The sequence below is a fragment of the Scyliorhinus canicula genome, chromosome 13 (genome assembly GCF_902713615.1).
Source record: "Scyliorhinus canicula chromosome 13, sScyCan1.1, whole genome shotgun sequence".
NCBI lineage: Eukaryota > Metazoa > Chordata > Chondrichthyes > Carcharhiniformes > Scyliorhinidae > Scyliorhinus > Scyliorhinus canicula.
In genome coordinates, this window is record NC_052158.1 from 47,675,540 (window position 1) to 47,747,071 (window position 71,532).

The following is a 71,532-nucleotide window of genomic DNA, read 5'->3' on the forward strand; positions in this document are numbered from 1 at the left end:
TTCAGAAATATGAGATGGTCAATAATAAATCCAATGAGGAATTAGGGAAATGTCTTTTCCAAGAGAATGAATAGAATGTGGAACTTTCTCTATAGTGAATGGTTGAGGCAAGTAGTTTCCTTGTATTTGATGGGAAGCCAGGTAAGTAGGTAATAAAGACATCGGGAGTAGGCCATCTGGCCCTTCGAGCCTTCTCCGCCATTCAATGAGGTCATGGCTGAGATTTTGTGGACTCAGCTCAACTTTCCCTTCCGAACACCATAACCCTGTATTCCTTTATTTAAAAAAAACCTATCTATCTTTATCTTGAAAACATTCAATGAATGGGGCCTCAACTGCTTCACTGGGCAGGGAATTCCATAGATTCACAACGCTTTGGGTGAAGAAGTTCCTCCTGAGCTCAGTCCTAAATGTACTTCCCTGTATTTTCAGGCTATGCTCCCTTGTTCTGCTTTCACCCACCAGTGGAAACAACCTCTCCGCGTCCTTCTAAATTCCAATGAGTATAGTCCATTGAGTACAGATGAATACAGATTTATTTATTGTCACGTGTACCAAGGTCTGGTGAAAAGTACTGTTCAGAGAGATCATTCCATACTTGAAAAGAAAATGCGGCAAACATAAAATACACAATGTATACACAGAGACACAGGTATCGGGTGAAACATGCAGGAGTGTAGTACTACTCAGTAGAGAAGATGTGTGAAGAGATCAGATCAGTCGATAAGGGGGTGATTGACAGGGCAGGCCCAGACATGTTCTAGCAGCTTGCTGGTTGGTTGTGCATTTGACTTTGGTCAAATCTGAATTCCAACAGCCTGCCTGAAATTTAGAACATAGAACTGTACAGCACAGAACAGGCCCTTCGGCCCTCAATGTTGTGCCGAGCCATGATCACCTTACTCAAACCCACGTATCCACCCTATTTGACTGCAGTATAATTTAAAAATGCCCAATTCTTTAATTTAGGATAGCCAATTTAAAGCGAGGCCCTCATCTTGATCCAGTGAGTGTCAGCGAACCAGATCAACAATCATAACCAAACCATCTGAACAAGCAAGTATCCGGATCTTGGGTTCACAAATGTATCCCAAACCCATAATAGGGCAACAAATTTAATAAAGATACAGTACTACATTCAACTGGTTACATGAGGTAATAATAATAAGGTAAGATTTTTGTAAAACAAAATAGTAATATAAAAGAAAAATAATGAATCAATAAATACATTACACCAATAAATTAAATTCAAACAACACAAACAAATTCAAATCAACCCAAACGAGAGGGTTATATGGTTCTTTGCTGTCCATCCTTTCCTGATGTTAGATGGTCCCGTCCGAATCCACATGGATGACTTCCTTCTTCCACTGGGCGAATTTTAGGTCATAGAACAGAACAGTATAGCACAGAACAGGCCCTTCGGCCCTTGATGTTGTGCCGAGCATTGTCCGAAACCAAGATCAAGCTATCCCACTCCCTGTCATTCTGGTGTGCTCCATGTGCCTATCCAATAACCGCTTGAAAATTCCTAAAGTGTCCGACTCCACTATCACAGCAGGCAGTCCATTCCGCACCCTAACCATTCTCTGAGTAAAGAACCTACCTCGGACATCCCTCCTATATCTCCCACCCTGAACCTTATAGTTATGCCCCCTTGGTGTTTGTTAGGTGAACACCGTTGTAAGTAGGATGCCTATTACGGTGAGGTGAGACAGGAGGCGGGCCCATGAGTGAATTTGAATGTTTGAACAGCAATCCCAGAGGCCCTCCCACCATGTAGTGACTTTAATCTCACTAATGTTGTTTTTATTTCCCCTGTTTGTTGCACTACTTTGGCAAAGGTCTTGTGTGATGTGGTCAAAGAACAACACAGCACAGGAACAGGCCCTTTGGCCCTCTCGGTCTGTATCAGTTATGTTACCAGCTTTTGCAAAAACCCTCAGCACTTCCTTGTGCCGCATCCCTCTATACCCATCCTATCCATGTGTTTGTCAAGATGCCTTTTGAACGCCGTTAATGTATCTGCTTCACAACCTCCCCTGGCAACACGTTCCAGGCACTCGCCACCCTCTGCGTAAAAACCCTGCCTCGCCCATCTCCTCTAAACTTTGCCCCACAGACCTTACACCTGTGTCCCCTGGTGACTGACCCTGCACTCTGGGAGAGAGTGCCTGCCCATCCACTCTATCCATGCCCCTCATAATCTTGTCACCCCTCAACCTCCATCTTTCTGATGAAACCAATCTGTGACTCTTCAGCCTCTCCACATAGCAAACACCCTCCAGACCAGTCAACATCCTGGACATCCTCCTCTGCACCCTCTCCAAAGCCTCCACATCCTTCTGGTAGTATGGCGGTGACCAGAACTGTGCGCAATATTCTAAGTACGGTCTTACCAAGGTTCTGTATAACGGCAGCATGACTTGCCAATTTTTATACTCGCTGCCCCGTCCAATGAAGGCAAGCTTTCCGTATGGTTTCTTGACTACCTTGTCCACTTGTGTTGCCACCTTGAAAGACCTCGCCCAGATCTCTATGACTTTCTTTATTCCTAAGAGTTTTGCCACTTATGGTACATTTACCCTCTATGTTAGACCAACCAAAATGCGTTACCTCACATTTGTTCGAATTAAACTCCATTTGCCATTTCTCTGCCCAAGTCCCCAACCTATCTATGCCCTGCAGTATCTTCTGACAATCCTCAACACTGCCACTTCTGCCACTCCACCAACCTTGGTGTCATCCGTGAACTTAAAATCAGACCGGCTACATTTTCCTCCAAATCGTTTAAGTGCACAACAGAGACCCCAGCACAGATCCCTGTGGAACACCAATAGTCATGACCTTCCATTCAGAAAAACACCCTTCTACTGCTACCCTCTGCCTTCTGTGAGTGAGCCAGTTCTGTATCCATCTTACCACCTCCTTCTGATCCCGTGTGACTTCACCTTTTGTGCCAGTCTACCATGAGGCACCTCAGAGGCTTGACTGAAGTCCATGTAAACAATATCATCAGCCCTCCCCTCATCAATCATCTTTGTCACTTCCTCAAACTCAATCAAGTTAGTGAGGCACGACCTCCTCTTCATAAAACCATGTTGTCTATTGCGTGTGAGTCCACTTGTTTCAAAATGGATATAAATGCTGTCCCTGAGAATTCTCTCCAATAATTTACTTGCTACCGACGTGAGGCTTACGGCCTATAATTTCCAGGATTATCCCTGCTACCTTTTTTGAACAGCGGCACCACATTAGCTATTCTCCAGTCCTCTGGGATCTCATCTGTAGCCAATGAGGATACAAAGATGTCAGTCAAGGCCCCAACAATTTTCTCCCTTGCTTCCCTCAGTATTCTGTGGTAAATCCCATCCGGCCCAGGAGACTTACTTACTTTAATGTCTTTTAAAAGACCCAATAACTCCTCCTTTTTGATGTTAACATGATCCAGACTGTCCACACACCCTACCCAAGAATCATCTTCCACAAAGTACTTTTCTCTGGTGAACACTGATGCAAAGTACTCATGTAGTGCCTCGCCTATTTCCTCTGGCTCAACACATAGATTCCCCCCACTGTCCTGAAGTGGTCCAATCCTTTCCCTGGCCACTCTCTTGCTTTTTACATATGAATGAAAAGCTTTGGGATTCACCTTAATCCTACTTGCCAAGAACATTTCATGACCTCTCCTAGCCCACCTAATTTACTGCTTCAGTACCTTCTTACTTTCTTTATACTCGTCAAGGGTTTAGACTGTCCCCACCCTTCTAGACCGGACAAAAGTCTCTGTTTTCTTTTTGACGAGGTTCACAATATCCCTTGTTAGCCAAGGCTCCTTAAACCTCCCATACTTATCCTTCATTCTCTTAGGAACATGACTTTCCTGAATCTTAATCAACTGTTGCTTAAAAGACTCCCACATGTCCGATGTTGATTTACTATCCAATAGTCGCACCCAATCCAAATTGTTCAATTCCTGTCTAATGTTATTGTAATTTGCCTTTCCCCAGTTTAGCACCTTAACACGAGGGTTACCTTCATCCCTGTCCGAAGGTACCTAAAATTTACGGAATTATGGTCACTACTCCCAAAACGTTCCCCTATTGAAATCTCAACCACCAGTCCAGGCTCATTCCCCAATACCAGATCCAGTAGTGCAACTTCCCTCATTGGACTATCTACATATTGCATCAAGGAGGCTTCCTGGATACACCTTACAAACTCTGCCCAATCCAACCCCTAACACCAATCGCAGTCAATATAGAAGAAATTAAAATCCCTTACTACCACAACCCTGATACTTTCGCACCTATCCAAAATCTCTCTACCTATTTGCTCCTCTATCTCTCGCTAGCAGTTGGGGGGAGGGGGGGCTATAATAAACGCCTTACATTGTGATTGCCCCCTTCCTGTTCTTGAGCTTTACTCAGATTGCCTCATTGCATGAGCCCTCCGTATCTCACACGCTTCCGGGCCCACGCCAAGATGTCCACCACCATCCCTCCCTAATTAACTTTGGAATGCCCTGCCTGCACAGTAGTGGACTTGCCAACATTAAGGGCATTTAAATGGTCATTGGATAAACATATGGATGATAGGGGAATAGTGTAGATGGGCTTTAGATTGGTTTCACAGGTCGGCGCAACATCGAGGGCCGAAGGGCTGGACTGCGCTGTAATGTTCTAAAAAGAGCGTCAAAGCGCACTCACATTGAGCTTTGTGCGCGCGCAGTTGTAGAGAGGCCTCATCTGTAATGAGGCCACAGGCAGAGTGAGTTTAAGCTTTAAACTTTTGAATTTTATTTTTATTTTTTATAAATTTAGTGTGCCCAATTCATTTTTTCCAATTAAGGGGCAATTTAGCATGGCCAATCCACCTACTCTGCACATCTATGGGTTGTGGGGGCGAAACCCATGCAAACACGGGGAGAATGTACAAACTCCACACAGACAGTGACCCAGAGCCGGGATCGAACCTGGGACCTCGGCGCCACGAGGCAGCAATGCTGACCACTGCGCCTTCGTGCTGCCCTAAACTTGGGAATTTGAAGCCGAGCGGGGATTCACTGCAAAGTGGGAAGTGGAGCTCTTTGCCTTTTCTCCTGGTTTTGTAACTTTCAAATCTTCAGAGAGGGGTCTTGCCCTGCTGCAGCGGAGGCGACAAGGGAGAGAGCTAATTGGTAAGTAGTGGCAAGGTCGGTAAGTCTTTCCAACTTTCATCAATTATAGTTTGAAAAGAAGTTTTGTGGTTCACAATCTGCAAGTGCTCTAACTGGTAGTAACAAGAACAAGCAAAGAATGGCCATAGAAAATTGGAATTAATCCAACTAGTCGGCAGGGAGCGTGATTGGCGCGAACTCGGGGAGGAGGAGTTTCGGAACAGTAAGTATCAATAACTCACCTGTTGGGTATTGGGGACTGTGGAAAAAAACCGGCAAAGTGACATCATTGTAAACTTCTGACCTGCGGGAATCTGTTCTAATTTTAAAATTTAGAGTAATTAACTAAGTAGAGGAGTAACTTGGAGATTAGTGCATTTAGCATTTAATATTTTTTGGAGAAATCTAGCGCAATGGATCATAAAGTTAATTTTTAACTTAAATTTAATAACTATTTATTTTGACTTAATTAATCAGTGCTAGAAATGTCAGTCAGCGCGGTGCAATGCTCTAACTGTGGGAAGTGGGAGGTCCGTGATGCTTCCAGCGTTCCGGATGATGACATCTGCAAAAAGTGTACCCAAAGGCAGCTCCTCACAGACCGCGCGGTTCAATTGGAGCAGCAGTTGGATGCACTTAAGAGCATGCAGATGGCAGAAAGCATCAAAGACAGAACTTTTAGAGATGTGGTCACACAAGGTGCAGGCAGACAGATGGGTGACCGCTAGAAAGGGCAGGCAGTCAGTACAGGAATCCCCCATGGCTGTCCCCCTCCCTAGCAAGTATACCATTTGAATACTGTTGGAGAGGATGGTCGATCAGGGGGAAACAACAGCAGCAGCCAGAGCAGTGGCACCAAGGCTGGCTCTATTGTTCAGCAGGGAGGATCAAAGCGTAGAAGAGCAATAGTCATAGAGGACTCCATCGTCAGGGGCACAGATAGGTGCTTCTGAGGTCGTGAAAAAGACTCCAGGGTGCATGTGTTGCCTCTCTGGTGTCACAGTCCAGGGTGTGACTGAACGGATAAAGGTCATCCTGAAGGGGGAAGGTGATAAGGCAGAGGTTATGGTACATGTTGGCACCAATGACATGGGTACAAAGAGGGAGGAGGTCTTGCATCAAGAATTTAGGGGGTTCGGCATTAGACTAAAGAGCAGGACCTCTATGGTTGTAATCTCAGGATTACTCCCAGTAGGAGTTACTTCCATAGGAGAATAGCACAGATGAATGCGTTGCTTAAGAGTTGGTGTAGGAGGGAGGATTTTAGATTCCTGGACCATTGGTACTGTTTTGGGGGAAAGTGGGACCTGTCTAAGTGGGACGCCCACACATAAACCAGAGCAGGACTAACATCCTTGCTGGCGGGTTTGCTAGTGCTGTTAGGGGAGAGTTTAAACTAGTTTGGCAGGGAGAGGGGACACAGACTTACAGCAGAATAGGGACGCAGTATAACATAGAAAAGCAGGGGCAGCACGGTGGTGCTGTGGATAGCACAGCTGCCTCACGGCGCCGAGGTCCCAGGTTCTGGATCACTGTCCGTGTGGAGATTGCACATTCTCCCCGTGTTTGCGTGGTTTCGCCCCCACAACCCAAAGATGTGCAGGGTAGGTGGATTGGCCACACTAAATTGCCCCTTAATTGGAAAAAATGAATTGGGTACTCTAAATTTTAAAATTTACAGAAAAGCAATCAGGCCAGACGTTGCTAGGTATTTATTATTGACCCCCAGATCGTCAGTGGGAAACTGAGGAGCAAAGTGTGTGTGCAATTTGCAGAAGGGTGTAAAAATAATAAGAGAGTAATTATATTAGGTGATTTCAATTTTCCCAAAATTCATTTGGATAGCCTTCATGTTAAGGGCTTAGATAGAGTAGAGTTCTTAAAATGCATACAGGAGAAACTTTTAGCTCAATAGTTAGAGAATCCAACAAGGGATGGTGCAGTGCTGGATCCAATTCTGGGAATGAAGCGGGACAGGTGGTTAATGTGATGGTGGGAGAGCATTTTAGTGATAGCAACCAAAACATGGTTCAATTTAAATGTGTTTAAAAAAGGTTTTGGATTGGTGGGGGGGGGGGGGGGGGGGGGGAGTGGATTTTAACAAATCCTTAAACAGGATCTGGCCAAGGTAGAATGGAAAGAGTTACTTGTGGTGAAACCTCCAGAAGAGCAGGGGGGTTGGGGGGGGGGGGGGGGGGGGAGAGAGAGGGGGGAAGGGGGGAAATTCAAAGATGAAATGATTTCAGGCCTAATATGGTCCCTCTGTGGTAATAGGAAGCTGTAACAAACCTAGAGAACCATGGGTGACCAAAGACATTCAGGATACAATGAGAAGGAAAAGAGAGGCTATTAACAAGTATAGTGGGAGGGAGCAAGTCTGCAGAGACATTAGTGGAGTATAGAAAGTGTAGGATGTAGCTTAAGAATTCAATTAGGAGAGTAAATAGGGGATATGAGAAAGCCTTGGCTGGTAAAAGTAGGGAAAATCCCAAGATATTCCATGAGTACATCAATGGGAAGAGGATAACCCAGGAAAGCCCATTAAGGATCAAGGGGGAAATCTGTGGGTGGAGCCAGAGGATATTGGTATGGTGTTGAACTAATATTTCACATCTATCTTCACCTAAGAGAATGAGGAGGTAGTTATGGAACTCGGGGAGAGAGATTGTGAGGTTCTTGAGCAAATTGTCATTGAGAATTACAAGGTATTGGAGGTGTCGGCAGGCTTAAAGGTGAAAAAATCTCCAGGTCCGGATGAATTGTGTCCCAGGCTACTTTGGGAGGCAAGGGAGGAGATTGACGGGGTTCTGACCCAAATTTTTAATTCCTCTCTCACCACGGGGCAGGTGCCAGAGGACTGGAGATCGGCTAATATGGTCCCACTATTTAAGAAAGGTTGTAGAGACAATCCAGGGAACTGCAGACCGGTGAGTCTCATGTCAGTGGTGGGGAAACTGATGGAGAAAATTCTGAAGGCGATCATAGATTTTGTTCAAGGAGGCCAATCAGCCCATCGAGTCTGCACTGGCCCTTGGAAAGAGCACCCACCTCCATGCTATCCTAGTAGCCCCATCCAACCTTTTTTGGACACTAAAGGCAATTTAGCATGACCAATCCACCTAACTTGCACATCTGTGGACTGTGGGAGGAAACCGGAGCACCCAGAGGAAACCCACGCAGACACAGGGTGAAAGTGCAGACTCCCCAAAGTCAGTGACCCAAGCCGGGAATCGAACCTGGGACCCTGGAGCTGCAAAGCAACTGTGATAACCACTGTACTGCCGTGCTGCTACACTTGGAGAGGCCACGTTTGATCAGAAATAGCATGGCTTTGTCAAAGGGAAGTCACACCAAACAAATGTGGTTGAATTTTTTGAGCATGTAACCAAGTATAGAGATGAGGATAGCGTAGTTGATGTAGTTTACATGGATTTCACAACACATTTGAAAAGGTCCTACATGGGAGACATATGAAGAGGACAAATGCACATGGGATACAGGGTGTTTTGATAAGATGGATTCATAAAAGGCTCAGCGGTAGGAGACAGAGGGTGATGATAAACGGCTGCTTTAGTGTCTGGAAGCCAGTGACCAGTGGCATACCACAGGAATTAGTGATGGACCCCCTAATGTTTGCCATTTATATAAATGACATAGATGTCTATGCGGGGGTTGGAACAGTAAGGTTGCGGATGTCGCAAAGATTGGTCGGGTGGTTAAAGTGAGGATGAGCAAGATGGGTTACAGGAAGATAGAGACGGGATGGTCAAATGGCCGGATAAGTGGCGGATGGAATTTAACCTTGAAAGGTTTGAGGTGATACACTTTGGAAGTAAACTATGAAAGATCTGTTACTGAGAAGTTACGAAGAACAAAGGGACCTGGCGTGTTTGTCTTAGATCTCCGAATTTAGAAGGGCAGGTTAATAGGGTGGTGAAAAAGGCATATAGGACACTCGCTTTTATCAGTCGAGGCACAGATACAAATGCGGGGAGGTTATGATGGAACTTTGGTGAGGCCACAGCCGAAGTGTGTGCAGTTCTGGTCGCCACATTATAGGAAGAATGTAACGGCAATGGAGGGGGTGCAGAGAAGATACACCAGAATGTTGCCTGGGATCGAACATTTAAGTAATAAAGAGAGGTTGGATAGGCTTGGGTTGTTATCTCTGGAGCAGAAAAGACTGAGGGGTAACCCGACTGAGGTGTACAAGATTGTGAGGGGTATGTATAGGGTGGATAGGGAGCAGCTGTTCCCTTAGTTGAAGGGTTAGTTATGAGGGGACACAAGTTCAAAGTGAGGGTTGGAAATTGGGGGGAGGTTGTGGGAAAACATTTTTACCCAGAGAGTGGTGACGGTCTGGAATGCACTGGTGGGTGGAGGGTGGTAGAGACGGGATGCCTCAGATCCTTTAAAAAGTACCTGGATTAATACTTATCATGCCATAATGTTCAAGGCTATGGGCCAAGTGCTGGCAAGTGGGATTAGGTGGGCAGGTCAGGGTCTTTCATGCGTCGGTGCAGACTCGATTGGCCGAACGGCTTCTTCTGCACTGTTGTATTCTTTGATTCTCTGTGATTCTGTGAATCACAACCACCTCAGCATCCCTTCCCCCAAAGCCCCTCCCCACAACCAAACCAAGAACCTACTCATTCCCCCCTCTTGAAAACCCACCACTTCACTCCCAACCAGCTAGCATCGTGGCTGGCCCGGACCCTCTGGCTACCCCATATCTCCCGAGTCTGCCCTTCAACCCCATCCCCCAAACATATGAGGAAACATAAAAGCTACTCCCCTATTTAGGCACTCTTCACTCCCCTCGTAATCTTCACCAATCCACCCACCCGATGTGCAACACTATGTAAAACCCCACTCGAAAGTTTAATGTCCTCACACTCCTCCCAGTCCATCATCTCTCAAAGTCCTTTGTCTCCTCTGGTGAGTCAAAATAAAACTCGATTCTGGTGCGTAATCCACATTCTTTTTTGAACAATATTTTATTAGGAGGTATTGTCAAATATATACAGAACAGAAACAACCAACAGCAACAGTTAACCATGCACAATTACCGCTATTCCCCCATATCATCCCCTTTTTTCACCCAAACCCCCAAAACCCAGACAGGACAAAAACCCATCCCCCCAACTGACGTGTTACTGTCCCCTATAGAAATCAAAACCTTGCGAAGAAACCCTTCTCCGCCCCTCTAATGACAAACTTGCTTTTTTTCTAGGTATTGAAACCCTGGAAAGTTGCTCACCCATGACCCTGCTTTCAGCTGCTCAGAGTCCTGCCAGCTCAACAAGATCTGCGTCCGGGCTTTCGGGTTGCAAAGACTACCGTGTTAGCCTCTCTCCCCACCTGTACTCCGGATCCTCCGACACCCCAAATATCGCCACCCACAGCCTCGGGGCCACCTCCACTTCCAAGATCATTGGCATTACATTTACAAACTTTTTCCAAAACCCCTCCAACTTTAGACATGTCCAAAACATAGGGACATGGTTCTGCCTCCTCGACCAATTCTCCAAACAGTCCACTTGCTCCCTCAGTTTCCATTGGCCCCTCCCACCACCACCTCCACTGAGGCGTAACCACTGCCTCCAGCGAGACCAACCCGTCCTCATGGTCCACAGCCGACTCTTCCACTTTTTGGAGCAACGCACTATATACCTCCAACCTCCACTCCATTCTCTCAATGGCTGTCCGATTTGGATCAGTTACCTTAGCCAGGTCTTCTGAGATCTCCTGCCTTTGCTGCCGGAACTTGACCGTCAAAAAACTGCACTTGCTCTTTTATAGTTACACTCCTTGTTTGATAGGGCTGACACATGCCCACCTGAAGGAGAATCCTTGGCTCTAACTGTTCCTGAAGTTTGAGCCAGCAAACACACCAGTGAGCAGGTAACAAGGACCAAACAATTCTGCCTCCAGCAGGAGCCACCAAATGTGCAACAACACACTAAATGGCCGCCACCGGATGTCACACTTAAATTCCTTCCAAGATGGGCAGCATGGTGGCACAGTGGTAGCATTGCTGCCTACGGCGCTGAGGACCTGGGTTCGAATCCCGGCCCTGGGTCACATTATCCTGCACATTCTCCCCGTGTCTGCGTGGGTTTCACCCCCACAACCCAAAGATGTGCAGGATAGGTAGAGTGGCCACGCTAAATTGCCCCTTAATTGGAAAAAATAATTGGGTACTCTAAATTTATAAAAATGAAAAAAAAATTCCTTCCAAGACGTTTCCTTCAATTGCATCATCCAGTCTTAAAAAAAGCACTGTAATTCATAGTCCCGGTTCAAAGTGCCCATCACCACTTGGAACGGTGAATCAAAATGATATGGGAGAACGGATGGTTGTAAAATGTGACATGCAACATTAATGCAATCTATGAAGCTTAATTCAAGAAAGTGGGTGAAAGGCAATCATTTTTAACACTCCAGTAATTTTGAGATAAAGACAGGAGGTTTTTGGAGCACGGTGGTGAAGCGGTTAGCACTGCTGCCTCAGAGGTTCCTGGGTTCAATCCCGGCCCAGGATCACTGTCCATGTGGAGTTTGCACATTCTCCCCATTTCTGCGTGAGTCTCACCCCCACAACCCAGAAAGATGTGCAGGACAGGTGAATTGGCCATGCTAAATTGCCCCTTAATTTGAAAAAAGGAACTGGTTACTCTAACTTTATTTTTTAAAAGGCAGGTTTAAATGTCTGGAAAGCTTTACAGCTCCTTTTGACAGTTCATCTTGAAACTTCTGACAATTGCTTTTGACAGATTTTTGAGTTCTCAGTTCCAATGAGTTAATACACTTTTCATGCACGTTCATTTCTGCTTTCAGTAATGTCAAAAAGAAGCTAATTCCCACAAAGATGTCTGGGACCATACTCTCTACAAAAGGATCCAAACAAACCCATGGATTTCAGACCTGCTCCTACTGGGTCTAATCTGCACAAGTTGGTTTTCAGACATCTCTCACTCAAAACCACATGAGTGGAGAAAGCTGCTTATTTCTATGGACAGTTGCCATTGCAAATCCCAACCAGCCCATTTCTGATACCACGAAAATGGGCAGTTCTGTGATCAGGGGGATTCTCACAGATTCGGGCATCTTCCACCATTGTTCTCACGATGGAGAGGCTCTCTGTAATGGAAAAAATCCAGACAGAAAAATATTCCTCAGAAGGGAAACATAATGGGGTCGAGAAGGTAGTGTTGGAGGGATAGACTCTAATGCCCTGACTCCCTCGTCCCCGTGACGTGACTTCTCTTGGACCAGAGACATGTCCAGCAGTAGATGGTCTCTGCACTGGGCTGCTGCTGGCCAGAAGGTGCAGGCGGTACAATCCGAGGCAGAATCTGCCTCATGTCATTCAAAGTTTCATTGCCGAAGTTGACACTGACTCTCATTCTGCTGCTGAAGAATCTCATTGTTTCTTTGTAGATGATGCTGAAGAATCTCATTGTCTCTTTGTAAATGATGCTGAAGAATCTCATTGTCTCTTTGTAGATGCTGCTGAAGAATTTCATTGTTTCTTTGTAGATGCTGCTGAAGAATCTCATTGTTTCTCTGAAGATTCTGGCGAACATCTGTTTTAAACTCAGTCAAAATTTGCTGGGGCAAGTTACAAGTGGCTTGATAACTCTCTGCACTTTCAACATGTTCCTGAAACAAGTTTTCAAGAGGTTTCAGATCAATTTCATTTTCTTCAACAGCAGAATAGGCCTGATGTTGTCCATGTACTTGTGGAGACGGTGGAGCTTCAGCTTTCAAAGCTGCAGGTTCCTCACCTCTGGAAGGTTCTGAGAGCCCTGCCTCTACCTCAGCAGCCTGATCATCACAGGCCTCCTCTTTCACACAAACATTAATATTTAACTTGAACTCACCAACACTACCATCCATATCAGACATCTTAGCCCCCTGACACTCCTCTCCCTCCTCCGCTGGAACTGCCATGCCACATTGCTGTGAGGTATTCACCTCCATCCTTTCCTCATCAGCCCTTTCAGGAATCTCGGACGCTGCTGTCAACTCTCCTCCATCACCATCAGACGTGCCCATGAACGCCTGTGTATCTTCAGAGGAAGAAAATCACAATTAATATCTTTCGTCATATAAATTAACTCTCCTCTTGATGGTTTAAACACTCAGCTGCTGACATCACCTTCGTTCATCCCCATTTCTGATCCACCATTGGTTATCGTGGGGTTGGAGAGGCCAAACAGCTTCCTCGTGAACTCCTCCTGTTCCGTCAGCTCCTTGATGTCCGGCACATGTTCTCCAGTCAACAAGTGCTCCTGGGCGTTTTTGGCCAGCTTTATCAGAAATGAAAATAAAAAATGAATCATGGTCCCGACTTTACTGTGCTGTCTTGTGACACATTTTCCGAGGCAGATTTCAGCCTGCACCCAGGGAACTTCTGATTAGAGTTCAATCTTACTCCAAAGTCAGAGCCATCTCCAAGGCAACTGCATCTTAAAACACCTCATAAAATCAGTAAAGAAACATAATGTGATCTTTCTGTATTTTCAACTCAAAATCTACGATTTAAAGTTTCAAAATTTAACATATGTATTTAATATTCAGATATAGACCTCTTGTCCATCACAGGGAAACATAGAACATGGCACAAAATTCCTACAGTGCAGAAGGTGGTTCTTTAGCCCATTAAGTCTGCACCGATCCTCTGAGACTTGTGCATTTATCCCAAGTGAAGTGTATTCAAGTGAGGAAGAAAGATTGTAAGTTGGGGGGGGGGGGGGGGGGGGGGGGGGGATTCATGGCTGAGCAAGGAAGTTAGAGATAACATAAAGACAAAAAGGCAGCCAAACTATATAGCAAAGGCCAGTGGAAAGCTTTTAAAGATCAACAAAGGGTTATTGAAAAAGTAATAAAAAGAGCAAAGGTAAATTATGAAATAAAACTAGCATGAAATATAAAAAAGGAAGACAAAAGCACCTATAAATGTTCAAAAGGGACGAGAAGTAGCTAAAGTGAATGTTGGTCCCTTGGCGCATGTGACTGGGCTGCTAATAGTGGGGAACAAAAGAAATGGCGGAGACACAAAATCAATATTCATGGTGGAGGACACTAGTACCATCTCAATAGTAACAGGTAATGCAAAGGTAATAGAAAAGGAGGCACATATAAAAAAATCATCATCGATAGGGAAAAAGAACTATTGGGATTGAAGGTGTTCAAGTCCTCAGGGCCTTATGGCCCATATCCTAGTCATAAAGGAAGTGGCAGCAGAGATAGTGGATCCATTGGTTATAGTAGCATTGTGGATAGCACAATTGCTTCACAGCTCCAGGGTCCCAGGTTCGATTCCGGCTTGGGTCACTGTCTGTGCGGAGTCTGCACATCCTCCCCATGTGTGTGTGGGTTTCCTCCGGGTGCTCCGGTTTCCTCCCACAGTCCAAAGATGTGCAGGTTAGGTGGATTGGCCATGATAAATTGCCTCTAATCTCCAAAATTGCCCTTAAGTGTTGGGTGGGGTTACTGGGTTATGGGGATAGGGTGGAGGTGTTGACCTTGGGTAGGGTGCTCTTTCCAAGAGCCGGTGCAGACTCGAATGGCCTCCTTCTGCACTGTAAATTCTATGATGAAAAAGTTACTTGGATGTGGAATAGGTTCCAGTGGATTGGAAAAATGCTAATCATGGAATCCCTACAGTGCAGGAGGCCATTCGGCCCATCCAGTCTGCACCGACCCTCTGAAAGTGTACTTCACCCAAGGTGACTCTCCCGCTCTACCCATTAACCCCTTAATCTAACTACATATCCTTTTGGACACTAAGGGGCAATTTAGCATCGCCAATCCACTTACCTGCACATCTTTGGATGTAACGCCCATATTCAAAAAGGGAGGGAGGCAGAGAGTAGGAAACTCTGGACCAGTTAGTTTCACATCTGTTGTTGGGAAGTGATTAGAATCTATTATTAAGCAATAACGTGGCATTTACAAAGTCAAAACGCAATTCATCAGTCAGCATGTTTTCATTCACCCGAGGATGGAGCAGTGCTCCGAAAGCTAGTGTTTGAAACAAACATGTTGGACTTTAACCTGGTGTTGTAAGACTTCTTACTGTTTTTATGAAAGGTAAATCATATTTGACTAATTTGCTAGAGTTCTTAGATGATGTAACAAGCCAAGTAGATAATGGACTATCTGTAGATGTAGTATATGTGAACTTCCAGAAGGCATTTGATAAGGTGTTGTACCAATGATTAATATACAAGGTTAAGATCACATGGGATTAGGGGTAATTTATGAGCTTGGATAGAAGACTGATACCCAATCTATGATACAATCTATATTAATGACTTGGATGTAGGAATCGACGGTACGAAAGCCAACTTTGCAGATGACACTAAAATAGTTGGGACAGTAAGTTGCAATGAGGAAATAAGAAATTTACAAATGGGGACAGATAGAATAGATGAATGGGCCAAATTTGGCAGGTGGAGTTTAATATGGATAAGAGTGAGGTTATCTATTTTGGTCAGGAAAATGGAAAGGTGAGGACTTCAGTTGGCGGCCATGGAGTGGGTGGTCACACATTTGGTGGCTCCTGCTCAAGGTGGATTTTTTTCGGTCCTTCCGCACCCAAATGTTGTGGTGTTTGAGGGCAAGGTGGAAGAATGCCTCGGAAGATAATACTCCTCTGGTGAGGTTGGTCTATTGATCGGCAGACGAGAAGTGCCACGTGAGAGAGCAGTTAAAGCCACAGAGGTTTACAGCTTGGAACAGGCCCTTTGATCCAACTTGTCCATGCCACCCAGTTTTTAACCACTAAGCTAGTCCAAATTGCCCACATTTGGCCCATGTCCCTCTATCTTACCATATAACTAAATGCTTTTAAAAGACAAAATACTACTGCCTCTACTACTGCTTCTGGCAGCTTGTTCCAGACACTCACCACCGTCTGTGTGAAAAGATTGCCCCTCTGGATCCTTTGGTATCTCTCCCCTCCCACCTTAAATCTATGCCCTCCAGGTTTTGATTCCCCTACCTTTGGGAAAAGATGTTGACTATCTACTTTATCTATGCCCCTCATTATTTTATAGACTGCTATAAGATCACCCCCAAGCCTCCTACGCTCCAGCAAAAAAAATCCAAGTCTATCTAGCCTCTGCTTATAACTCAAACCATCAAGCCCCGGTAGCATCCTAGTAAATCTTTTCTGCACTCTTTCTGTTTAATAATATCCTTTCTATAATAGGGTGACCAGAACAGTACACAGTATTCCAAGTGTGGCCTTACTAATGTCTTGTACAACAAAAGGTCCCAACTCCTGTATTCAATATTCAGACCTAGCATGCTGAATGCCTTCTTCACCACCCTGTCCACCTGTGACCCCACCTTAAAGGAGCTCTGAGCTTGTAGTCCTATATATCTTTGTTCTTAAAGTCTCCCGAACATCCTACCATTAACTGATTAGTTGGAGGTGGCGGAGGGTAAGGGGCTAGTGCTGCCCTTCCAGTGGTTGACGGAGCCGCAGCTGGTGGAGTTGCTGAATGGCAAATTTCAGCAGTAGAGGAAAGAGGCCTTAGAGGATTTGGCCAAGGTGGTGGAACCGCTTATGGTGCCATTGAATGGGTGGAGTAGAGGCAGGAGGCTCAGGGCCTGGTGATCCAGAAGGTGGAAGAGTCGGTGGTGGAGCTTGAGAATCGGCTGATGGTGAGGAGCAGTGAGAAAAGTCTGAGAGAGAGATTGGAGGACCTTGAGAACCGCTCCAGGAGGCAGAATCTGAGTATCGTTGGGATGCCTGAAGGCATTGAAGATGCGGCGGCTGCTAAGTTTGTGGCAAGCATGTTGGATAAGCTGATGGGGAGGGGGCCTTTGACCGGCTCCTCGAGGTGGATTGGGGCACAGGGCACTGAGGAGAAGGCTGCAGGTGAGGGAGCCGCCGAGGGCGATGGTGGTGAGGCTCCATCGGTTCTTGGATAAAGAGAAGATTCTAAGGTGGACAAGGCAGACCAAGAAATGCACCTGGGAGGGGCTTGAGCTGCAGGTTTACCAGGAACTTGGCCAGAGCTGGCCAAGCAGAGGGACGGGTATAATCGGATTAAGACTGCCCACTACAAGAATGGGGTGACATTCTGGGTTTTGTACCCTGTCCGCTTGTGGGTGACTCACCAAAAGGAATTTTATTGACTCGCCAGAGGAGGCAATGGACTTTATGAGGGACCATGGACTGGGAGGAGTGTGAGGACATTGAACTTTGGGGAGGAGTTCTGTGTAAATTATGGGGCATATTGGGTGGGTGGATTGGGGCAGATTACGACAGGGGAGTGTTGATAGTGAGTGTGCCCCTTGTTTCTCTTTGTTTGTTGGTTGTTGGGAGGCTTGGACTGGGAGGGTGAGGGGAAGTCAGAGGTCTTGGGCGGCGGTCACCATATTAGTTGGGTTGGCTAGTTAACGTGAGTGAAGTGGGGGATTGTCAGGAGGAAGATGTGGGGTGGGGGAATTGGCTGTGGGGGGTGTGTAGCTGACATGGGTATGGTTGGCGTGGCGCAGTTGGAAAGGGAGAAATGGCGACGGACATCTTGGGGCTGGTCAGGAGGGGCACATGACCTGGGCTTGGGAATGGTGTAAAAAGGCTGATTGACAGGGTGTGATGAAAGGTTACTGTACCGTTAACACCATGTAGGTGATGCCCCTTTAAGACCGGGTTTGGAACCCTGGGGAACTCCGCCTCCGCCCACCAGGGAGCCATATATAAGATGAAGCCCTGTAGGTGGCACTCAGTAAGCACAAGTCTCTGTAGCTGGCTAGTTCTCTGCTTATTAAAGCCTTCATTTACCATTTCACACTCTCGTGTCGTTATTGAGGGAACTACAATTTAATAAGCAGAAGAACATTAGGTTGGATGCCGCTCTCAAGCCAGAAAGGCTCAGCCTGGAAGCATGGACACCGTAGGCCAAATACATTTTTAAGTACTGGCTCCGCTGCTTCGAGGCCTACCTGGAATCCTCGGCAGCTCCCGTCGAAGGGGCTTGCAATCTGCGCCTACTCCACGCCCGGGTGAGCCATAAAATCTCCACCATGATCGACAAGGCAGCCACTTACGACGAGGGGATCGAGATCATGCGAAAGCTTTTCGTCAAACCCATAAATGAGGTACGTGCACGGCACCTGCTCTCTACCTGCCGGCAGCGCTCAGGGGAAACGCTGGACGAGTACGTGGAAAAGCTCACTGCACACGTCAGGCACTGCAACCATCAGGATGCGACGGGGGAAGTCCACATGAACCTGCACATCCGAGACACCTTCGTATCCGACATCTGTTCGACTTATATCAGACAGCGCATCCTCGAAAAAGGAGCTAAAGATCTTCAGGACACGGTAACGCTCGACACCTCACTGGAAGTGGTCCGCCACAACCTAGACACGTATCCCGCGGGCCCTGCGAGCCCCCCCTCGGACTTCCCCAGACTTGGCCACGCTACGGGCCTGCGCCGCGCAGCGACCCGCCCAGACCGGGGGCACACATGCTATTTCTGTGGGCAGGGCCAGCATCCACGCCAACTCTGCCCAGCCCGCTCCGCCATCTGCAGCGACTGCGGAAAGAAGGGGTATTTCGCGGGGGTCTGCCTGGCCAGGCCCAAGACCCAGAAACAAAAAGATCACCAGGCCCGAAAATCGAGCTCACAGGTCCGCTGGCCCCGCAATGCAGCTGCGCACCGGCCGGACAAGCCCCTTTCTGATGCGTCATCGGCCTCGTGCGAGTCATGGGGGAGGCCATCTTGGTGGTGCCCATCATCTAAACCCGACACGTGCGACCGACGGCGGTGGCCATTTTGTGAATCTGACTCGGCTGAAGACTCAGACTACCCGCAACTGGGAGCGTTCACCCTCGACCAATAGCGGCCAAAGCACTTGCGGAACTCCATGATGCAGGTCCAGATCAATGGGCGCGACACTCCCTGCCTCTTTGACTCCGGGAGCACGGAGAGCTTTGAAACGGTAAGGCGCTGCTCCTTGCACACCTATCCTGCTTCCCAAACCATAGCCCTCGCCTCCGGGTCCCACTCGGTCCAAATCGAAGGGTATTGCATTGCGAATCTCGCAATCCAGGGCGCCGAATACGCTTGTTTCAAGCTCTATATCCTCCCTCACCTCTGCGCCCCCCTGCTGCTCGGTCTGGATTTCCAATGCAGCCACCGAAGCCTGACCCTGACGTTCGGCGGACCCTTGCCCCTCCCTCACGGTATGCTGCCTTGCAACACTCAAAATTGCACCCCCCTCACTATTCGTGAACCTCCCCCCCACTGTAAGCCATTGCCACCAGGAGCCGGCGGTACAATGTCCAAGATATGACTTTTATCAAGTCAGAGGTCCAGCGTTTACAGAAGGAGGAGGTCATCGAGACTAGGAACAGCCCCTGGAGAGCACAAGTGGTGGTAGTACGGTCCGGGGAAAAGAAACAGATGGTCGTGGACTACAGCCAGACCATTAACCACCACGCAGCTCGATGCATAACCTCTTTCCCGCAGAGCAGAGATGGTCAATCGGATCGCTCAATACCGCGTATTCTCCACTGTTGACCTAAAATCCGCCTACCACCAGCTCCCGATCTGACCGGAAGACCGCCTCTATATTGCTTTTGAAGCAGCCGGCCAGCTTTTTAGCTCACTGGGCTAAATCACTGGCTTTTAAAGCAGAGCAAGCAGGGCAGCAGCACGGTTCGATTCCCGTACCAGCCTCCCCGGACAGGCGCTGGAATGTGGTGACTAGGGGCTTTTCATAGTAACTTCATTGAAGCCTACTCGTGACAATAAGCAATTTTCATTTCATTTTTCATTTTCATTTCATTCCTCAGGGTCCCCTTCGGCGTCACAAATGGGATTTCCATCTTCCAGAGGGTGATAGACCAAATGATGGACCAGTATGGCCTGCGGGCTACTTACCCGTACATTTCCCCTGACGGCTGAGGCCTGGTCGGCCTTCAGTCGCATCAAGGTCAACATCATCAAGGCCGCTATGCACGCGGTGGACGAAACCATCCCTTTCCAGGTAGAGAGCGATGTGTCAGACATCGCCCTGGCTGCTACCCTCAACCAGGCAGGCATGCCAGTAGTATTCTTCTCCCAGACCCTCACCGCCTCCGAGATTCGGCGCTGCAGTCGAAAAGGAGGCACAAGCCATTGTGGTGGCTGTGCGGCACTGGAGGCACTACCGAGCTGGCAGGAGGTTCACCCTCGTTACCGAGCAACGGTCATGTTTGATAACGCACAACAGGGCAAAATAAAAAATGATATAATCTTGAGGTGGAGAATCGAACTCTCCACCTACGCGTACGATGTTAAGTATCCAGGGGAGCTCAACGAGCCCCCAGATGCCCTGTCCCGCAGCACATGCAGCAACGCGCAGGAGGATCGCCTGCCGGCTATCCATGATGACCTCTGTCACCCGGGGGTTACCCGGCTCGTCCACTTTATCAAGTCCCGCAACCTACCTTACTCCACCAAGGAGGTCAAGGCCATGACCAGGGCTTGCCAGATCTGCGCGGAGTGCAAACCGTACTTCTACCGGCCAGACAAGGCTCACCTTGTACAGGCCTTGGGGCCCTTTGAGCGACTAACCGTGGACTTCAAAGGCCCCCTCCCATCCACCAACCGCAATACCTACTTCCTAACCGTCATCGACGAGTTCTCGCGCTTCCCATTCGCCGTTCCCTGTCCCGCCATGACCTCGGCCACCGCAATAAAGGTACTGGATAACATCTTCACCCTGTTTGGTTTCCCCGCTTATATCCACAGCGACCGGGGTCAGGAGCGATGAGCTGCGTCAGTATCTGCTCAGCAAGGGCATCGCCTCGAGCAGAACGACCAGTTATAACCCGCGGGGAAGCGGGCAGGTGGAGAGGGGGAATGCGACAATTTGGAAGGCTGTCCTTCTGGCCCTATGGTCGAGAAATCTCCTACCCGCTGGCAGGAGGTCCTTGCCGATGCCCTCCCCTCCATTAGGTCGCTCCTCTGCACGGCCACGAATGAGACCCCTCACAATTGCTTGTTTGTCTTCCCTAGCAAGTCCACCTCTGGGGTCTCGCTTCCACCTTGGTTGACGACTCCGGGACCTGTTCTTCTCCAGAGGCACGCGAGGATTGCCGCTCAGGGCATTGAGGGGCTGGAAAGGGATTGAGTGCGGGGGGAGGGGGTGAAGGTCCAGAGGGTCCAACCACTACATGCGAACCCTCGATACGCCTATGTCGTGCACCTCGACGGAAGGCAAGTCACGGTTTCCCTCCGGGATCTGGCAGCCGCCCCCCCCCCCCCCCCTCACGGTTCCCCTAACGGATCTGGCACCCGCTGGTTTCCCCACTGATGCCCCCCCACTTGGCCCCACACCGCCGGTAGACATCGACCGCACCTCCCCTTCCCCCCCAGCGCCTCCCCCTCCACACTCCCCGCTGGCGCCAGCACTGCTAACCCCAGTCCCAGCTATTCCCCCTGCCGCCCAACCCTGACCCGGACGAAAGCTCCGTCCACCGTGCTCCCGGATGTACCCTCACCAAAGACGTCCGTATGCACCCCACCACCGCCCGAGCTGAGAAGGTCGATGAGGACGATCAGGCCGTCGTAAAGAACAGACATGTAATTCCACTTCACTCCCGACGGACTTTGTGTTTTTTTTTAATAACAGGAGGTGAATGTGATGAATGGTTACTGTACCCTTAACACCATGTAGGTGATGCCCCTTTAAGAACGGGTTTGGAACCCAGGGGGACTCCGCCTCCGGCCACCAGGGAGCCGTATACAGTATAAGGTGACGCCCTGTAAGCAGCACTAAGTCAGCACATATCTCTGTAGCTGGCTAGTTCTCTGCTTATTAAAGCCTTCATTTACCATTCCGCACTCTTGTGTTGTTATTGAGGGTACTACACGAGGGAGGGGACCGTGACGGAGCACCTTGACCAGGTTGGTCACGTGGAACGTGCAAGGGTTGAATGGCCAGTTAAATGGTCTCATATTTTCGCGCACTTCAGCAGCTTGAAGGCGGACATTATATTCCTGTTCGGGGACGGGGAAAATGCGAGTAGTATGCCCTACTTCGGCCCAATCCCTCGCCCTGTTGCCATAATCCCACCTAACCTTTTATATTCTTTAAATTTAGTACCCAATTATTTTTGTCCAATTAAGGAACAATTCAGCATTGTTCAACTAACCTGCACATCTTTAGGTTGTGGGGGTGAATTCCATGCAGACACGGGGACAATGTGCAAACTCCATACAGCCAGTTGAGGAAATGAACAGAAAGGCATAATGGGTAGTTAGGCCAAGTTAGGAGTAAAATTTTACTGTAGTAGATTAAGGAGTTAGGTTAGTGGACTTTTAAACATCAACTGGGATTCAAGGCAGGAAGAGGGGGATGGGCAATCACTAGGACCATTTCTTTGTTGCCAGGGATACTGGGAAAAGGGGCCTCAGGCCAGGTTAAGGAATGTGAGGAAAGCCTATGGGAGCTTTGCATTTGCACTGTTGCCTTATTTGGTCGTATGTATGTGAAACTTGATGCAACTTGAATGTATATGAAATGAGATGTTTTTTCCCTTTGTCTGCACTCTGGCTGTTGAAGATTCAGGACTCTGGGATTGTGTCCTGCTCTCCCAATAGAGTGAGTCACCCCAGCTAGCTGGTTAAAATAAACAATAATTGATACTTGCAAATCCGTCTCAAAAGAATCAGGATTGACACAGTTATGATCGAACCCAGGTCCTCAGCGCCATAGGCTGCAGTGCTAACCACTGTGCCACCCAAACCCCACCTCACCTAGGGATACTAAGGGACAATTTAGCATGGCCAATCCACCTAACTTGCAATTCTTTAGACTGCGGGAGGAAACCGGAGCACTGAGAGGAAACCCACAGAGGGAGAACGTGCAAACTCCTCACAGTCACCAACGGCTAAAATCGAGCCCGGGTCCCTGGTGCTGCAAGGAAGCAGCACTAACCACTGTGCCACCCACGAGATTGATTCCAAAGATGATGGGTTTGTCTTATGAAGAGAGATTGAGCATATGAGGCCTATGCTCTTCCGGATTTAGAGATCTAATTGAGTTGAGTTATGCATGATAATAAAAGATATTGTAGGTGAAGAGCAGATGCTTCCTCTTGTGGGGCAGTCTGGAACGAGAGGTCATAGTTTTAGGACAGCTGATTTAAAACAGAGATTAGGATCAAAGTGTCGTGAATCTGTGGAACTCACTACCCCCAGAATGGTAGCACAGTGGTTAGCACTGTTGCCTCACAGCGCCTGGGTCCCAGGTTTGATTCCCGGCTTGGGTCACTGTCTGTGTGGAGTCTGCATTCTCCCTGTTTGGGTTTCCTCCTGTTGCTCCGTTTCCTACTACAAGTTCCGGAAGACGAGCTGTCAGGTAATTTGGACATTCTGAATTCTCCCTCTGTGTATCCAAACAGGCGACGAAATGTGGCAACTCGGGGATTTTCACAGTAACGTCATTGCAGTGTTAATGTAAGTCTACTCGTGACAATAATAAAGATGATTATTATTATTACATGGTGGATGCCAGGCATTGAGTAAATATCAGGAGATAGACACAGATTTTTAATTCGGAATGGGTTGAATGGTCACGGAGAATGAGCAGGTAAGTGGAGTCAAGGCTGAGAGGAGATCGGCCATGATCGTATTGAATGGCAGACTGGGCTCCAGGGGCTGAATTCCGTACTCCTGCGCCTAGGTCTTATGTTATATCAAACTAAGCTAGAGTCACAGACACTCGGTGGTTGTGGCAAGGACTAAACAACATAATGGGCTACAAAGCGAAGCCGAGCAGTATCTCTGGCAGCAGCGCACCCCTCCCCGATGAACTTAATGCATTCTATGCTCAGTTTGAGCAGGGAACCAACAATCCGCTGTTCCGAGTGCCCCAGCCGCCCATAATTCACCCACACCCACCATCACAGTTTCCGAAGTCAGATCAGCCTTCCTGAAAGTGAACCCACGGAAGGCGATGGGCCCGGACGGGATCCCTGGTCGTGCAGTCAGAGCGTGCGCCTACCAGCTGGCAGAGGTATTCACAGACAACTTTAACCTATCCCTACTCCACTCTGGAGGTCCCCACCTGCTTCAAGAAGACCACCATCATACCGGTACCAAAGAAGAACGAGGCAACATGCCTCAATGATTACCGCCCGGTGGCCCTGACGTCAGTTGTAATAAGTGCTTCGAGAGGCCGATCATGAAGCACATCACCTCCATACTCCCAGAACACCTTGACCCACTTCAATTCGCATACCGTCGCAACCGGTCCACATCAGACGCCATTTCCCTGGCCCTACACTCATCCCTCGAGCATCTCAAAAACAAGGACTCCTACATCAGACTCCAATTTGTTGACTACAGCTCCGCCTTCAACACCATAATCCCAGCCAAGCTCATATCAAAGCTCCAAAACCTAGGACTTGGCTCTCCGCTCTGCAACTGGATCCTTGACTTTCTGACCAACAGACCACAGTCAGTAAGAATGAACACCAACACCTCCTTCACTATAGTCCTCAATACCGGTGCCCCGCAAGGCTGCGTACTTAGCCCCCTACTCCCTGTACACACACGACTGCGTGGCAAAACTTGGTTCCAACTCCATCTACAAGTTTGCTGACGATACGACCATAGTGGGCCGGATCTCGAATAATGATGAGTCCGAATACAGGAGGGAGATAGAGAACCTAGTGGAGTGGTGTAACGACAACAATCTCTCCCTCAATGCCAGCAAAACTAAAGAACTGGTCATCGACTTCAGGAAGCAAAGTACTGTACACACCCCTGTCAGCATCAACGGGGCCGAGGTGGAGATGGTTAGCAGTTTCAAATTCCTAGGGGTGCACATCACCAAAAATCTGTCCTGGTCCACTCATGTCGACGCTATCACCAAGAAAGCACAACAGCACCTATACTTCCTCAGGAAACTAAGGAAATTCGGCATGTCCACATTAACCCTTACCAACTTTTACAGATGCACTATAGAAAACATCCTATCGGGTTGCATCACAGCCTGGTATGGCAACTGCTCGGCCCAGGACCGCAAGGAACTTCAGAGAGTCGTGAATACCGCCCAGTCCATCACACGAACCTGCCTCGCATCCATGGACTCCATCTACACCTCCCGCTGCCAGGGGAAAGCGGGCAGCATAATCAAGGATCCCTCCCACCCGGCTTACTCACTTTTCCAACTTCTTCCATCGGGCAGGAGATTCAGAAGTCTGAGAACACGCACAAACAGACTCAAAAACAGCTTCTTCCCCACTGTCACCAGACTCCTAAATGACCCTCTTATTGACTGACCTCATTAACACTACACCCTGTATGCTTCAACCGATGCCAATGCTTATGTAGTTACATCGTATATCTTGTGTTGCCCTATGTGTTCTCATGTATTTTCTTGAATTTTGTTTAATTCCCTTTTCTTCCATGTACTGAATGATCTGTTGAGCTGCTTGCAGAAAAATACTTTTCACTGTACCTCGGTACACGTGACAATAAACAAATCCAATCCAATCCAATGAGCAGGAGCTTCTATCCATACTGATGACTTGTTTTGGTGATGTTTGGCAATCTAGGTCAAAGGTTAAATTGACCTTCTTGAAATGATTGGACTAATGGTGGGACAGACACTGCTGGGGGTAGTGAGTTCCACAGATTCACGACACTTTGAGAGAAGTAATTTCTCCTAATCTCTGTTTTAAATCAGCTGTCCTAAAACTATGACCTCTCGTTCCAGACTTCTCCACAAGAGGAAGCATCTGCTCTTCACCTACAATATCTTTTATTATCATGCATAACTCAATTAGATCTCTAAATCCGGAAGAGCATAGGCCTCATCTGCTCAATCTTCATAAGACAAACCCATCATCTTTGGAATCAATCTCGTGGGTGGCACAGTGGTTGCAGCACGGTAGCATTGTGGATAGCACAATTGCTTCACAGCTCCAGGGTCCCAGGTTCGATTCCGGCTTGGGTCACTGTCTGTGCGGAGTCTGCACATCCTCCCCGTGTGTGCGTGGGTTTCCTCCGGGAGCTCCGGTTTCCTCCCACAGTCCAAAGATGTGCAGGTTAGGTGGATTGGCCATGATAAATTGCCCTTTGTGTCCAAAATTGCCCTTAGTGTTGGGTGGGGTTACTGGGTTATGGGGATAGGGTGGAGATGTGGGCCTGGGTAGGGTGTTCTTTCCAAGAGCCAATGCCAACTCGATGGGCCGAATGGCCTCCTTCTGCACTGTAAATTCTATGGTGTGAGACAGACTGTGCGTTGGAAGGACAGCTTCCCTGTATGAATACTGGAGGGTAAACTACACAGACAACTCTTAGTGTAAGGGAGATGCACTGACCATGAGATTGATCTGTCGCACACCTCGCAAATTAGTGGTTTCTCACCAGTGTGTGCAGAGAGCTGATTCATCGGAGAACAATTTGTTACATACCATTATTAAAACATTATTACATGTGAATGTGTTGCTGTGTGCAGAGGGAAGGCGACTAAGGGAATGATTTATACATACCGTCCATGTAAATATGATGGTGTGCACAATAAGCCATTGAGTCCAAGAATAATTTATCACCTACCTTGCATCGGAAGGGTTTCTCCCCTGCGTGAGTGCGTTGGTGTTTACGGAGGGACGATGACAGTGCAAATGATTTGTCACACACCTCACACGTGAATGGTTTCTCCCCTGTGTGACGGTGTTGGTGTGTACGGAGTTGCGATGACCGTGTGAATGATTTGTCACACACCTCGCACGTAAATGGTTTCTCCCCTGCGTGACGGCGTTGGTGTTCACGGAGGTTCCATAACTGCGAGAATGATTTGTCACAGATATTGCATGGGAAGGGTTTCTCCCCTGTGTGAATCCTCTGGTGTGATAGAAGGATGTCTCTTCGACTGAAAGTCTTTCCACAAACATCACATGTGAAGGGTCTCTCCCCTGAGTGAAGACATTTGTGTTCATTAGATAACGGAGCAGATTAAGGCCATTCAGTCCATCAGGTTTTCTCCGTCGTTCAATCATGACTGATATGTTTCTCATCCCCATTCTCCTGTCCAATCCCCTTAACCCCTGATTCCCTTATTAATCAAGAACCTATCTATCTATGTCACTTCAGAATCGTCACTTCAGTCTGGGCTGTGCCCTTGGATTCTAGTTTCTCCTACTAGTGAAAACATATTCTCCGCGTTCACTCTCTCTAGTCCCCTACATTTTCTGCAAGTTTCAATGACAGTACCCCCTCATTCTTCTAAACTCAATTGAGTACAGACCCAGAGTCCTCAAACGCTCCTCATACCAGCCTTTAATTCCCGGACTCATTCTTGTGAGCCTCCTCTGGAACCCTCCAAGTCCTGCACATTCTTTCTTATAGGGTCCAAAACTTCACAATATTCCAAAAGGGTTCCGGCCAGAATCATATAGAGCGTCAGCACGACATCCCCACTTTGTATTCCAACCCTCTAGAAATGAATGCTAACATTGCATTTGCTTTCCTAACTACCAACTGAACCTGCATGCTAACCTTAAGAGAATCCTGAATGAGAACTCCCAAGTCCCTTTCTGCTTCAGATTTCCAAAGACTTTCCCCATTTAGAAATGTCAATGCCTCTATTCTTCCTACCAAAGTGCATAACTCACATTTTTTCATATTAGATTCCATCTGCTACTGTTTTTGCCCAGTCATAGCTATTCAATCCTTCTGCAGCCTCCCAGTTCCTCAACACTACCTGTCCCTCTACATATCTTTGTATCATCTGCAAATTTAACAACAATGCCCTCAGTTCCTCTACGCTTTGATTTGTCACATACCTTGCATGTGAAGGTTTTCTTACCTGTGTGAATGCGTTGATGCAGACGGAGGTATGATGACCACGAGAATGATTTGTCACACACTTTGCACCTGAAGGGTCTCTCCCCTGTGTGAAGACGTTTGTGTTCACTGAGCCTTGATGATAGTGTGAATGATTTATCACACACCTCACACGTGAAGGGTTTCTCCCCTGAGTGAAGGCGTTGGTGTTCACTGAGCCGTGACGAGCGTGTGAATGATTTGTCACACACGTTACACATGAAGGGTTTCTCCTCTGTGTCAAGGTGCTGGTTTTGATGGAGGGCCGACGACTGTGAGAATGATTTGTCACACATCTCTTATGATCCTGTCCCCAACTCACAACTCAGTCTTGAACAGTGCCTCACCTGTAACGAGTCAGTGGTTCATGAGGCTCGATGAATGATTGAAGCTCTCATGTAGCCCACCTATACTTCTTCCCAACCTCACCCTGACCGATCGGCAACAGGTTCCACACCATTGACCAGTTGCAAATATGTCAAAGCTGACCCGACCGATTTCCAGAAGATGGTTTTACTGCCCAAACTTCTGTGTTGAGCAATACTGAGAAGGGACTGGATGTGCAGGTGTTCCTTAGGTGGTGGTCAAGATCTATCTGTGGAATGTATCCTCTCTGTATTTTCTAGTGTGGTCCGCTACAATCCTCTGTAAAACAGGAAAAGGAAAAATGATTTCCTCCATCTCTGTCTCTCCCTTTGATGAAGGACTGACTCCTCAGAGACTTTTTGTGCCAGTTTGCTATTCCCGTGTGTGTGTGTGTGTGTGTGTGGAGGGGGTCAGGTACAAGTCCTTTATTTTTCCTCACTTGACTGTCATACACCCTCTGTTTCCAGCAGGGACACTGGATAGTGATCAAGAGCAGAGGACGTGGCTACTTTCTTTCCTCCACCCAGGCCCTACCTTCCCAGATAGCATGAAGGCAACAGAAAAGACAGTCTGCCGCAGTGTAAAAGGCTCTCAATTCACCATGAGCTCGTGGTGTGTTGGCAGAGCCCAGTTTTACCTTTCATGCATGTGATTAATATAAAAACACAGGAGAAATGTTTGTTCAATCGAGATTTTGAAATTTCTCCCCTCGTTTTCCCAAATTATTTGAAGAAAACACACTGGACAGGAAATGCTGGAAGCTCAGGAAAATATTGCTTCAGTGTAGCTGATTGAAGGGTTCAGGTTTATCCTGGGAAATTGGATACACTGCACTCACTCAGACTGCACATCCCAAATTCAGCTCTCACACACACTGGGCAAAACTATCAAATTCGATTCCAGGCTTTTGAGAAAGGCAGGTAAAATCCTTATAGAACATAGAACAGTACAGCACAGAACAGGCCCTTCGGCCCTCAATGTTGTGCCGAGCCATGATCACCCTACTCAAACCCACGTATCCACCCTATACCCGTAACCCAACAACCCCTCCTTTAACCTTACTTTTATTAGGACACTACGGGCAATTTAGCATGGCCAATCCACCTAACCCGCACATCTTTGGACTGTGGGAGGAAACCAGAGCACCCGGAGGAAACCCACGCACACAGGGGGAGGATGTGCAGACTCCACACAGACAGTGACCCAGCCGGGAATCGAACCTGGGACCCTGGAGCTGTGAAGCATTTATGCTAACCACTATGCTACCCTGCTGCCCCTTAAAGGAGACACTTCAATAAATGTGTCTGTCCTCACCTTCTCATATTCAGCAATGACCCATCAACAAAACTCAGCTGGGTAAATCAGAAGGGTAATGCTTCCAATAAATACCCTCAATATCCAACACACAGCCAATCAAACAGCTCAGCACAAAGCACCGAGTAAACAGGTCTGTGAGCTGGATCTTCTCACACAGCATAAGGGGCATTTCCACAGCTGATTGTCCACAGGATAGTCAGACTGCCTGAACATTAGTGTGGATATTGTGCAATGTAATGATTGTAAATTCTGCTCCTTCACTCACCATCTGACTTGCTTTTGAGTCCCTATAGGAAGTGAAGCAGCTGTGGTAGAGGAAGAGGAGAGAATGGGCAGAGTGGGTGGGCTCTCTGATTGACGTCTCTCACAGCCAATCCAAATATTTCTGCAGTAAGAGGAGTTTCCTGAAGTTTGGGAAACTGACCCGTGAAACGGAGGCAACTTTGAGCAGCAGATCACTTGTCATTGTCCCATCTGAATTTTAAAAACTCACATTGCAGCTGCTGTCTCAGTTCCTGTGTAATAAGTTCACAGGGGCAGAAGTCCCATCACACATTATAAAGGCAGAGGGCACCACGGTTCCCACTCATTCTGGGTGCTGCCGCTCAGTGTAACAAGAACTCATCCAGCCCAGCACAGACTCACACCACGTGCGGAGAGAATCAACTGGTTGGGACAAGGCTTCGGTCTCCAGTTTAAGTTAGCATCATTTAGACCCACAGTCATCGTGTGTTAGTTAGTTAGAAGCGGTTAATAAAATTGAGTTGAACCTTCATCAGTGTTGGAAGTGTCTGTTCAACTCTCAAGTCAACTTCCATCAGTGTGGGATGTCCATTCAACCTTATGGATAATTTAATGGGTTTTGATTTCATCATCGTTACACAATTTAGTTGTTCCTCGTCGGAGGTTGGTGGGGCTTCTAGGGTTATCCCGGCCTACGTGACCTTCTAAAAGCTGATGGTTTTCGGCTTCTATTTGTTCTTTATGGCTCTGATCTCTGGCAACAACTGCAATATTTTGCTGGGCGAAAGGCTGCAGGGGGCTGCCGTTTGTCTGGACCTAATTTTCCCTTGCTTGGGAGGCCTTCTGCGTGTGGGCCTGGTTAACTTAGTATCCGAGTCGTTCCTGAGGGTGGCTATGCAGTTGCCTAACCCCCAGCAATAGTCCCTTAACTCAGTTTCACCGGTATGGGCTGATGCGACCATCAATTCATTCAGACATGAGTTGACGTAAACTGTGGCTTTAATCAGCTTACAACTGAGCCTGCCTGCGACTATGCTTAACTGAAGGCGGACTCGTACGACCGCAGCACTTATACTTCCTGCTGGGGGCGGAGCCCCGAACATGCTCCTCATCTCCCCTGTGGGCAGAGCCGCGCAACGGCTCACTGATGGAGCCCACAGGGACACAGTAATGTACAGTGTGAATTTATAGTGGTTACGCATTCAACCCCTGTTAAAAATCAAGTCCGGCGGGGGTGACGGGTCTATAAGTTCAGTCGGTCCGGCGCTTGAATCGTGCGTTGAGACCGACGGAGCACTGGAGTTGCAGCTGTTTCGGATAGCTGTGGACAGATGTTCGGTGCGAATCCGAGGGTGGACTCCGGGGGTGGTTCTTCCAGAGCTTTGTTCCTGGGGACCGGTGTGACGGGTGGAAGGGGGCACGGGAAGCAAGTAGGTGCAGGGGCATAGGGCGTGGTAGGTCGGGTGGGGTGTAGTGTGGGGGGTACGTCGGCGGTAGTGGTAGTGGTAGTAGTAGTAAATCCTGCAGGTGCCAGGTCCCGGATGGAAAACGGTGTCCTGTCGGCCATCGGGGTGTTCGACAAACACGTAGTGGGGGTTTGAGTGCAGGAGCAGGACCCCTTCTACCAGGGGGTCTGTTTTATGTGTCCGGACATGCTTCCGAAGGAGGACAGGGCCCAGTGTCCTCAACCAGGATGGAAGCGAGGCCCCCGTGGTAGTGCCCCGAGGGAAAACAAATAATCGATCGTGAGGAGTCTGGTTTGTGGCCGTACAAAGGAGGGACCTAATTGCATGGAGCGTGTCGGGGAGGACCTCCTACCAGTGGGAGGTCGGGAGATTCCAGGACCGTAGGGTCAGTAGGATGGTCTTCCAGGCCATCGCGTTCTCCCTCTCCACCTGCCCGTTCCCCCTGGGGTTATAGCTGGTAGTCCTGCTCGAGGCGATGCCCTTGCCGAGCAGGTACTGACGCAGTTCGTCGCTCATGAAGGACGAACCCCTGTCACTGTGGACGTAGCTGGGGAAACCGAACAGGGTGAAGACACTGTGCAGAGCTCTGATGACTGTATGGGAGGTCATATAGGGGACATGGGATGGCAAACGGAAAACGGGAGAATTCATCTATAATATTGAGAAAGTAGATGTCGCGGTTGGTCGAGGGAAGGGGCCCTTTGAAATCAATACTCAGTCGTTCAAACAGCCGGGATGCCTTTACCAGATGGGCCTTGTCTGGTCCATAGAAGTGTGGTTTACACTCCGCGCAGATCGGATAATTCCTGGTGACAGCTTTAACCTCCACGGTGGAGAAAGGCAGATTGCGGGCCTTGATGTAGTCGGCGAGCCGGGTGACCCCCGGGTGGCAGAGGTCATTGTGGATAGCCTGCCATTGGTCGTCTTGCGTGCAGGCGCATGTGCCGCAGGACAGGGTATCTGGGGCTCGTTGAGCTTCCCAGGACGATATACGATATAATTATAGGTGGAGAGTTTGATCCTCCACCGCAAGATTTTGTCATTCTTGATTTTGCCCCTCTGCGAGTTATCAAAATAAAGGCAACCGATCTCTGGTCGGTGATGAGGGTAAACCTCCTACCAGCGAGGTAGTGCCTCCAGTGCCGTACGACTTCCACAATGGCTTGGGCTTCCTTTTCGATTGAGGAGTATCGAAGTTCCGAAGCGGAGAGGGTTCGGGAAAGAATATTACTGGCCTACCTGCCTGGTTCAGGATGGCAGCAAGAGCGACCTCTGAGGCATCGCTCTCCACCTGGAATAGGATGGATACATCTACCGCCCACATGGTGACTTTGGCGATGTCCTCCTTGATGCAGTTGAAGGCCTGGCGAGCCTCGGCTGACAGTAGGAAGAGTGCAGCCTTAAATAGTGGGCGGGCTTTGTCCGTATACTGGGGGATCCACTGGGCGTAGTATGAGAAAAATCCAGGGCACTTCTTGAGGGCCCTGGAACAGTGAGGGAGAGGGAGTTGTAAGAGGGGGCGCATACAGTCAAGGTCGGGACCTAGGACCCCGTTTTCCACGACGTAGCCGAGGTTGGCTCGTCTGGTTGTGCGGAAAACGCATTTCTCCTTATTATATGTGAGGTTGAGTTTTTGGGTGGTTGGAGAAGTCGGTGGAAGTTGGCGTCGTGGTCCTGCTGGTCATGGCCGCAGATGGTGACGTTATCCAAGTACGGAAACGTGGCCTGCAGCCCGTAGTGGTCCACCATTCGGTCCATTGCTCGTTGGAACACCGAAACCCCATTAGTGATGCCAAAGGGAACCCAGAGGAAATGGAAAAGGCGGCCGTCTGCCTCGAACGCCGTGTAGTGGCGGTCCTCTGGGCGGATTGGGAGCTGGTAATATGCAGACTTCAGATCCACCGTGGAGAATATGCGGTACTGGGCGATCTGATTTACCATGTCTGCAATCCGGGGAGGGGGTACGCATCGAGGTGCGTGAACCGGTTAATGGTCTGGCTGTAATCAACCACCATCCAGAACTTTTCCCCGGTCTTGACGACCACCACCTGAGCTCTCCAGGGGCTATTACTGGCCTTTATGACTCCTTCACGTAAGAGACGCCGGACTTTGGATCTAATAAACACCCTGTCCTGCAGGCTATACCGCCTGCTGTGAGTGGCCATTGGTTTGCAGTTGGCGGTGAGATTAGCAAACAGTAGAGGGGGGTCGACTTTCAGAGTTGCTAGGCTGCATATAGTGAGTGGGGGAAGGGGTCCGGCGAAGCTGAGTGTTAGGCTCCTGAGGTTGCACAAGAAATCCAGTCCCAGGAGGAGGGGGGCGCAGAGGTCTGGGAGTACGTACAGTTGGAAGTTGGTGTAGTTGGCACCCTGTATTGTTAACGTCGCAATAGTGCGCCCTTGTATCTGGACGGAGTGCGACTCCGAGGCGAGGGAGATTGTTTGCTGTGTCGTAAATATCGGGAGCGAGCAGCGCCTTACTAGATCTGGATGAACGAAGCTCTCGGTTCTCCCGGAGTCGAAGAGGCACTGTGTCTCATATCCGTTGATCTGGACGGACATCATGGAGCTCTTGAGGTGCTTTGGCCACGACTGGTCCAAAGTGACTGCACTGAGCTGCGGGTAGTCGGTGGTGTGGTCGGCGGTGCTGGAGTGGCCCCGTGATGACTGTCTCCGGAGGTCGTAATCGTTGAGTGGCGTAGCGGGCGATGGCTAAGATGGCAGTCCCCGTTGATCGCACGTGGCGGGCGGCGAGGAAGATGGCATCCAAGATGGCTGCCCCATGCATCGCACATGGCGGGCGGCGAGGAAGATGGCGCCCAATATGGCGGCCCCCATGAATTGCACATGGCCGGCCGCGTGGGGACGGATTGCCAAGAAGACGGCCCCCATGAGTCGCACATGTTGTGCGGAGGCGGAGTCGACAGACACGCTGCCACATTGCGGGGTCTGCGGGCCTGTGAGTTGGAGGAGCGAGTGTTCGGGTTAGGGTTCGAGTTAGAGTTTTAGCTTTGGCCAGGCAGACCTTAACAAAGTGCCCTTTCCGCCCGCAGCTGCTGCAAGTCGCGTTGCGGGCCGGGCAGTGCTGCCGGGAGTGTTGGGGCTGGCCACAAAACTGGCACGATAGCCCTCTGTGGTGGGCGGGTGGCTGCGCGGCGCAGGCCTGTGGCAGTCTCTGGTCGGGGGTCCACGATGGGGTCGCGTGATCGCCCGGGAACGCATTTAAACTTTGGAAAGCGACCTCTGACGAGGTCGCTAGTTTTACCGTGTCCACCAGGTCCTGGGCCCCTTTTCTCGAGAAGACGCTGCCGCACATAATTGGATCGGACCCCTGCCACATACACGTCTCGGATGGCGAGTTACATGTGCTGGGAGGCTGTCATGGCCTGGAAGTTACATTCTTGTGCTAGAGCTTTAAGGTCACGCAGATAGTCTTCTAGCGACTCTGCAGGGCGCTAGCGGGGAGTTGTAAAGATGTGCCGCGCGTAAACGTCATTCACGGGCCGCACGTACAGGCGGTCGAGTATTGCGAGGGCCTCAGTATAAGAGTCAGTTACATCAAGCTGAGTTGAAATACGATGGCTCACCTGTGCGTGGAGAAGACTGAGTTTCTGTTCTTCTGTAACAGAGGAAGTAGTCAACGCAGCCAGTTAGGCCTTGAAGCACCGAAGCCAATGCAAAAAACTTTATTTTGCTTCTGCGGCCTGTGGATCGAGTTCCAGTCGGTCAAGTTTGAGGGCTGATTCCATTGTAGTTTTTAAGTCGATTAAATTGATGCGACCATCAATTCATTCAGAGACACGAGTTGAAGTAAACTGTGGCTTTAATAGGCTTACAACTGAGCCTGCCTGCGACTATACTGAACTGAGGGCGGACTCGTAGGACCGCAGCACTTATACTTCCTGCTGGGAGTGGAGCCAAGGGTGGAGCCCTGTACAAGCTCCTCATCTCCACCTGTGGGCAGAGCCGCGCAACGGCTCACAGATGGAGCCCACAGGGACACAGTAATGTACAGTGCGAATTTAGAGTGGTTACACATTCACCACATGGGCGTCTACCTCCATCGGAGTACCCTGTAACTCATGCAATCTGCTTACTGTTTTTCCTAAGGTCAAAGCCAGCTGCAAAGCTTGTTTGCAATCCAGCTCGGCCTCTGCTAACAGACGTTTCTGTATTGCTAAATTATTTATTCCACATACCATCCAGTCTCGGAGCATCTTATTTAGCACAGAGCCAAATTCGCAAGCCTCTTAGCCTTGTTAAAAAGTTTGTAACTGACTCCCCAGCAATACAGAAACGTCTGTCTCGGAATGCTGAATAAAACCGGTACCTTCGCAGGATCAGAGGTGGCATGGGGCCACAGTACTCTTTTACTAAGTCTGTTAATTCCTGGAAAGTTTTCGTGTCTGGTGCCCCTGGAAAAGTGAGACTGCGCATAATGGCAAAGCCTGCTGGCCCACAAGCGGTGAACAGAATGGATTGTTGCTTTTCATCAGAAATTATATCATTTTCTCTAAATAAGTACTTCATCCGCTCTGCATATTGGGCCCAGTCTTTCACTGCAGGGTCAAAAGAGTCCAACTTTCCAAATAAAGGCATTTTGCCTGTCAGTGGCTTACCCTCAATATGCAGCAGCTGCTGACGAGCAGGTTTTTTCGGGTTGTTCTGTTTTCCTCGTCGCCACTGTAATAAGTCCACGGAGAGAGAAGTCCATCACCAGAATTCTTTTTATTTACAAACCTAACAGCTGAACAACCATGACCATTCAGTCTGCTGTCTACACCGGGAGCCATGATGTGGAGATGCTAGCATTGGACTGGGGTGAGCACAGTAAGAAGTCTTACAACACCAGGTTAAAGTCGAACAGGTTTGTTTCAAACACGAGCTTTAGGAGCACTGCTCCTTTCACCTGAGGAAGGAGCAGTGCTCCGAAAGCTCGTGTTTGAAACAAACCTGTTCGACTTTAACCTGGTGTTGTAAGACTTCTTACTGTGTACACCGGGAGTGCAGAGGATCTGACGCTCCCTGTTATATACACAGAAAGGGGTTCCATGATTGGACCACTAATCATGGACCCTGTATTCTAATTGGCCAATCTCAAAGGCCTGGCCAAAGTCATTACACCCTGGTAAATGTTTGATAGATTTCTAGTGTGGGAATAGCATTCTTCATCCTCGGAAGCTTTCAAACTGACAACTCAGTGTGGGATGTGTGACCTTGGATGTGTTTGATAGCAGATCAGAAGAGGAAGACCCACAACATCTATGACAACATCCAAGAAACTTATAAAATTCTAACAGGATCAGACTGAGTAGAGTCAGAATGTTCCCGATGGTTGGGGAGTCTAGAACTAGGGGTCATAGTTTGAGGATAAGGGGTCAACCTTTTAGGAATGGGGTGAGGAGAAATTTCTTCACCAGAGAGTGGTGAAGCTGTGGAATTCACTACCTCAGAAAATAGTTGAGGCCAAAACGTTCTATAATTTCCAGAAGGAATTTGATATAGCTCTGGGGGCTAAAGGGATCAAGAGATAAGGCTGGGAGGCAGGATCAGGGTATTGAACTTGATGATCAGCATGATCATCATGATTGGCGGATCAGACTCGAAGGGCCGAATGAACACCTGCTATTTTGTATATTTTTATGATCCAGTCACCTCTCCTGGGATGTCCTGTCCATTCATCACTCCCAGGATGTCCTGATTCAAGCACCGCTCCCGGGATGTCCCTGTTCCTCTTTCTCTAGGATGTGGAGATGCCGGCGTTGGGCTGGGGTGAGCACAGTAAGAAGTCTTACAACACCAGGTTAAAGTCCAACAGGTTTGTTTCAAACACGAGCTTTCGGAGCGCAGCTCCTTCCTCAGGTGAATGGCGAGGTATGTTCCAGAAACATTTATATAGACAATGTCAGAGATGCTGGACAATGTTTGGAATGCGAGAATTTGCAGGTAATCAAATCATTACAGATCCAGGGAGAGGGATAATCACAGGTTAAAGAGGTGTGAATTGTCTCAAGCCAGAACAGTTGGTGGGATTTTGCAAGTCCAGGCCAGATGGTGGGGGGTGGATGTAATGCGACATGAATCCAAGATCCCTGTTGAGGCCGCACTCATGCATGCGGAACTTAGCTACAGTATAAGTTTTTGCTCGGCAATTCTGCGTTGTCGCGTGTCCAGAAGACCGCCTTGGAGAACGCTTACCCGGAGATCAGAGGCTGAATGCCCTTGACTGCTGAAGTGTTCCCTGACTGGAAGGGAACATTCCTGCCTGGTGATTGTCGCACGATGCCCGTTCATTCGTTATCGCAGTGTCTGCATGGTCTCGCCAATGTACCACGCTTCAGGACATCCTTTCCTGCAGCGTAAGAGGTAGACTACATTGGTCGAGTCGCACGAATATGTGCCGCGTACCTGGTGGGTGGTGTTACCACGTGTAATGGTGGTATCCAAGTCGATGATCTGGCATGTCTTGCAGAGATTGCTCTGGCAGGGTTGTGTGGTGTTGTGGTCGCTGTTCTGAAGGCTGGGTAATTTGCTGCAAACAATGGTTTGTTTGAGGTTGCGCGGTTGTTTGAAGGCCGGTAGTGGGGGTGTGGGAATGACCTTGGCAAGATGTTCATCTTCATTGATGATGTGTTGAAGGCCGCGAAGAAGATGTCGTAGTTTCTCCGCCCCAGGAAAGTACTGGACGACGAAGGGTACTCTGTCAGTGGTGTCCCGTGTTTGTCTTCTGAGGAGGTCGGTGCGGTTTTTTGCTGTGGCGCGTTGGAACTGTCGATCGATGAGTCGAGCGCCATATCCCGTTCGTACGAGAGCAGCTTTCAGCATCTGTAGGTGTCTGTTACGCTCCTCCTCATCTGAGCGGATCCTGTGTATACAGAGGGCTTGTCCATAGGGGATGGCTTCTTTAATGTGTTTCGGGTGAAAGCTGGAGAAGTGGAGCATCGTGAGGTTGTCTGTGGGCTTGCGGTAAAGCGAAGTGCTAAGGTGACCGTCCTTGATGGAGATGAGTGTGTCCAAGAATGCAACAGAATTTGGAGAATAGTCCATGGTGAGTCTGATGGTGGGATGGAATTTATTGATCTCATCGTGTAGTCGTTTCAGTGATTCTTCGCTGTGGGTCCAAAGGAAAAAAAATGTCATCGATGTATCTGGTGTATAATATCGGTTGCAGGTCCTGTGTGGTGAGGGCACGCGACAACGCAGAATTGCCGAGCAAAAACTTATAGCTACGTTCCGTACGCATGAGTGCGGCTTCAACAGGGATCTTGGATTCATGCCGCATTACATCCACCCCCCACCATCTGGCCTGGACTTGCAAAATCCCACCAACTGTTCTGGCTTGAGACAATTCACACCTCTTTAACCTGTGATTATCCCTCTCCCTGGATCTGTAATGATTTGATTACCTGCAAATGCTCGCATTCCAAGCATTGTCCAGCATCTCTGACTTTGTCTATATAAATGTTTCTGGAACATACCTCGCCATTCACCTGAGGAAGGAGCTGCGCTCCGAAAGCTTGTGTTTGAAACAAACCTGTTTGATTTTAACCTGGCGTTGTAAGACTTCTTACTGTGCTCTTTCTCTAGGGATGTCCCATTTAATTCACCTCCCGGGATGTTATAATCCATTTTCCTCTCCCGGGATGTCCCAGTTCAGTCACCTCTCCTGTGATGTCCCAGTTTATTGTCCTCTACGAGGATGTCCCGACCCCAGGCAGTTGATGCCTGAACGCCCAATAGCCCTGAATATAATTTGAAGAGCCTCCACAAACAGCTGCATTCGGCAGAAACTCGCCACTCTCGTAATTCCCATCTGGAGCCATGGTAATTTCTGTGGTTGGTATCTGCTTCCTGGGTGATGTTTAATAAACTAGTGTTAAACATTGCAAATGTTCAATTTACATTTTATATCTATCTCATATTCAACATTCTTAATCCGGCCAATTTCAGCCGGAATACGTTGACAAAATTAAAACAACCTAGTGTAAACTCTCGATTACAAGTTATGCTTTTGTGGTCGTTGCATACTTGTCAAGAGGTTTCATTAAAGCAAACTTTTTAAAAAATGTGTTAGACTAATTGCAGCAGTTTTATTTAAGGATGATTGTGTTCTGATTGGCTTCCAGATAAGTGATGTGTGAATATCTAGGGGATAATCTTTTCATTCATTTCACAAAGTTTGAGTTTCAATGAATGGTGGCTGGTGGATGGGGTTTGTCCTGGTTCAGTGCAGTACTGAGGGGTGGATGAAATTACAGAAATATGAAGGGGAGAGACCATGGAGGGACCTGAAAACAAGTTTAAAAATCTTTGTAAGGGGTATAGATAAGCGTTTTTGCAGCCACAAACAAGACTCCAGGATGGTGTATTGCCTCCCTGATGCAAGGGTCAAGGATGTCTCGGAGTGGCTGCAGGGCATTCTGGAGCCAGAGGGTGTACAGGCACCAATGATACAGGTAAAAAAATGGGATGAGGTCCCACAAGCTGAATTTAGGGAGTTGGAGTGAAACTAAAAAGTAGGACCTCAAGGTAATAATCTCAGGATTGCTACCAGTGCCATATGCTAGTGTTGCCAATTCGCACGGGAGATGCCAATAATGTGGCTCTTTTTAACTGGATACTGATGTCACAGTTATTAATGATGATATTGCTTTTCAGAGTCACCAGGTATCAAATGATATCACCACAAGGTTTTACCGGACATCGATCAAAGACCAAATAACCAGTTAGTTCAATGATAGTTTATTTACACACAAGAATTTGTGTGTACTCACGGTACAAGAATACTCACGGTAGCATGGTGGTTAGCATCAATGCTTCACAGCTCCAGGGTCCCAGGTTCGATTCCCGGCTGGGTCACTGTCTGTGTGGAGTCTGCACGTCCTCCCCGTGTGTGCGTGGGTTTCCTCCGGGTGCTCCGGTTTCCTCCCACAGTCCAAAGATGTGCGGGTTAGGTGGATTGGCCATGCTAAATTGCCCGTAGTGTAAGGTTAATGGGGGGGATTGTTGGGTTACGGGTATACGGGTTACGTGGGTTTAAGTAGGGTGATCATTGCTCGGCACAACATCGAGGGCCGAAGGGCCTGTTCTGTGCTGTACTGTTCTATGTTCTAATTACTTTGACATGCAACATAAAACACTACAAACTAAATTGCACCTAACACTCCAACAACCTGTACTTAACTTCAGGCACCCGGCTTTATGCAGAGGAACAAGGCCTTTGTTTGGATCTTGCATGGCTGGGTCTGGAAAAGTGACTTTGTTTCTGCTGGGCTCATCCGTCTGGTAGCGATCGTTGGTCTTGAACTTGTCTTCTGGTCATGATGCTGCACTTGGTTTTAGGTGTGAGTTGGGGCCAAGAGAGACCGAACGCCGGGGCCAAGAGAGACTGAACACATGGCAGTGTCTTTTTTTTACGCTTTGGGGGTTTCGCGCTCTTTGGGACGGTCCTTAGCTTTGGACCTAATAATTAGGCAGGCTTCAATTACTGCCTTTGATTTTGGCCAATAAAGGGGCGGGTGCCTTGATGGCGGGCTGTGTCCTGAGCGGTCATTGACCTTGGCTTTTTGGGCTCCCTGAGTAAAGGGAGTAGCACCGGTTAGTCTCTGTATCTGTTACCTGAGTATAGGTCTTTTCTTCTGGGGAAATGGGCCATTGGAATGCAAAGTACCTAGGGATTTCGATAGCGTCTAGTTATCTGAGTTGCCAATATACATAAGGTCTGAGCGTCTGAATCTTGGGTTGACCATATTTCCCATGGTCCTTTGCAGGTGGCCATATTTCCCGAGATCCTTTGTAAGTGGGCATCCCAGATAGCTACACTAGTCAGAGTAGGAATGGAAGGATAGCTATGATGAATACTTGTCTTGAGGAATGGTGCAAGAGGGAGGTATTCAAATTTCTAGGACATTGGAACCAGTTCTGGGGAGATGGGAGCAGTACAAACCAGACTGTCTGCATCTGGGCAAAACTGGAACCAATGTCCTAGGGAGAGGGTTTGCTAGTGCTATTGGGGAGGGTTTAAACTAATATGGCAGGGGGTGGGAACAAATGCAGGAAGTCTGAGGGAAGTAAGGTAGGGACAGAAATAAAAGGCAGTAAAGGCAAAAAAGGAAGGCAGAGAAATTAAAGACAAAAATCAAAACGGCCACATTAAATAATTCTAAAAAGGGAATAAATGTAAAACAAAGAAGCCTGAAGGCTCTGTGTCTCAATGCGAGACGCATTTGTAATAAGGTTGATGTATCTATTGTGCTGACACTCATTAACGGATATGAAGTAATTGGCATCACAGAGACCTTGCTGCAGGGTGATCAATGATGGGAACTCAACATCCAGGGGTATTTAATATTCAGGAAAAATAGAAGAAAAGGAAAAGGAGGTGGGGTAGCGTTGCTGGTTAAAGAGGCGATTAACACAATGATAAGGAAGGACATTAGCCTGGATGATGTGGAATGTGTATGGATGGAACTGAGGAACACCAAAGGGCAAAAAACATTAGCGCGAGTTGTGTACAGACCACGGAACTGTAATTGTGAGGTTGGGGATGGCAACAAACAGGAAATTAGAGATGCGTGCAGTAAGGGTACAGCAGTTATTATGGGTGACTTCAATCTGCTTATTGATTGGGCTAATCAAACCGGTAGCGATGTGATGGAGGAGGATTTCTGGAATGTATAAGGGATGATTTTCTCGACCAATATGTCAAGGAACCAACTAGAGAGCAGGCCATCCTAGACTGGGTATTGTGCAATAAGAGAGGATTAATTAACAGCTTTGTGGTGCGAGATCCTTTTGGGAAGAATGACCATAATTTGGTAGAATTCTTCATCAAGATGGAGAGTGACACAGTGAAATCTGAGACTGGGGTCCAGAACTTAAATAAAGCTAACTTTGAAGGTATGAGACATGCATTGGTAGGATAAGCTGGCAAAGTATACTTAAGGGGTTGATGATGGATAGGCAATGGCAGGCATTTCAAGAACACATGGATGAATTTCAATAATTGTACATCCCTGTCCGGCGCAAGAGTAAGCCGGGGAAGGTGGCTCAACCATGGCTAATATGGGATAGTGTTCAAAGCAAAGAGGACGCATATAAATTGGCCAGAAAAAGCAGTAAGCCTGAGGACTGGGTGGAATTTCAAATTCAGCAGAGGAGGACAAAGGATTTAATTCAGAAGGGGAAAATAGAATACAAAAGTAAGCTTGCAGGAAACATAAAAACTACAAAAGCTTCTATAGATATGTGAAAAGAAAGAGACTGGTGAAGACAAATGTAGGTTCCTTACAGTTAGAATCAGGTGAACTCATCATGGGCAACAAAGAGATGGAGGATCAGTTGAACAATTACTTTGGATCTGGCTTTACAAAGCAGGACACAAATAACCTTCTGGAAACACTAGAGGACAGAGGGTGTAGCATGAAGGAGGAATTGAAGGAAATCCTTATCAGTTAGAAATTGTATTGGGGAAATTAATGGGATTAAAACCAGATAAATCCCCAGGGTCTGATGTTCTGCATCTCAGAGTAATTAAGGAATTCGCCCCAGAAACAGTGGACGCATTGGTGATTATTTTCCAGCATTCTATAGACTCTGGGAGGGTAGCTAATGTGATTATTAAGCATGAAATTTCTTTTAAAATGTTTGATTGAATTTTTTGTGCTCTTTTAAGGATGAAATAACTGAGCATTTGTAAATTGGAGGCAGAATCGGTCCAAGTCAGCATGGATTCACTGAAGGGAAATCATGTTTGAGAAATCTTCTTGAGTTTTTTGAGGATGTGACCAGCCGGGTGAACAAGGGCGAACCAGTAGATTTTGTGTATCTGGACTTTTGAAAGGCTTTTTACAAGATCCCACACAAGAGATTAGTGCGCAAAATTAAAGCTTGTGGTATTCAGAGTAATGTATTGACGTGGATAGCGAACTGGTTGACAGACAGGAAGCAGAGATTGGGAATAAATGGGTCGTTGGCAGGCAGTGACTAGTGGAGTACCACGTCGTTCAATGCTGGGACCCCACCTCTTCACAATATACATTAACGATTTGGACGAAGGAACTGCATGCAATATCTCCAAATTTGCAGATGACACTTAACTGGGTGGCAGTGTGTGCTGTGAGGAGGATGCAAAGACGCTGCGGGGTGACTTGGACAGGCTGGCTGAATGGGCAAATAATTGGCAAGTGCAATATAATGTGGGTAAATGTGTGATTATACACTTTAGTGGCAAAACAGGAAGGCAGATTATCAGAATGGTGGTATCTTAGGAAAAAGGGAAGAGACCTTGGTGGAACAGTCGCTGAAGGTTGGCATGCAGGTACAGCAAGTGGTGAGGAAAGTTAATGACATGCTGGCCTTCACAGCGACAGGATTTGAGTTTAGGAGTAGGGATGTCTTGCTGCAGTTAAACAGGGCCTTGGTGAGGCCACACCTTGAGAAGTGTGTGCAGTTTTGGTCTCCTAGTTTGAGAAAGAACATTCTTGCTATTGAGGGTGTCCAGTAAAGATTCACCAGACTAATTCCCGGGATGGCAGGATTGACATATGATGAAAGACTGGATTGACTGGGCTTGTACTCACTGAAGTGAAGACGAATAAGAGGGAATCTCATAGAAACATATAAAATCTTGATGGGACTGGACAGGCTAGAAGCGAGAAGAATGTTCCCAATGTATGGGAACAATGCTGTCCAGAAAAGCTTAAGAATAAGGGGTCAGCCATTCAGGACTGAGATGAGGAAGAACCTTTTCTCTCAGAGAGTTGTGAGCTTGTGGAATTCTCGACCACAGAAAGCTGTTGGGGTCAGTTCATTGGATATATTTAAGAGGAATGAAAGCAAATTACTGCTTTCATTAAAGAGAAACTTGTCGGGAGCTTTCACAAAGGGTCATCTGGACTCGAAACGTGAGCTCTTTTCTCTCCCGACAGATGCTGCCAGACCTGCTGAGATTTTACAGCATTTTCTCTTTGGTTATTTAAGAGGGAGCTGGATGTGGCCCTTGCGACTAAAGGGATCAAGGGGTATGGCGAGAAAGCGGGTGGGATACTGAATTTGCATGATCATATTGAATGGTGGGGCAGGCTCAAAGGGCTGAATGGCCTACTTCTGCATCTATTTTTTTTATGTAACACTGCACCTTCCTGGGAAGAGTTGTGTTAGATCCGAGGTAAGCAGCCATGCATGAACAATAGTTTAGGAAAGCACAAGGACGTTTGGTACGGATTGCAGTCCACGTCCACCGCTGCGGCTGCCGCCATCACCACTAAAGTTCATATTCGCCGGAAGGCATGGGAAACCTGATGGATCCTATGTCGTGACTTCCACTGGGGTTCTAACAAGTGGGTTAATTCCTTGAGTTTTATTCCTGACAGACTGTTAGAAATATGTCTAAACAATAGAACGTTCATGAGTGAATGGCTGCAGAATGGCCAATCAGCAGCACTGATTGAAGACAATCCCTTACGATGTCCATTGCAGCTGACACCAGTGACTTCAGTGACTTCACCACCTTTCACAGCTTCAGGAACCCAGACATAAAGACAACACTAACACATGCAGTTACCAACTAGTTGCCACTTTAAATCAAATCAGGCTGCCAGTTTACACGGGGACAAGCAATCCGTACACAGCCTGAAGACTGACCCCTCAGAAACAGGATCGACCGGAGGAGAGTCTGTTTCGAAAGCGGCTGCGCAAACTGGGCGGGGCACGGAGTCAGTGACGTCCCGCCGCCTCGTATTGACTGGTTGATCGGAATGATTGACACAGAGCAGAAGGGCGGTACGAACGGTCCTTCATTCCGATTGGCTGCGAAATCCGTCAATCAGAGAGCTGAGCTGTGTTTTGGATGTTGAGGGTGTTTATTGGAAGCATTTCCCTTCTGATTTACAGATTGAGTTTTGTTAATGTGTCATTGCTGAATATGAGAAGGTGAGGTGTAATTATCTGGGAGGGGCAGAGACACATTTATTAAAATGTCTTTTATTGTCTTGTTGAAAGATTTTAACTGAAGGCCTCGGCCTCTCCCAGAAGCCTGGGCTTGGATTTAATAGTTTTGCCCAGTGCTGTGTCTGAGAGCTGAATGTGGGATGTGCCGTCTGAGTGAGTGCAGTGTATCTATTTTCCCAGGGTAAACCAGAACCCTTCAATCAGCTACACTGAAGCAACATTTTCCTCAGCTTCCAGCACTTCGTGCCCAGTGTGTTTTCTGGAAATAATTTTGGTAAACAATGGGGTGGACAGCACAATGGTTAACACTGTTGCTTCATGGCTCCAGGGTCCCAGATTCCATTCCCGGCTGTGTGGGGTCTGCATGTTCTCCGTGTGTCTGCTTGAGTTTCCTCTGGTTGCTCCGCTTTCATCCCACTAGTCCTGAAAGACATGTTTGTTAGGTAATTTGGACATTCTGAATTCACCCTCTGTGTACCCGAACAGGCGCCGGATGTGGCGACTAGGGGCTTTTCACAGTAACTTCATTTCAATGTTATTGTAAGCCTACTTGTGACAATAAATATTTAAAAAAATTAAAATGAAAAATCTCTGTTTAATTAACATTTCTCCCGAGTGTTTTTATATTAACACATACGCAAAGGGTAAAATTGTACTTGGCCAGCTTATAGTGAATTGATAGCCCATTCTACACTCCGGCAGACTGTCTTTTCCATTGCCCACATGGTTCCTGTGAAGGTGGGGTTTGGGCGGAGGAAAGAAAGTAGCCACATAGTCTGCTTGTGGTCACGATCCAGTGTAGTTGCTGGAAACGAAGGGTGTGTGACAGTCAAGTGAGGAAAAATAAATAACTTGATTCCCCTCACTGTGAAATAGTCTCTAACGGGGGGCAGTGGCTCAGTGATATTTCCACTGGTGAAATATTTCAGAGATCCAGTGTAATGCTCTGGGGACCTGGATTAGAATCCCACCATGGCCGATGGTGAAATTGATATTCAATAAAAATACAGTAAGAAGTCTTACAACACCAGGTTAAAGTCCAACAGGTTTGTTTCAAACACGAGCTTTCGGAGCACGGCTCCTTCTTCAGTATAAAAATACGGAATTGAAGTTCTCATGATGATCGTGAAAACCATTGTCGATTGTTGTAAAAATCCCATCTGGTTCACCAATGTACTTTCGGGAAGGAAATCTGCCACCCTTGATCTGGCCCACAGGAGTATGGTTAACTTTAACTGCCCTCACAAGGGCAATTAGAGATGGACAATAGATGCTGGCCAGACAGCGACCATGCCCACACCCCATGAAATAATTTTTAAAAACTGAGAAATCAGTCCCTTCAGCAAAGAGGGAGTTGGAGGCAATCATGTTTCCTTTTCCTGTTTTACAGAAAGATTGCACCGTACTGCACCAGAGAATACAGCGAGGATAGACACCACAGATAGATCCTGACCATCACCCAGGGAACACCTGTGTAACTGTGGGCAGCCATCCAGTCCCTTCACAGCATTGCTCAACACAGAGAAGGTTGGGCAGAGAAACCATCATCTGGAAATCAGTCAGGTTGAAGGAGCTTTGACATGTCATCAGATCTGCAACTGGTCAGTGGTGTGGAACCTTCCATCAGAACCAATCTTTCTGAAAGCTCTTGAGGCGGGCAAGAAAAGTAAGTGGGCTTCAATTGTGGCGAGAAGTCCAATCATTCATTAAACCTCATTAGCCGCTGACTTAGTCCTCCAAATAAGAGGCTGTTTAAGTGTGGGGTGTGAGGAAGTCTCTACTTTCTCATACGATCCCCAATACTGAAAGTGTCTACCCTCTCTAATACACCACTGTTGACGTAGGTGCAGCTACATGGATGAGAACCCATTTAAGTGTGAGATCTGTGACAAATCATTGTCATGTTCATCTCAGTTCTTTGTGCACCAATGCATTCGCACATGGGAGAAACCATTCAAGTGTGACATTTGTGATAAAGCTTATTTGTCATCTTCGAGCCTCCTTAGACATCAGAAGAATCACACAGGGGAGAATCTGGTCAAGTGTGAGGTGTGTAACAAAACATTCACACGAATTTCGAACATGCTGGACCATCAGACAATCCACACAGGGCAGAAACGTTTCAAATGTCAAATTTGTGGTAAGGTTTTTGTGGCATCTTCAAGCCTCCTTCGACACCAGAGGAATCACACAGGGAAAAAACCCTTTAGCTGTGGGGTTTGTGACATGGCTTTCACCCAATCTTCTGACCTCCTGACACACCAGAGAATTCACACAGGGGAGAAACTCTTCAAGTGTGACGTGTGCAACCAAACTTTCACATGGTCATCGACGCTGGTACAGCACCAACGCATTCACACAGGAGAGAAGCCGTTCAAGTGTGGTGTTTGTGGCAAATCGTTCTCACACTCATCAAACCTCCGCAGTCACCAACGCATTCACACTGGTGAGAAGCCATTCACATGTGAGGTGTGTGACAAATCATTCGCAGAGTCATCAAATCTCCGTGCACATCAACGCATTCACACAGGAGAGAAACCATTCAGATGTGAAGTTTGTGAGAAGGCCTTCATCCACTCCTCCGATCTCCTGAAGCACCAACGGACCCACACTGGTGAGAAGCCATTCACATGTAAGGTGTGTGACAAATCATTCTCAGAGTCATCGAACCTCCATGCACATCAACGCATTCACACAGAAGAGAAGCCGTTCAGGTGTGAGGTTTGTGACAAGACTTTCATCCACTCCTCTGAAGCCCTGACGCACCAGCAGAGACATACCTGTGAGAAAGCAGTCCAGTCTGTGGCATGCAACAAAACCTTTGAACAGTCATCGATATTTGTGTAACAGCAGCACAGTCACACTTGGGAGAACTCATACAGATGCTTAGCACGATTATCATATTTGGTGCAACATTGTTACGTTCATAAAGGAGAGAAACCATTCAAATGGATGTATGACCAAACCATCAGGCAATCTTCAATGTGTCTTGAGATACTGCGGCATTCGCACAAGAGAGATACCAAGCCGTTCAGGTGTAAGGTTTGTGACAAGACATTCACCCACTCTTCTGACACCCTGAAGCACCAGCAGAGACACACTGGTGAGAAAGCAGTCCAGTCTGAGGTATACAACCTAGCGGTCGAACAGTCATCCATGGTTGTATAACAGAAACACAGTTAAATCCATTTAAGTGTGAGGTGTGTAATGAGGACTTTGTTTATCGTACCTGATGAGAAACTATCACTTTCATACAGGTGAGAAACTATTCAAACAGATATGTGATGAAAGCTTCAGGCAATCTGAAGGTTCCTGAGATCCTGACGTATTCACACTGAGGGAAAACCATTCACATCCAATGAATGAGCAGTGTGACGACATTTTTGCAGTCATCAAATCTCCGCATTGAGCAGCGCAGTGACACGTGAGAAACGCATCAAGTGTATGGGGTGTGACAAAACACAGGGCAGCACGGTAGCATGGTGGTTAGCATAAATGCTTCACAGCTCCAGGGTCCCAGGTTCGATTCCCGGCTGGGTCACTGACTGTGCGGAGTCTGCACGTCCTCCCCGTGTGTGCGTGGGTTTCCTCCGGGTGCTCCGGTTTCCTCCCACAGTCCAAAGATGTGCGGGTTAGGTGGATTGGCCATGATAAATTGCCCTTAGTGTCCTAAAAAAAGTAAGGGGGGGGGGTTGTTGGGTTACGGGAATAGGGTGGATACGTGGGTTTGAGTAGGGTGATCATTGCTCGGCACAACATCGAGGGCCGAAGGGCCTGTTCTGTGCTGTACTGTTCTAAAAGAAAAACCATCCAACAAAGTCACACAACCTGCTGGTTCATCAGAAGATTTACACAAGGGAGTAACCCTTCAACTGTGGGATTTATGAAACAATTTTTCTGAAGTCATCAAAACACCTGGGACACCAGTGGAGCCATACTGGAGAGAAACCATTCAGGTGTGAGGTGGGAGACAAGGCTGTCACACAGTCAGTATATCTCCTGCTCCATAAACACCGACACACAGGAGAGAACCCCAATTGGCGTGAGTTCTGTAATAAAGCCATCACACAGTTATTGGACCTGCTGGAACATCAGTGAACCCACAAGAGAGATAAACCCTTCCAATGTGACATCTGCCAGGATTGTTTCACCTACTCCTCTCTCCAAATACCGGCACCTCCACAGTGACTGGGTGCTGGCTCACCTGCTTCCCTTACACTGAGAGTTGACTGTGTTGTTTACCCTCCAGTGCTCACACATGGAGCTGTCCTTCCAAAGCACCGTCTGTCTCGGCAGTACCTGTCCGCCACCTCTCCTACCGTCCTTCCGATCGTTTCAAGAAGATCAATTTAACCGTTGACCTGATCTCCAAACATCACCAAATGAAGACATCAGTATGGAAACTGCTGCTTCTGCACAGATGTCACTGTGTCTCTGGGAGGATTTCCTCTGACTCAGGAGGGGATGACTATGGAGAATGAGTGCAAGGATTTTCCTTGCTCTGGACAAGAGGAAATACGTCAATAGTTTCCACAACACGATTTATCTCCCACCTTGAAGATAGTTACAATTGTTACGTTCCTGACATAGGGGCAGCTTCTTTTTCCTCCCAAATCCTCCCGTGAACAGGATCAGTTCAAGGAATCTTGATGTGAGCAGACCACCAGCTTTGAAGCCCTCAGCTGGAATACCATTGGGGCCGCAGACTTTGTTAGTTGCAGCTCTCCCATCGATGGTGACTCACGTATGGATTCTACCAGGATCTGTGGGATAGACTGGATGATATTAGCTGTCATTATGGATTCACGGTTGAGGAGTTGTTCAAAAGTTCTTTCCAGCATCAACATATGGCAGTGTTATCCTGAAGAAGACAGACACCATCCTTTGTAAAAAGTATATTTTTATTGAGAATTTCGCAATTTGTTTTGCAAAGTTTACAAAACGCCCATGGGCTGGATTCTCTGTTGGTGGATCTTCCGTTTCGCCGGCAGCGCACTTACGCCCGCGGATTTCCTGATGCCGTGGAGGTGCCCACAGTGGGAAACCCCATTGACCGCTGGCGGGAGGGAGGATACCGCTGCGGGCGGAGGCGCACCACACCTGAAAACGGGTGCAGCGGGAAGAAGAATCCTGCTCCATACATTTACATATCATTACAGGAGTAGCCCCCTCTCCCCCCCCCCCCATATCGAACAACCCCCCCCCTTTAGGTGTTGCTTTGTCGTCATGTTTTATATTATGTGCTTTCATGTGTCAGCTCTAACAAAATGAATAGAAAAGATGGGAGAGGGAGGCATTATATGTGGGTACCTTGCCTCCGTCTCTGTCCCTCCCCCCCCCCCCCCACCCCCTCCCCCTCTTTGGGCATACAATGGCTTGTCTCATTTGCCGGTTTTATTTTCACGTTTCCGTCTGGGGTTAGGAGGGATGTTGCCCCTGCCCTTACAAGGTTGATGTAAGCCCCTGTGCTTGCCCCGTTCTGACCTGGGATCTTGTGATCGTGTTTCTCTGTGGCCTTGTTCTCGGCCCCTCGTTCTCTGCCCGGCTGTTTCCATCTCCCTTCTCTTCCCCAACCCCCCCCCCCCCCCCCCCCCCCCCCCCCCCCCCTCTTTCCTCACGCCTTCTTCTTTTTCCCTCTCCTTATTGCTTGGAGCTTTAGTGACCCTTATGCAGGTATCCCTTGCTCTCTTTGCTGTTGACTTCAAACGGGACATGGAACAAGTTGGTGAATAGTTACCAAGTTTGCGGAAGCCTTCTCCCACCCCCGGATGGCGAATTTCCATAATAATAATCTTTAGTAGTGTCACAAGTCGGCTTACGTTAACACTGCAATGAAGTTACTGTGAAAATCAAGTGGACAAATTCAGACAGGTCGGCCAGCCGGACCTGGAAAAAGCCTCGACCGACCAGCGCAGTTCCCCTGGGTCGCCACCAACCTCTTTATTTCCACTTCCAGGGCGACGATTCAGTCTCTCTGGTTGGGCGAGGCTTTTTCCAGGTCTTTAATTGTGTTTCCCTGGGCCTCCAGTCCCCTTTTCACCTTGCTGCGCTTCTGTGACCGTCACCTTGACCTCTGCCTTGATCTTTAATTCTGTCTTTTACTGCTGCCTTACGGCGCTGAGGATCCAGGTTCAATTCAGACCACAGGTCCATGTGGAGATTGCACATTCTCATTGTGTGCATGGGTTTCACCCACAACCCAAAGATGTGCAAGGTAAGTGGATTGGCCACACTAAATTGTCCCTTAATTGGAAAAACATAATTGGGTACTCTAAAATTCTAAAATGTCATGACACCTTGGGCGGAATGCGCAGTCAATTCCAGCTCCTTCGCCCCTGGTTCGCAACATAAGTGAATCAACAAATAATTCTTATTAACTTATCGAGATTATGGCCCTAGACTGCTGCAATAAGATGCAGACACCAGAGTTATAAGTAAAAACGTTAAGCTATTTATTAATAGCAAGAGGAAAAGATGAATATATGAAATAATAAAAGAATAATGATCAAACAATCTACCTAATACCAAAACCCACCCTCCACCCAGACACACGCACACACGGTGGGAATGGGGGGGGAAGGTTTAAACTGAAAAAAGGATTAATAGTTATGAGATTGTTCTTTGCTGCTGACAGAGCTCTTTGTAGCCTGCGATCTCCTAATCATGCATTGGACTGAATCTGCAGGTTGTATAAAGCTCTCTAAAGCAGCAGGCAGAGAGAGGGAGAGATTCGAAGCTGCCTTGTGCCTGGATCTCTTCACAGCACACATCCAAAAACGATAAAAATAGCACTCTTCCCAAGATCCGCCTTCTCTCTGGAATTGGCCCCACCAATCATAGACCTCAATAGGAAATTGTACATTCCGTTTGGCTGCTTGCCAAGTCTATCAAATAGTCATCACTGGTTCTGCCACAGAGCCTAAAGGGGATGTCTCGGCTTATCATGATAGGGGTTCCAACTCTGCCCAAAATCTGTACTTTAAACAGAAATCCCAGATGGTGTAGCAACATTGCCAGTTTACCCAGAAGACAGGCTACAGTGAGGAGACTAAAAGGAAAAACAATGGACAGTCAAAAAGGGTTTTACAACAGTATCTTAACAAAACAAAAGATTGTGTCTATCAGCTCCTTCAGCTCTTTATGAGGAACTTCTTCCATTCCATCATGGAGGGGATGGGGTGGTGGTGCTGGGGGCTTGTGCGGGTTGCTGGTCTCCCTCTCGGGTGTAGCTGGAGATCTTGTGCCTTGTGGGTCCGCTTGCTTCTCTTGCCCTTTGCCGCAGATTTTGGTTTCTCTGTGGCCTCTGGAGGTACTGCTTCCTAGCATATCTTTTCTCCTTGTGTTGTGAAGGGTGAAGGGACGTTTGTGTCCAATTTTTGCGGGCTGATTTTGGTTAAAAAGTGCCTATTTTCTAGTTCTTGGGAGGAAAGCCACCTTCTGTGTGTCCACTCAGCTCATCCCCATCACCGAAAGTCCCGAGAAACATCATCCTGTGAACCAAGGGAACTGTATCCATTTGACATCAGTCTATAGATGGCCCAGGCAACTTCAAATAAGATTCACCTCATAATGAGCAGAGTGTTGTTGGATTTGTCTGTGGGAGTCAGGCTTGAGCTGTTTAAATGCTGCCTCCTTGAGTTGTGACCTTGGGTTGTTCAGCCAGAGAATGAAGGCTGATCATTTCTGTTCCAGGAGGTCATACATTTGAGCATCATGTTCATCGAGCCAGTCCTGGTGATGATGATGCTCAAACCCGCTGGACACATGAGTTTAGTACAGCTGACTTTATTTTGATCCCACTGTTTGGAATTGAGTTGAATCTGTGATGATTTCCAAGATTGGCTGTGAGCTGCTCCTGGAATTCCTCTCGTCGGTCGGGCTGTTTTAGCGTTGAGACATTTATCTTCCTCCTCTGGATGTTTGGGTCTGATGATGTCTTGATGCTGGCTGGATACTCATCATTGATTAAACAAGTCGATGATCTGCCCAGCAGGTATCAGTCCCCCACATGGATCGAGTGCTGCAGACCCTGTACAGTAAGTTAATGATCTCCTCAAATTGTTTTTTAAAATTGATTATGTTGGTTACAATGACTTGCTGCACAAGCACATAACCATCCAGAGAACAGAAGATCATAAGAAATAGGAGCAGGAGTTGGCCATTCGGCCCCTACTGCCTGCTGCCCCATTCAATACGATCAGGACTAATCTTCCACCTCAATCCATAAAATCTACGGCAGAAAGACAGGCCCTTCTGCCCAAACTGGTCCATGCCAACCAAAAAGCCTATGTAAGCCAACCCAATTTGCTTGCATTTGGCCCATATTCCTTGAAACCTTTCCTATCCAAGTATCTGTCCAAATGCTTTTTAAATGTTGTCAATGTCCTTGCCTCAACCACTTCCTCCGGCAGCTCATTCCACATACGTACCAAACACTGTGTAAAAATATTGCTCCTCAGGTTCCCATTAATTCTTTCTCCTCTTAACTTTAACCTATGCCCTCTATATCTCAAACTAGATTCCCCAACCCTGGGAAAAAGACTGAGTGCATTCACCTGATCCATGCCTCTCATCCTCTTATACACCTCCATAAGATCACCCATCAGTCTCCTACGCTCGAAATAAAAAGTCCTAGCCTGTCCAATCTTTCCCTCTAACTCAGTCGCTCGAGCCCTGGCAACATCCTTGTAAATATCTTCTGCATTTTCTCCAGTCTAATAGCATCTTTTCTATAACAAGGCAACCAAAACCGAACACAATACCCTCTGGCAATGACTTTCACAGGATTCATCCAGCTGGGAATGATTGTTTTCCCATGCTCATTGGACTGAGTTAATTCTGCATTACTAAAAAGGCAGGCTGTTAGGACAGCACGGTGGCACAGTGGTTAGCATTGCTGCCTCACGGCACTGAGGTCCAAGGTTCGATCCCGGCTCTGGGACACTGTCCGTGTGGAGTTTGCACATTCTCCCCATGTTTGCATGGGTTTCACCCCCACAACCCAAAGATGTGCAGGGTAGGTGGATTGGCCACACTAAATTGCCCCTTAATTGGAAAAAATGAATTGGGTACTCTAAATTTATTTAAAAAAAACAAATATAAAGGCAGGTTGTTGAAGAGCCAACCAAAAAGGAGCGAGGACCCGGTGAAATGCAACTTGGCCCTGTGTGTGTATAATGCTGTTGCTGAAATAAAGGACTTTTAAGAAACTCGTTGGACTCCCCTCGTTTTACAACATTGCCGATGAGGATGAATTGGAGCTGTTGACGTGTTGCTTGTTTGGCTGAGTGACCTCCCCCAATTTTTTTTTATCGTGGTACAGAGGTTTTTTTGCTGTGTTTTTTTTTTCTTTTTTGGAGCCTGTAATGTTATGGAAGGCGAGTGCCAAGGTTTTTATGCCGGCTTGTGAAGTGTCCACTGGGAGTGATCTGGAGTCTGACGTGTCCAGCAGAACTGTATCTTCTGAGCGATTTCTGGTGATGGTCGCGCAGCGTTTCACCCGTCTCCGTCTGCTGTTGCTTCACGATGCTGGCAGAGTGGTCCACTGGGGAGTCCGCTTTCGAGTTTGCCTCCGCACTTTTAGAACATCATTCTGGTCATGAGTGTGGCGTTGTGTTTGAAAGACTGTTCTGTGGCTGCTCGGACTGTGATGTTTTGCCTGCGAGTTGACAGTTGTGTGACTAAGTTTTTTTTAGAGACTTTGTTGGTGTTGAGTTGGCGAAGCATTTCATATGTGAATTCCGGTCCTGTGGCAGCGTGTGCGGAATACTGCTGGGTTTTTATTGTGCTATAGATTTTATGTCTCAAATTAAGTTGCATTTGAGAGTTACAGGATGTAGAGCTGGACTTTGTCCGATGTTCCCCCTGCCCCCCATTCCCTCTGGCTGGAAGGCATGCCACGCCAATTGGACCTTGGGTTAATGTGTCTGTTGTTGTGGCGCGCACTATGACAGTTTCGCCCTCTGTGTGGCTCGTGAGGGTATTGGGCCAGACGTAATGATTTGGAGTATACAAATGTGGACCAGGCAGAATGGCCCCCGGGCGGGTCTCCTGGGCTATCGAGTCCCCTGACTGGCCAGGGCAGTGCAGAGTGGCTCCCTGGCCACTCCTTCTGGAATGTGGGCACCTTGGCACTGCCAACCTGGCAGAAGCACTGCCTAGGTGTCAAGATGGCAGTGCAAGGGTGCCCGGATGCCGTGGCACTGCCACGGGTCAGAAACCAAGGTGGGGCATGTCCATGAAAGGAGGGTAGAGGGGGTGTATGAAGGGTGGGGTGTGGGTAGGGGCTTCTGGGAGGTTGTGGGGGGGTGATGGGTTGGGGTCTTGGCGGAAGGGCATGTGGGGGGCCTGAAGAGGAGGGACCCCTCAATTGGGAGGGTCTAGTGCAGTGCCCATGTGTGCGGGGTGGGGTTACATTGCCCGTGGGAGGGGAGTGTGGGGGACCTGCAAGCTCATTTTGAGATCGGGGCACCCTTTCAAAATGGCAGCCAGTTCTCTAAGTTCAGCTCCCCAGTGCTGAAAAGAATTCCAAGTGTGGGCTAAACTGGTGAGAAACTCCCCAGGGCTCAAAACACCAAACCTGCACATCTTTGGTTGAGGAAACCCATGCAGACAAGGGGAGAAAGTGCAAACTCCACTCAGACAGTGAGCAGAGGCTGTAATTGAACCAGGGTCCTGGTGCTGTAAGGAGCAGTGCTAACCACTGTGCTACCATGCCAGCCTGTCATTGTCACACAGACTAATCCTTAATAAAAATCCGTCACAGACTTCAACACAATAAGTGTCACACAGACTTTAACTCAAAAGTGATAACTTCCTCAACTCACGAATTGAACTCAAACATAATCCAAATCAGGACAGCTGGCCAGGCTTTCTGGAAAGATGCTTTACTCATCAACGAGCCCTTGACTCGGCGTACCTTTTCTGCGCTGGGTTCTTGCTGATGAAGTCTCGAATCCTTGGTTTTTTTAATATAATTTCCTCCAGTTTTTGTCAGTTTTATTAGCCTCTGGCTGTTGAAGTTGTGTTCCACAGATCCAGTAAACTGAATCCATTGTTCCATTTTGCCATAAAACAGCTTCCAGATGACCAGTTTCTGTGACAAAGGTGATGTGGCCCCTTTTTCAATGTCTGCAATCGCCTGATTTCAAAAATTCGCCAGCTTTCTTTGTCACATAGCTGCTGCAACCTTTTTCTGGGGCTGGATTCTCCGACCCCCCGCCGGGTCAGAGAATCGGGTCAGGGAGCGGCGTGAATCCCGCCCCCGCCATCTCCCGAATTCTCCGGCACCAGAGATTCGGCGGGGGCGGGAATCGCGCCTCGCCTGTCGGAGGGCCCCCACCGCGATTCTCCGGCCCGCGATGGGCCGAAGTCCCCATGCTGTCATGCCGGTCCCGCTGGCGGGATTCAAAACACCTTCCTTACCGGCGGGACTGGCGGTACGAGCGGGCTCCCAGGTCCTGGGGGGGGGGGGGGTGGCGCTGGGCGATCTGGCCACGGGGGTGCCCCCACCGTGGCCTGGCCCGCGATCAGGGCCCACCGATTGGCAGCCGGGCCTGTGCCGTGGGGGCACTCTTTTCCTTCTGCGTTGGCCATAGCATTCACGATGGTGGATGCGGAAGTGACCCCCTCCCCGAAGATGCGCGCGGATGACGTCAGGAGTCGCTGACGCTCCGGCGCATGCACGGACTTCCGCCGGCTGGCGAAGTCCCTTCGGTCCCAAAGGTCTTTCCTGCCGGCTGGCGGGGCGCCAACCACTCCGGCGCAGGCCTAACCCCTCAAGGTGAGGGCTTGGCCCCTAAAGGTGCGGATTTGGGTGGCCCGACGCTGGAGTGGTTCACGCCACTCCATCCCGCCGGGACCCCCGCCCCAAAGGGTAGGGGAGAATCCTGGACCTGGTGCAGCACGCCCTCTGGTGCAGCACGCCCTCTGGTGCAGCACGCCCTCTGCTGTAGCACGCCCTCTGGTGCAGCACGCCCTCTGGTGCAGCATGCCCTCTGGTGCAGCACGCCCTCTGGTGCAGCACGCCCTCTGCTGTAGCACGCCCTCTGGTGCAGCACGCCCTCTGCTGTAGCACGCCCTCTGGTGCAGCACGCCCTCTGGTGCAGCATGCCCTCTGGTGCAGCACGCCCTCTGGTGCAGCACGCCCTCTGCTGTAGCACGCCCTCTGGTGCAGCACGCCCTCTGGTGCAGCACGCCCTCTGGTGTAGCACGCCCTCTGGTGCAGCACGCCCTCTGGTGCAGCACGCCCTCTGATGCAGCACGCCTCCACTGGCAGCAGGATCCTCCATTCTGCCAGCCGGCCAGTAGCGTTTCCCATTGTGTGAAATCCTCGGGCGTGGGTAGGTGCCCGGGAGAATCCCGCCAGTGGAAAATCCGGCTTGTTTTTTTTTGCCTTATCACGTAGCTGCTAAGAATCTCCTTTTGAGGTGAGGGGGATATCCATCATCCTGTTGAAGACACTGCATTTCCAGAAATAGTCCAGACTCGGGTTTCTTGTGACTTGGTCAAATTTCCAATTAGGCTACAGTGTCTCTTGTAATTTGGCCACTTTTCCCAGAAAGCTTTGGGACAGGCCTGCAGTTCCCACAGGATCCCCATATCCCTTCTTCCCTCAGCATCCAAAAATCCATCAAATTCAGTCTTGAATCTATTCAGTGACTGAACATCCACAGCTACCTGGGTGGGAGAATTTCAAAGATTAACAGTGAAGGCATTTCTCATCTCTGTCCTCATCGACTGACCTCCGATTCTGAAGCTTGAATGACAGCGCGAAACAAACCTTCCGCAGAATCAAATTCATGAGTGTCAGCAAGTGAGTGATATTTCCATCGTCACAGTCAGTGCAGGTCCCTTTGCTTCACTCAAACTGGTTGCGCCGTCTCCTGTCTCAAACTGAGCTTGTTTAGAAACGATTGTGATGTCTGATCTGACTGGGATGTAGAATGCGAGGGGGAGGCTTGTCCTGTGATCACACGGTTTGACCCAGTCCAGTTAAAGAATCTTCACTTTGATTAAATGGAGTTTGTCAAACCCTTGGCTTCATTTTGGTGACAATGACTAATTGTCTGCAATCCAATCACAGGTTTCCACTCAGTTACAACCCAGAGAACAGGCTGAATAGGGCAGGGACAGGGAAGGGATTGTCTGTGTCCGAACAATGATGTTACGTTGTTGTAAATATTTACAGCAACAGGAGAAGGCAATTTAGCCCCTTGAACCTGGCCCTAATATAATTCCATGATGGTCGATCTGTACCTCAAATTTCTTGTTGTTTGATCCTGATCCCCTGATAAACTGAGGAACATCAGAACAGGAAGAGGCCATTCAGCCCCTCAAATCTGTTCGACCAAGCAGTTAGATAATGTCTGATTTGCATATTAACCCCACCTCCGCACTTGGTTCCATATTCCTGACTCCCCTTCCTCACATAATTTTACAAAGTATCAGTTGACATTTAAAAGTGGAGACTGTGTTTGGGGTGTTGGGTTAACAGAAGACAGGAGTTAAAGGGCAGTGTTTGCCTGGAAAGTGGAGGTGACATTGTTCCGAGTGTTGGGATGGTTCGCAGCTCGGGAGAAACATTGCATTCGTTTGTGTCAGTGGAAAGTGAGTGACAGTGTGAGAAGGGGGCTGAACAGGAACTACCCAGATTGATTGAGAAGTTAAACAGAAAGTTTCCTGACTGTCACAGAATGTGACAATGTCTGGAGACATTTGTTTCTTGTCAAAATTTTACTCCACCCTGGATGCTACTTGAACCCACAATCCCTGGCTTAGGAGGCTTTATCCATTATGCCACTGGGCTGTACAAGATGGGGGTTGGTGATTATGGTGAACTTTGACCCTTCGTCTCGGCGTAAGTAATCGCTCCCAAATTTGATGACTTTTTGAGGGCCAGTCCTTTCTTTTCATCCACAACCAGATTGGATCAATTCCAAACATTCCAGTAATGAGCTGACAGGATCAGGATTTGCTTTTTATGTGTCAGTAATTAACATTATTCCATCCTCATTTTAAATGAGGTAAATTTATCCCAATGTTTTTTAAATGTGACGAGGGTTTCTGCCTCTTTCATACAGTTAAAGTTCTAAAACCTCACTACCCTCCTCAACTCCCCTCTAATCCTTACATCGATGACTTTAAATCTCTGCTCCCTGGTTGGCACCTGACAGTGGGGCAGCAACAGAAGACCAGAGATAAACAGGACACAGGGGGAAGGGCAAGACAGTCTGGGACCCTGGATTAGGGATCAGTGACACTGATAGATGCAGAGCGAGGCAGGGTCAGTCCGTGAGGAGACTCCTGGGTTATGTTGTAGCTGGGTTTTTCAAACTCAGGGTCGCAACCTGCGAGTGGGTCACGGGTGGGTGGCAAGAGGGTGGTGGAGCAAGCAACGGTGGTGCTCCCGATCACGGGAAAAGCGCTCAACAACGGCGACCGGCTTTCAGGTTGAGAGCCAGCTGTAACATCCAGCAGCCACAGCATTTTGCCTTGCTCCGTCCGATTGGCACACAGAGTGTCCAACGGGTGATTAGCTTTCCTTTTAAAAAAAAATAAATTTAGAGCATCCAATTATTTTTTCCCAATTAATGGGCAATTTAACGTGTCCAATCCACCTACCCTGCACATCTTCGAGTTGTGGCGGTGCAAACTCCACACAGTCAGTGACCCGGGGGTCGGGATCGAACCCAGGTCATAGGTGCCGCAAGGCAGCAGTGCTAACCACTGTGCCACCGTGCCTCCCAGGTGATTTGATTAGCTTTCCTAATGTCACATCCGCCGTCCAATTGTTCCACTGACCAATAGAGGAGGCGGGGGGGGGGGGGGGGGGGGGGGGATTGGAGCTAATGTCACATTTGACGTTTAATTGTTCCACTGACCAATAGAGGAGGCGGGGCGGTATTGTAGTTTGCGCCCTGCGAAGGACACCAAGAGCAGCCAAGTCTCGGATCGTGTTTTCGGGATCCTTAAGGGGGAGGGGGAGCAGCCCCAAGTCGTGGTCCACATAAGTACCAACGACATAGGTAGGAAAAGGGATAAGGATGTAAGGCAGGAATTTAGGGAGCTAGGGTGGAAACTTAGATCCAGGACAAACAGAGTTATTATCTCTGGGTTGTTACCCATGCCATGTGCTAGCGAGTCGAGGAATAGGGAGAGAGAGCAGTTGAGCATGTGGCAGCAGGGATGGTGCAGGAGGGAGGGTTTCAGATTCCTGGACAATTGGGGCTCATTCTGGGGTAGGTGGGACCTCTACAAACGGGATGGTCTACACCTGGACCAGAGGGGTACTAATATCCTGGGGGTAAGTTTGCTAATGCTCTTCGGGAGGGTTTAAACTAGTTCAGCAGGGGATTGGGGACCTGAATTGTAGCTACAGTACACAAGAGGTTGAGAGTAGTGAGGTCATGAGTAAGGTTTCAAAGTTGCAGGAGTGTAACAGCAGGAAGGAAGGTGGTTTAAAATGTGTCCACTTCAATGCCAGGAGCGTCCGGAATAAGGTGGGTGAGCTTGCGGTATGGGTTGGTACCTGGGACTTCGATCTTGTGGCCATTTCGGAGACATGGATAGAGCAGGGAGAGGAATGGTTGTTGCAGGTGCCGGGGTTTAGATATTTCAGTAAGCTCAGGGAAGGTGGTAAGAGAGGGGAGGGGTAGCATTGTTAGTCAAGGACAGTATTACGGTGGCTAGAGGACGTTTGATGATGACTCGAATACTGGGCTGAGTTTAGAAACAGGAAAGGAGAGGTCACCCTGTTAGTGGTTTTCTATAGGCCTCTGAAAAGTTCCAGAGATGTAGAGGAAAGGATTGCAAAGGTGATTCAGGATAGGAGCGAAAGTAACAGGGTAGTTGTTATGGGGGACTTTAAGTTTCCAAATATTAACTGGAAACACAATAGTTTGAGTACTTAAATGGCTCCGTTTTTGTCCAATGTGTGCAGGAGGGTTTCCTGACGCAGTATTTAGATAGGCCAATGAGAGGCGAGACCGTATTGGATTTGGTACTGGGTAATGAACCAGGACAGGTGTTAGATTTGGAGGTAGGTGAGCACTTTGATGATAGTGACCACAATTCGATTACGTTTACTTTAGTGATGGAAAGGAATAGGTATATACTGCAAGACAAGAGTCATATCTGGGGGAAAGGCAATTATGATGCGATGAGGCAAGACTGAGGATGCATCAGCTGGAGAGGAAAACTGCAGGGGATGGACACAATGGAAATGTGGAGCATGTTCAAGGAACAGCTACTGCGTGTCCTTGATAAGTATGTACCTGTTCGGCAGGGAGGAAGTGGTCGAACGAGGGACCATGGTTTACTAAAGCAGTTGAAACACTTGTCAAGAGGAAGAAGGAGGCTTATGTAATGATGAGATGTGATGGTTCAGTTAGGGCGCTTGAGAGTTACAAGTTAGCTAGGAAGGCTCTAAAGAGAGAGCTAAGAAGAGCCAGGAGGGGACATGAGGTCTTTGGCAGGTAGGATCAAGGATAGCCCTAATATGGGATTTCTATAGCTTTCTATAGATATGTCAGGAATAAAAGAATGACTAGGGTAAGAGTAGGGCCAGTCAAGGACAGTAGTGGGAAGTTGTGCGTGGAGTCTGAGGAAATAGGAGAGGTGCTAAATGAGTATTTTTCGTCCGTATTCACACAGGATAAAGACAATGTTGTCGAGGAGAATACTGAGATACAGGCTACGAGGCTAGAAGGGCTTGAGGTACAGAAGGAGGAGGTGTTAGCGATTCTGGAAAGTGTTAAAATAGATAAGTCCCCTGGATTCTAGGGAGGAGATTGCTGAGCCTTTGATCTTTAAGTCATCTTTGTCTTCAGGAATAATACCAGAAGACTGGAGGATAGCAAATGTTGTCCCCTTGTTCAAGAAGGGGAGTAGAGATAACCCCTGTAACTATAGACCAGTGAGCCTTACTTCTGTTGTGGGCAAAGTCTTGGAAAGGTTTATAAGAGATAGAATGTATGATCATCTGGAAAGGAATAATTTGATTCGAGATAGTCAACATGGTTTTGTGAAAGGTAGGTCGTGCCTCACAAACCTTATTGAGTTCTTTGAGAAGGTGATCAAACAGGTGGATGAGGGTAAAGCAGTTGATGTGGTGTATATGGATTTCAGTAAAGCGTTTGATAAGGTTCCCCACGGTAGGCTATTGCAGAAAATACAGAGGCATGGGATTCAGGGTGATTTAGCAGTTTGGATCAGAAATTGGCTAGCTGGAAGAAGACAAAGGGTGGTGGTTGATGGGAGATGTTCAGACTGGTGTCCAGTTACTAGTGGTGTACCGCAAGGATGTGTTTTGGGGCCGCTGCTGTTTGTCATTTTTATAAATGACCTGGAGGAGAGCGTATAAGGATGGGTAAGTAAATTTGCAGATTACACTAAAGTCGGTGGAGTTGTGGACACTGCAGAAGGATGTTACAAGTTTCAGCGGGACATAGATAAGCTGCAGAGCTGGGCTGACAGGTGGCAAATGGAGTTTAATGCAGAAAAGTGTGAGGTGATTAATTTTGGAAGGAAGAACAGGAAGACAGAGTACTGGGCTAATGGTAAGATTCTTGGTAGTGTGGATGAGCAGAGAGATCTTGATGTCCATGTCCATAGATCCCTGAAAGTTGCCACCCAGGTTGAGAGGGTTAAGAAGGCGTATGATTTGTTAGCTTTTATTGGTAGAGGAATTGAGTTTCGGAGCCCTGAGGTCATGTTGCACTTGTACAAAACTCTGGTGCGGCCGCATTTGGAGTATTGCGTGCAGTTCTGGTTGCCGCATTATAGGAAGGATGTGGAAGCATTGGAAAGGGTACAGAGGAGATTTGCAAGGATCTTGCCTGGTATGGAGGGAAGATCTTATGAGGAAAGGCTGAGGGACGAGGCTGTTTTCGTTGGAGAGAAGAAGGTTAAGAGGTGACTTAATTGAGGCATACAAGATAATCAGAGGATTAGATACGGTGGACATTGAGAGCCTTTTTCCTCGGATGGTAATGTCCAGCACGAGGGGACATAGCGTTAAATTGAGATAGATATAGGACAGATGTCAGAGGTAGGTACTTTACTCAGAGAGTAGTAAGGGCGTGGAATGCCCTGCCTGCAACAGTAGTGGACTCGCCAACACTCAATGCATTCTAATGGTCATTGGATAGGCATATGGACGATAAGGGAATAGTGTAGATGGGCTTTAGAGGGGTTTCACAGGTCGGCGCAACATCGAGGGCCGAAGGGCCTGTACTGCGCTGTAATATTCTATGTTCTAAGTGCCGTTTGTGTGAGGGGTGAGAATGGCGGGTCACGATGCTGGCAATCAGCACCAGTTCACTGTTTCATCATGTACTTTAATACTAGGAAGGAGGACTTTATGTGATAGTGACATAAACAGGGATTGTTGCAATTGTTCTTTAAACTGAGATCCAAGAAGAAAGCACCAGCAGGAACCACAGAATTTAAGCACCATGTGAAATCTGGGCAAATGTTTGAAACCTCTGCAATCCTGTCACTGTAATGGTGTATTGTAATTGTCAGTCTTCACAAATAAAACTCATGGGACACCATGTGCTGTTTGAAACAAAGAGAATGCCATCGGCATGCATGCCCCTCAGGCAGATCCGATAGTGCACAGGCCCAGTGCCCAGCAGGGCTGTCTGCCACCTCCTGACGTCAGTGCGTATCCCACTACCGTCTCGTCCTGATGTCAGCGCGCTGTCCCAGGACAAAATTTCTTTTCAGAAGTGCTGAGAGAGAGAGCAGCTCACATACCCTGCACGGACACAGACGTCACATGATGCGTGCTTTGGCCGGGAAATCCTGGAGGAGAGATTCCTCCACTTTGTAGCTGCCAGCAAGCAAGCAACAAGAATGTGTGAAGAATGATCATAGTGTGAAATAAGGAAGAGGGCCAGAGACACAAGGATCAGGATCGGAGAGAGCTTCTCAGGAGACTCCACCACAGGACAAAACAGTGGTATGAGCTCCAGGGCCTCTGATTCAAACCGTTAAGGAATTGGAAACAAAGCAGTTCAAAGATGATTTGAGGTATGGCTTTATTAATTGTGCAAATGAAAATCAGGGTGCAAAGCCCATATGCGTTATGTCAAGGGAAAAGTAAAACCTCAATCAGGGAAGATTGAGGGTTAATCTTCCAGGGAAGGATTAAACTTTCAATACTTCAAAAGTATCTGAAGACTAAGCATGGTGAGTCTGCCATGTGTATGAGGGCAGGATCAGGAGCTCCTTCAGTCCCTTTCCCCCCACACTCACTGTCCAGTCTCCCAAGTAAAGAATAGGAAATTGGGAGTGAAACTGGACGTTTCTGTGGAACCAGTCCCCAGACAGGAGCCAACTTTTCATTACTTTTCATTGTGGGTAGTGGTATAGTGATTGGACTAGTAATCCAGAACTGCGGGAGTGCTGCACTGTTGTGGGTTGATGCCCCACTCCAATTCAAACAGCGCAGCGCTGCGGGAGTGCTGCACATGTGGTAGGTTGATGTCCCAGCCCAGTACATACAGCCCAACACTGCAGGAGTGCTGCACTGTTGTGGGGTGATGTGCCACTCCATTCAACCCAGCACTGCGGTTTGTCCTTGACCAACATCACTGTCTCCACCAACATGACCGGAAAATAGACCATAAGACATAGGAGCAGAATTAGGCCTCTCGGCCCATCGAGTCTGCTCCGCCATTCAAACATGGCTAATATTTTTCTCATCCCCATTCTCCTGTCTTCTCCTCATAACCCCTGATCCCCTTATTCATCAAGAATCTATCTATTTCTGTCTTAAAGACACTCCTTGATTTGGCTTCCACAGCCTTCTGCGGCAAAGAGTTCCACTGATTCACCACCCTCTGGCTGAAGAAATTCCTCCTCATCTGTTTCAAAGGATCGTCCCTTTAGTCTGAGATTGTGTCCTCTGCTTCTAGTTTTTCCTATAAGTGGAAACATCCTCTCCACGTCCACTCTATCCAGGCCTCACAGTATCCTGTCCTCTCTCATCCTTCTAAACTGCAACGAGTACAGACCCAGAGTCCTCAACCGTTCCTCATACGACAAGCTCTTCATTCCAGGGATCATTCTTGTGAACCTCCTCTGGACCCTTTCCAAGGCTAGCACATCCTCTCTTAGATACGGGGTCCAAAACTGCTCACAATACTCCAAATGGGGTCTAACCAGAGCCTTATATAGCCTCAGAAGTTCACCCCTGATCTTGTATTCTAGCCCTCTCAACATGAATGCTAACATTACATTTGCCTTCCTAACTGCCGACTGAACCTGCACGTTAACCTTGAGAAAATCATGAACAAGGACACACAAGTCCCTTTGTGCTTCTGATTTCCTAAGCATCTTCCCATTTAGATAATAGTCTATGCCTCGATTTCTCCTTCCAAAGTGCATATTTTCACACTCCCACATTGTATTCCATCTGCCACTTCTTTGCCCACTCTCCGAGCCCGTCCAAGTCCTTCTGCAGCTCGCCTGCTTCCACAATACAACCTGTCCCTCTACAGATCTTTGTAGCATCTGCAAACTTAGCAGCAGTGCTTTCAGTTCCTTCTTCCAGATCATTAATGTATATTTTGAAACATTTTGGTGCCAGCACCGACTCCCGAGGCACACCACTAGTCAGCGGCTGACATCCTGAAAAAGACCCCTTTATCCCTACTCTCTGCCTTCTGCCAGTCAGCCAATCCTATATCCATGCCTGGATCTTACCCTTAACACCATGGGCTCATAACTTCTTTAACAGTCTCCGATGCGGCACCTTGTCAAAGGCCTTCTGGAAATCTAAATAAATCAGGTCCACTCGTTCTCCTTTGTCTAACGTCCTTGCTACTTCCTCAAAGAACTCTCACAGATTTGTCAGTCGTGCTGACTCAGTCCTATTTTATCATAGACTCCGCAATTTCATCTTTAATAATGGACTCTAAAATCTTAGCCATGACTGAACTCAGGCTAACCGGCCTATAATTTCCCGTCTTCTGCCTCCCTCCCTTCTTATTTATTTGTAATTTTTAAAAAATGTTTTTATTACAAACATGTATCAAAGGCAGCACGGTAGCACAAGTGGATAGCACAGTGGCTTCACAGCGCCAAGGTCCGAGGCTCGATTGCCGCTGGCTCACTGTCTGTGTGGAGTCTGCACATCCTCCCCATGTGTGCGTGGGTTTCCTCCGGGTGCTCTGGTTTCCTCCCACAGTCCAAAGACGTGCAGGTTAGGTGGATTGGCCATGATAAATTGCCCTTAGTGTCCAAAAAGGTTATGGGGATAGGGTGGGTGAGAGCTTAAGTGGGTCGGTGCAGACTCGATGGGCCGAATGGCTTCCTTCTGTACTGTATACATGCATATGTTCTATGCTCTAAAGCAGGTTACAGCAAATCAACACTCCGGGAAACATACTTCCCAAAAATCAACTATACAGTCTGTACAGATTTTCCCCTTTTCCACCCCCCCTGCGACGACAACTCCTCCATCATGGTCACAAACATCCCCCATCGTTTCTCAAACCCACCTGCTGAGCCTCTTAACTCATACTTTATTTTCTCCAACCGCAGGAAGTCGTACAGGTCACCCTACCATGCCGCTACCCCTGTTGGCGATGCAAACCGCAACTCCAGCAAACTTTGCCACCGTGCAGTCAGAGAGGCGAGGGCCATGACATCGGCTTTCCTCCTCTCCATGAGCTCCAGCTTCTCTGAAACCCCAAATATCGCCACCTAAGAGTCCGCGTCCATCTCCTCCTCCACTACACTGGCTAAGACCACAAACACTCCCACCAGAATCTTCCCAAGTTTTCACAACTCCAAAACATGTGCATGTGATTCGCTGGCCTCCACCCTATCCCTCACACTCATCTGCTACCCTCTGGAAGAACCCACTCATTCTCACCAGAATCATATGCACCATGTGCACCACCATAAACTGTATCAAGCTCACTCTTGCACAAGAGGAGGTCCTGTTTACCCCTTGCCGTTCCTCATTCCATATTCCCCAATTGATCTCCCCTCTCAACTCCGCTTCCCATTTCTCATTGATCTTCACCACATGCTCACCTCCCTGCTCCCCCAGCCACGTACATATCCCCAATTCTTCTCTGCCCTTCTCCTCCCTCCCTTCTTAAACAGTGGTGTTACATTAGCCACTTTCCAGTCCTCTGGGACCCTTCCTTCCTCTAGTGATTCCTGAAAGATCACCACCAATGCCTTCACATTCTCCTCACCTATATCTTTGGAACCCTGGGGTGTAGTCCATCCGTCCAGGTAATTTATCCACCTTCAGACCTTCTCCTTAATGATGGTCACTGCACTCACCTCTGCCCCATGATTCTCCTGGAGCTCTGGCATTCCACTGGTGTCTTCCACTGTGAAGACTGATGGAAAGTAACTATTCAGTTCCTCTGCCATTTCTTTGTTTCCAATTATTACTTCTCCAGCCACATTTTCCAGTGGTCCAATGTCTGCTTTTGCCTCTCTCTTACCTTTTATATATTGAAAAAATCTCTTCCTATCTTCCTTTATATTACTAACTAGCTTGCACTTATATTTCATCTTCTCCCCCTTATTTTTTTTAGTTGTCCTCTGTTCACTTTTAAAGGCTTCCCAATTCTCTGGCTTCCCACTAATTCTCGCCACTTTGTATGCTTTTTCTTTTGCTTTTATGCTTTCCTAGACTTCCCTCGTCAGCCATGGATGCCTTGTCCTCCCCTTAGCTTGATTCCTCCTCCTTGGGATGAATTTCTGTTTTGCCTTCCGAATAACCCCAAAAAATTGCTGCCATTGCTGTTCCACTGTCTGCGAGGCTTCTATTTTTTAAAAACATTTTTATTCTCCTCCTTTTTCACATTTTCTCCCAAATTTGCACCCACCAAGAATAAACAATAAGCAGTACAAATATAATGTCAATCCCCGTATCAACACAACTATCCCATCCTCCCACCAACCCACAAACAAATGCCCGCATGTTAACATAAATAAATAACGAAAAGGAATCAGGAATCACCCATAGTCACCATTAACACATACAGTCCCCCTCCCCCCAACCTTCCCAATTCCCCCCCTAATGTTCGATGTTATCCAATTCTTGAAAGTGCATAATGAATAACACCCATGAATTGTAGAACCCCTCCATCCTTCCCCTCAGTTCAAACTTAACCTTCTCAAGAGTCAAGAATTCCAACAGGTTCCCCCGCCACGACAGGGCACAGGGTGGAGAGGTTGCTCTCCAACCTAACAGGATCCGCCTTCGGGCGATCAACAAGGTGAAGGCTACAACATCTGCCTCCGCACCCGTTTCCAACCCCAGCTGGTCTGACACCCCTAATATGGCCTCTCGAGTGCACCACTTTAGAGATTACCCTAAAAACCTCTTTCCAGTAATCCTCCAGCTTTGGACAGGACCAAAACATATGAACCCTAACCCCCCCCCGCAACGCTCACACATATCGTCTCCCCCCTCAAAGAGCCGGCTCATCCTTGCCCTTGTGAGGTGTGCTCTATATACCACCTTCAGCTTATTAGCTGCAAGGTTGCGCACAAGGTGGAGGCATTCACGCTCCGGAGCACCTCATACCAGAAACCCTACTCCATACCCTCTCCCAACTCTTCCTCCCACTTTGCTTTGATCCCTTCCAGCGGTGCCTTCTGCTCTTTCAAAACAGCCCCGTAAACTGCCGACGCTACCCCCTTCTCCAGTTCCCTGTCATCAGCACCACCTTCAGCAATGTGGTCGGCTCTCCTTGGAAGCTCTGTATCTCCTTCCTGGCAAATTCTCGAACCTGCATGTATCTAAACATTTCCCCCTGCTCCAGCCCATATTTCGCTCCCAGCTCCTTCATTCCTGCAAACCGGCCCCCAAGAAACAAATCTTTTAGTGTCTTAATCTCCTTCTCCTCCCATTTCCGAAAATTTCCTTCCCACTTCCCTGGCTCAAATCTGTGGTTACCCTGAATCGGCACTTCCCTTGACCCTTCCCCCAACCCAAAGTGTTGGCGAAACTGCCTCCAAATTCTCCATGAAGCTATTATTACTGGACTCCCTGAGTATTTCCCCGGGGCCAGCGGGAGCAGCGCTGTTGCTAGTGCCTTCAATCCTGACGCCCAACACAAACTCTCCACCATTGTGACCCACTAGGAGTCAACCTCTCTGACTCAGCTCCTTCTCCACATTCGCCGCCCAGTAGTAATACATCAGGTTCGGAAGACCCAAACCCCCTGCCTGCCTTCCTCTCTGTAGCAGCACCTTTCTAATTCTGGCCACATTCCCTCCCCATATGAACGAGGTTATCATCCGTTTAATCTCTTAAAAATGCCTTTGGCAGGAAAATCGGTAGGCATTGGAAAATAAACAGAAATCGCGGCAACGCGTTCATTTTAACCGCCTGTGCCCGACCCACCAGTGACAGAGGGAGACCATCCCACCTTGCCAGATCCGCTTTCACTCTCCCCACCAAACTAGAAATGTTGTACCTAGTGAGCCCCCCTACCCCCCCCCCCCACCTACTCCCGAGCAATCTCCATCCCCAGGTATCTGAAGTGAGTCTTTGCCCTACAGAATGTCAGCCCCCCTCCCCCCAACCCCGAGACACTACAAAATACTCACTCTTGTCTAGATTTAATTTGTAACCCGAAGCAGCTCCAATGTTCCCCTTATTGACACACTTGGTTCCGACACGGGAACAAGTCATCGGCATATAAGGATACCGTTTGCTCTCTTCCCCCCCCCCCCCCCCACCCCCCCCCCCCCCCCCCCCCACCGCCGCACTGTCCCATTCCATACCCCCAAACTTCTTAACGTGATGGCCAACAGTTCAATCGCGATTGGAAACAGCAGAGGGGACATAGGACATCCCTGCCTAGTCCCACGGTGGAAAGAAAAGTATCTCAAGCTGATGTTATTTGTGCGGACACTGGCCCTCGGCTCCTTATATAGTAGCTTTACCCAGTCCACAAATCTTGGTCCAATCCCAAACTGCTCCAGAACTGCCATCAAGTACCCCAATTCTATCTGGTCAAAAGCTTTTTTGGCATCCAATGCCACAACCACCTGTTTCCTTCCCCTCCGCCGATGCCATAACCACGTTCAATACCCTCCTAATGTTCAAAAAGAGCTGCCTCTCTCTCACAAACCCTGTCTGATCTTCACCTATCACCTTTGAGAGGCACTCCTCCAGCCTACCTGCCAGTACCTTCGCCAATACTTTTGCGTCCACGTTTAAAAGTGATATGGGCCTACATGACTCCGTCGGATCCTTATCTTTTTTAAGCAACAAGGAAAATTGATGCCTGCCCCAAAGTTTGTGGTAACACCCCCTTTCCTGTCGCCTCCTCAAACATCCCCACCATCAGGGGTGCCAGCTTATCCTTGACTTTTTTATAATATTCCACCGTAAACCCATTCGGCCCCACCACCTTCCCCGAATGCATCTTCCCAATCGCATCTTTTACCTCCTGCTCCACTATCGCTCCTTCTATTGTTGCCCTGTCCCCCTCCCCTAACCTCGGGTATCCAGCCCATCCAGAAATTCCTGAACCTCCCGGTCTCCCCGAGGTGGCTTTGATCTGTACAATCTCTCAGAATTCCTCAAAGAGCTTGTTAATCAGATCCAGAGCCACCACCAACTTCCCTGCCCTTGTAGGCTTCTTTTCCAATCAACTCTGGCCAGCTCCTCCCTCATGTCTTTGTAGTTACCCTTATTAATTGTACAGACTCACCTATCTGTCAAATCTCACTGGCTGCTTTTGGGTGTTTGCTTGGAGCTGTTTGCTGTAAGAGTGAGTAGCAAGGAGGTAGTCTGTACAAGCCAGGGACTGGGAGGGAGGGAATGAGTCTGTGCAGGCCAGTAGGAGGGAGGGAGGGAGTCTGTACAGTGCAGGGTATGGGAGGGAGAGAGGAAGTGTGTGCAGTGCAGGGTGTGCGAGGGTGGGAGTCTGTACAGAGCAGGAGTGGGATGGAGGGTGTCTGTACCGGGCAGAGAATGGGAGGGAGGGGGTGAGACTGTACTGGCCAGAGAGTGGGGCTTGGGGAGGAGGGTTAGCCTGTAGAATCCAGAGAATGGGAGTGAGTATGTACAGGCTAAGGAGAGGGAGTGAATGAGTCTGTGCAAGCCAGAGTGTGGGAGGGAGATAGTGAAAAGGGCAGAGGGGGAGGGAGGGACAGAGACTGTACAGGTCAGAGAGTGGGAG

At 48.2% G+C, this 71,532-nt stretch overlaps 2 protein-coding genes across 5 annotated transcripts; one reads left to right on the forward strand and one right to left on the reverse strand.

Moving 5' to 3' along the window:
- Positions 1 to 10,133: 10,133 nt before the first annotated feature.
- On the reverse strand, positions 10,134 to 29,985 carry LOC119976661 (zinc finger protein 70-like). 4 transcript variants are annotated; one of them, XM_038817331.1, is made up of 5 exons: positions 29,963 to 29,985; positions 27,998 to 28,361; positions 26,746 to 27,104; positions 13,323 to 13,473; positions 10,134 to 13,233 (listed from the first exon to the last, which is right to left on the reverse strand). In XM_038817331.1, exons 2-5 carry the CDS (start codon positions 28,308 to 28,310, stop codon positions 12,539 to 12,541), a joined length of 1,518 nt encoding a protein of 505 aa, XP_038673259.1. In that variant the 5' UTR covers positions 28,311 to 28,361; positions 29,963 to 29,985; the 3' UTR covers positions 10,134 to 12,538. The 4 variants fall into 4 exon arrangements, with proteins under 4 accessions (XP_038673259.1, XP_038673260.1, XP_038673257.1 ...); XM_038817332.1 differs by lacking the exon at positions 29,963 to 29,985 and adding an exon at positions 29,695 to 29,803; XM_038817329.1 differs by having other exon boundaries at positions 10,135 to 13,233; positions 27,998 to 28,659.
- Positions 29,986 to 45,204: 15,219 nt separating this feature from the next.
- On the forward strand, positions 45,205 to 48,931 carry LOC119976689 (zinc finger protein 271-like). Its single transcript, XM_038817387.1, has 2 exons — positions 45,205 to 45,337; positions 46,746 to 48,931. Exon 2 carries the CDS (start codon positions 47,210 to 47,212, stop codon positions 48,200 to 48,202), a length of 993 nt encoding a protein of 330 aa, XP_038673315.1. The 5' UTR covers positions 45,205 to 45,337; positions 46,746 to 47,209; the 3' UTR covers positions 48,203 to 48,931.
- Positions 48,932 to 71,532: the final 22,601 nt, after the last annotated feature.

Excerpts from the sequence above, each read along its gene's own strand:
- LOC119976689 (XM_038817387.1), top strand. The coding sequence starts at position 47,210 with ATGGATGAGAACCCATTTAAGTGTGAGATCTGTGACAAATCATTGTCA.
- LOC119976661 (XM_038817331.1), bottom strand. The coding sequence starts at position 28,310 with ATGTGTGACAAATCATTCTCACAGTCGTCGGCCCTCCATCAAAACCAG. Across the intron at positions 13,474-26,745 it reads AGAAACCCTTCCGATGCAAG|CTGGCCAAAAACGCCCAGGA; the intron begins GTAGGTGATAAA and ends TTTCTGATAAAG. Across the intron at positions 13,234-13,322 it reads AGAAATGGGGATGAACGAAG|ATACACAGGCGTTCATGGGC; the intron begins GTGATGTCAGCA and ends CTTCCTCTGAAG.